Below are 71,938 nucleotides of genomic sequence, written 5' to 3'. Positions count from 1 at the left end.
TAAATGCCGAATATTTGTTGTGGCGTTTTTTGGAAGATGTGGTAATTCGTAAAACAGGCGAATGAAAGGAAGGCTTTGCGAAAACTTGGCACTGCGGTTGGGAAATGCAGCGACGTCCGATTGCAAAAAGCTGTTTCCTGTGGAGCCAATTAAGGCATTTTAAATTGTGGTTGAGGCACGGTATGTCGGCCATTGGCATCGAGGCTTTCGCCGGGTTTTCTGAGAGGAAAGACGCCTGCTCAATGAGTGGAATGTTCTGAAAGATTACTCGGATCTGTGGCAGGAAGGAGGTGGGATTGGTGGAATTGATTGATTGATTGATTGATTGATTGATTGATTGATTGATTGATTGATTGATTGATTGATTGATTGATTGATTGATATGTTTAATGGGCGAAAGCTACACTATAAGGCACGAGGTCGCGGGTTCGATTCCCGGCCGCGGCGGCCGCTTTTTTGATGGAGGCGAAAAGCAAAAACACCCGTGTGTACGAGATTTCGGCGCACGTTAAAGATCCCCAGGTGGTCAAAATTAATCCGGAGCCCTCCACTACGGCGCGCCTCATCGCCTGCGCTGCGTCGGCGCGTTAAACCCTACAATCAATCAACACTATAAGGCGCGCCGTACTAGAGGGCTTCGGATTAGTTTCGTCGGCCTGGGGATCTTTAATGTGCGCAGCAATATCGACACGCGGGGGTTTTCGCTTTTCTCCTCCACCTGCAAAGCAGCACCGAGGCCTGCAAACTCACCCACATCCTTCGCCTCAGCATAACGACGCCTTAGCCACTGAGCCAACGGGCCTGGTAGAATTGGGGTAATTGTGCCACTGCTATTTACTAACACCACGAGGCTTTGAAGCTTTGGATGTGGGAGTCTTTTGATACCGTATTTATTTTGCTAGACTAAACGCATTCTACACTTTGGCGGCCATCCATGCAGGCAGGACGTGAACTCCGGCTGGTGGTGGTGGTTCGACGGGAACGCGTGCCTGGCCTGCATGCCACTTCCCCGAGGGTGGCGGTCCGGACAATGGGAGCGCGGTATTCGCCATGGCCGAGCAGTGCATGAGCTGCTGCACCAATCCGCGCTACCCGCCCTGCACGGCCCCGAGGGCTGTCCCGTGTCCCAGTGGACAGCTCAAGTTTCCCTACTTTGCCGTGGGCTCCCCACTGGTCGGACAACAGGGGTTTGGGCGCCACTGCGTTCGGCTGTCGGCCAGCGTTGTCACTAGCCGACGCTGCCTCACAGGCGCCAATCGGATTCCGTCTAGAACGGCCTGTGAGGAAGCCTGCAAGAAACCATCCAAAGCCCGCTAGCTCCGACTGTGCAGCTGCTCCACCATAGACACCATAGACTGTAGACGTTTAGAAATCAGCAATGTTTATAAGGGGTATCGCTGGCGGGAAAGAATGATAAATGGATCGGATAGAGAGCCTGTTTAGAACGTATTTAGATGTAGAACAACAGCAAGTAATTTTTTGCGCCACTAGTGCGCTCTTTACATGGACAGGCATGAATGGAACTCATGATACCGCAGCAGCTGCGTAGCAGCTCATATTATCATTGGTGATTTCCCAGCATGTGTGGTAGCTAAATAGCGTTTTGTATCGATAACACGAGGCTGTAAAACTATCTTCAGAACTAATACAGCGTAAAACTGCGGGGGCCTTCTGACGTGGTAAGCCAAGCATGCTCAGCAATGTTATTACGACTATTTAAGCTGCTGCAAGTATTGCCGTTCGGCGATTAAGCCGAGCTTTACCGTCTGACACATTCTCACAGTCTTCATTTTCTTGCTCGAGCTCCCTCACTATCATCGCTGTCATAATGATGGCAGTGAAACACCCAGACTGTCATCATTATACGGGTTGATCCAACTTCATAGAAAGGTCGCAGCGCGTTGCAACCAGTCGAGCTTTCGAGTAGCGAGCTGCAACCTATAGGTTCCAGCTCGCCACTGCACGGCTTGTTAGATGCGGAAACATTTTCCCATTAATCGTGGGGGGCTTTTTCCGTGATACGGTTAGGCCCTTTATTGCACAGTTATTACTAATATCAAATCCTGTAGCAGTTCCGCTCAACGGTATCTCCTCCTGCATATCACTTCCTTATAATGTCCATGATGTTCATTACAATTATTTGATTTTGAAAAGTGCTTGACAGTGATGTTGCACGGCTGCGCAAATGACAGGCCATAAAGTCTTGTACTGGCAGCGTTTGAAACAAAACTAGGCATGTGTACGGAAAATGTTCTAGCAACAATTTACGTTCTAAAACACGACTGTATAAGGGTGTTGTAGCCTGTCTGTAAACACAAACAGAGCTTTTCCCGCCAACTGTTAACTTGTGTCACCTTAAACTTTGCTTTCTGATCGCTGTGTATGGCCCCGGAGAATGGCGTTAACACTTACCAGATTATTTTGAAATGCAATATGCCACCTCGCCCCTCCCCCCGACCTTTTCTTAAATTGAGCATCTTCCTCTGTATAGGCTTCATCGCAAGTTTAGGCAGAGTTACAAGAGAGAGATAACCATCTTCAATTTCGAGCTTAGTAATTCAGGATGGTGAAAGCACCGGCCCTGTGGGGGGGCGTCCGCTAGTACGGGATGCCTTGGTCCTTGCTGGCTGCTCGTGCCTTCTCTATGAGAATACGCTTAGCCGAGAGGTCCGAGCTGGACAGCCGGTCAACCCATTGCTGGTACGTGGGACGGGGATTGGGTGCGACGGATGGGGATTCCTGGCACTCCCAGACCAGATGGTACTGGGTGCCCGTCTGGAGATTAAAAGTGTGTGGCAATAGAAGGGAGTTAAAAGAAATGTGGCCAAATATGTCCTGGTGAAAAACAGAATTATATTCCATTGGGGAATAGCCAGCCATGTGCTTTAGTGACTTTTGGAGCAGAACCGAAGGGTTCAAAAATGCGATCTTATTGCAGTGCGAAATGCAAAGGAAAACTCCAGAGCGTCTCGTAGACATTTTATTAGGAATAATATCAATAAACGCTCTACATAAAAAAACAAGGCATTTGTAGGGGTTCGTTGGTTCTGCATAACTTGAATGGAGAGCGCTTAAACTTTGGAAGTAAACAAGGACGAGAAAGTCTACAAGACTTCGTCCTGTGTTGTAGTCTTTCTCGTCCTTGTTTATTGTCAAAGTTTAAGCGCTCTCCATTCAAGTTATAAAAAAACAGAGTATGAGAAGAAAACCGGTCAAAATGTGTCCTTAAAATGCACGGAGGCCGTCCTTGGGTGCCCACTCAGGACGTGCTGAGGAAATCCTGAGGCCGGAAAATAGGATCACTTTAGTCTGTGTTCAGGACCATAGGTTTGGGCCTTTAGGACATCATATTGTACTCAGCCGGAGGTGATTCAAGTTTCCTAGCGATGTCTTTGCATTTTCTGAGGCTCGGCAACAGATCTGTGTGGTATTCATTTGTACTGTCTTCGAATTGTCCGAAAAAGTTAAGTGGTGGATTTATGGCTTTCTTATAATAAACGCTTCCTTGCGGATTCTTAACAACCATGGTTCACGTGGTATCAGGGCTAAGCGGTGCAGTGTGTTATTGCCCAAGCGAAGATTGTAGTTTTTAATTTAATCACATGCTGGGGTGGGGGTTCACAAAATCGCAAATTCGGTTGCGCTGATTGGTCATTCAGGAGCGTCGTGGTGGCGTGTAACAGGTGTTTTAACATAGAGGCAACATCACCCGTGGCTGCGGGTGATGAAATTTTTGAAGGGTGGATACATATAACTATCTGAAACAAGTTTCAGTGCTGGTCTGAATCGCGAGAAAGAGTACAGCGTAGAATTAATGAAGGTTGGCGCGGATTCGGTAAACACACCACTAATAAACAAAAAGAAAATTCAACTATAAAAAAGAATAATGTAGAACGACCGAATGCCTAAGACTTATAGGTACAAACTTAGCGCCTTAATAAATACCTTGAAAGTTGAATCCACCATGACAAGCAAAAGAACGATAGGTAATGGGGCAGGACATGGGGAAAAGAAGTGAAAGTATTGGATAAATGAATAAATTCGGCTGGAATAGATTCTTGTTCAAACCAGGAGAAGTGGGCCGGGTGTGAATTTTTGAGAACCATCGGCAGTTGGGCTATCTGGGTAGCAACGACGGGACTGGGCGTATCCAAGATAATAATTAAATCGAGGATGGAATGAAAAAACTTCATTGCAAAATGAGGTCGCACGATGCAGGGGAGGAAAGGTTGAGATGTACTGCAAATGGTACACGAACCAGGCTGACTTCGAATCGGACAACGTGCCGTCTGTGACGAGGGTGGGGGGGTGAGAGACTGGCAACTTTCCGAGAGATTACTCGGCACTACAGGCTGAGCCGACTAAAATTTACTGCTGCCCACGCTGCGCTAAACAAATGGAAAACAATTGCTTGGCGCAGGTTGCAGTCAAATACGTTCCCTCACCCCGCCCTGTGTCAGCGCAGCTATGCCGATGGATACACAGACATGCAGCGGCCACACTGTAACACATGGTGTGGGAATGCCCCAATAAACCACACGCCTTTGAACAAGTAATACATATAAGAAATAGCCGTGGGAGGCCGCGTTGCTCAGCTATCTTGCCGAGATACCAGCAGCAGACACACAACTGGCAGAGGACGCCGCCAGGGGCCCCGAGTTCCTGACCGCCATATGATGGGACGAAGACACCGGACATTCCCGCGCGGTGCATTCCTCTTTAAAAGGAATGACAATAAAGTCTGCCTTGTCTCTCTCGTGAGGAGGAGAGTTATCTAGTATCTTCGCGGATGAAAGTGAAGTTTGTAACATAACATTTTCTATCTTCTATAGAAGGGTTCTGAAATGGGGGTCGGCCGACCTGCAGAGGTCCGTCAAAACACTTCAGGGCATCCACGAGTCTCTCCACGACATTGTGGGCTTCCTCCATTTATTTTTCAAAAAAATTTCAGATGCGACACTGAGATCATCTCTTGTCGGCGGTCCTGTCCTTCCTGCGTGCGTCCGTCGTCGTCGTCGGCGTCCGCACTCTCCTCCGCTCTCCCCCTCTCCTCTCCGATAGCGAACACTCTCTCGCGAGGGGCATTGGATTAGATTGGATTGGATTGAATTGGCTTGGATTGGATTTGGATTGGATTGGATTAAAGTGGATTGTGTTGGATTGTGTTGCGTCATAGCCGCGGCGGACGCACTGGCGCCGGCGCGTGCCCAGGTGAGAGCGAACACTCTCTCAACATCTGCGGGTGTGCGGCCCAGCGCGCTCTCACTCCGCCGGTGGGTGGCGCTGCGTGCGGTGCTGGGCATGTGCAGTACTCTCTCTCTCCGCGGTCTCCTCTGCTTCGGGCGCGCTGCGCATATAACCGGTGTGCCGCTCTCCGGCGGCCTTTCGGCCGACGGTTGCTCTCCGCTTGCGCTTGAACCCGCCTCAACGTCGCATCACACCAGGGTTCCCGCGAGGGGAGGTGGGAGTAATTTTTTGCCAAAGATATTGGTTCTGCTGATTTGCATGTGCGTTTGACCTTTACGTGTAGCTGGTGCTTCGAAGTTCACTTATTGCACAACGTTGTTATTACCCGCTAGAGGCGAAATCAAAAGATGGGTATAAAAATGGACTTATGGAAGATCATACCTGCAAAAGTAAATCACATTTCGTCGTCGGCACTCCTTGAATTTTTGCAAGACCAAAAGGCATCCCCGGCATGCTCACGGTTCATAACCATTGATCATTCGAAATAGATTAATTTTTTGTCTGGATAATGCAAACTTCTTTACGTCTTTCGGACAGTGTTTTGAAATGCCTACTTTTATATGCACTACTGAATGTAGGTAGGAAAGAAATCGGTCGGCGGTCAATTTAAACTTATTTTTAGGAGTGTTCAGCCCAGACATAAGACCCAAAGGGGTGACTGCCAAAGATGCTTAACCATAGCAACACAGGGAAGTACAAGACAATGATCATGACGATTTCCCGCCCTCTGAAACTCCACAGCAGTGCGTCTTCATTTCATTTTCATTTATGTACTTGCGTTTCCCCTTAACTTTTCCCGAGGTTATCACTTGCGCGCTGTACTGGGGCAACAAGAACGACAGTGTCCTCGGTGTCCAACAGCCAGACACAGGTCTTCCGACAGGGCCCGACAGGGCGTGTCGGACGATGCTGAGCACTAGGGGACGAAGAAGAAGACAGGCTGTTTTCTTCTCCACTGCCGGCTGTTACTCCACCCGGCGCAAAGGTTTCTTTCTGCTAGTCTTTTCAGTTCCCGTGATTTCTCGCAATTAATTATTTCATAAATTCCTGCAGCGAAGACAAAAAGACTAGGAGTGAAAAAGAAGACTATGTTACGCCTAAGCGGAATCTCGTTCCAAAACGCTCGTGCGAGTTAACATTCGCGTCCGTCGCTTCGGCGGAGTGATACACTTCATGAGCTATTATGGTCATTAAGAGAGAGTGCAATTTTATTGAAATGAAAAAAAACACAGAAAGGTCGGCCTGATGGTAGTATATCTGGCCAGCTATTCTGTGTGTGAGAAGGGAAAGGGTAGTAAAGAGTGTGTATAGAGGACGAGAGAGATGAAGATGGCGGAGAAATAAATAAATGGCTATGTATAGAAGATGCCTATACCGATACTGTCTCAACTACAATATCTCTGAGAGGCCGCTGCTGCGCAGAAATGTCAGCACTGCTTTAAATGCCTTGTGGGAACGCTTCGCGTCGGGCCAAGGTCCCAGCAGCACTTCCTCCGACACCACACGACAGTCCAAACGGGCCAATGTTCTCGCTAATTGTTCTCGAGGATGCGCATAGCGTGGACAGTGGCAGAGAACATGCGAAATAGTCTCTGGTACATGGCATGTCTCACACTCGGGGTCACTCGTAAAGCCAATGAGGTGCTTCTAGCGACGGGCAAAGGCTACGCCAAGCCGTTGTCGGTGAAACAGCGTGGCGTAGTTTCGCTTAATACCAGGAGGTAACCGAAACTTTCAGTCGGGGTCCAGGCGGTGTAGTCTTCTATGACGATTGTCAGGGTGGGACCAGTGACTCGCCGTGGTGTGGCGGAGAATGGTAGACATAAAGGCGGTCGTGTCCGTCCTTGCAAAGGGCAGACGTACAACATCTGCATTTGCAGAAACTTTCTTTGCGTCCTGGTCAGCCAAGTCGTTACCAGCTAGCCCGCAATGGCCTGGTACCCACTGTATGGTGAGGACATGTCCTTGTTGCACTGCGAATGAGTTTAATTCGAGTACTTCCGCAGCAAGGGCATAATAAGGTCCTTGCCTCATAACTCCGTTGAGTACCTGGAGTGCTGGCTTGGAATTACAAAACAGGGAACAAGCTTGAGGTGATTCACGGGAGACTAAACGAATTGCCTTCCGTATGGCGACCAACTTAGTGGCAGTAGAAGTTGTCTTGTGGTCTAGTTACCATTACCACATTACTAATTACCACAGCTGCGGCAGACCGGGATGCAGTCACAGAGCCATCAGTATAAACATGTACAGTTCTGGCGTACTTGTCTGTCAAGAACGTTAGAGTCAACTGTTTGAGGGCTATTGATGGCAAAGAGGACTTCTTCCCGATTCCCGGGATGGAAAGGTGGATTGATGGTTTTGATAGTACCCACAGAGGATTCTGGGAAACCACCATTGGGGCGAAACCTGATGGGATCCTATGTGGGTGTTGCAAAATGGCTGCAGGTAAACTACTTCTCGAACACGTATTAGGAAGAGCCGATAATGGATGGTGTTTATGCCTTGTGAAACATCTAAGGTAGACTCGAAGGGGTTGGCCCAAAAGAAGTGCATCCATTAGAAAAACACGTGCCTCGGAAATTGTGCCCACAGTAGAGGTACATCGTGGTAGTCCCAAGCATATTTTGAGGGCTTGTGCTTGCAAACCCTCCAATGTGCGCCGGGAAGAAGTTCGCAGGTTTGAAATGGCTGGCAGGCTGTAACGAAGATGCCCCAAAAACAGACTCCGGTACAACTGGAGAAGAGCGCTCTCAGATGGACCCCATCTCCTCCCCGCCATGAAGCGAAGAAAATGTGCAAGGTTTGTAAGTTTAGTCTTCAACGAGGCGATGTGTTTCGTCCACGACAGACCGTGGTCTACAGTCACTCCCAAAAATCTGCGGTGCGTGACGTAAGGTATCAGTGTCCCCTCAATAATGATAGGATACCGGAGCATCGACTTTCTGGTGAATGCAAGAACGGCGCATTCGCCAATGTCGGCACATACGGACCGTTGAAAAGGATTTCGCCTGTAAACGCTTCGTCTTCAACTTGTTTCAACAAACGCACAAGCATGGAGCTAGTTTCTTTTTTAATTTTGCAAGAGGAAAAACCCCTGCACCATGAGAACTCAAGGAGTAGTTGGGTCCGAACGCCCCAAAACCCAACATTACTTGACAAGAGTATTAGAATTAGCACAGTTTTGGAATGACCATGTTTCGTTGGTATTCGACTGATACCAATGAATGCCCGTTTGTGCTATCGCGTTTGAAGAGCGATCGATCATGCGGATGGGCGCAACTGCAAAACACCGTAAATCTGCTTCGTTTGACGAAATCACCGTTTTTTTGTTTTTTTTTTTCAAAATTTTGTAACGTTCTTATATTCGCGCATCCTAAATCCCTATATTCCTGTGCCACCCCTATGAGACCCCAAATTTTCGGTCAGAACCCTGTACTATAAGTGTGTGTAGTTTGGCTAAAACTACACAGAATTAATGCAGTTTAGGAATAGTGAGTAACTGCGACCGTTTCCTCGTTACATTTGACTTCCGCGAATAAATTACCGTTTCTACAATCCGTGTGGAGAGTTTCGTAGGTGACTTGGGAGTAACTGCGGTGTACTGTATACATTTTGGGTATCTAACTAAATCCTCCGTTGCTTTTTAAAATTCCTAGAACGTTCTTATATTCATATATTATTCATTCCCAGATGCCTATGCCGCCCCTACGAATCCGCTAATTGTCCTGTGCAGAAACATGCGCGAAATGAGGAAGTAAAGAAAGCGACCATCACGCGCTGTTCCGTCGGCACGCTCGTGTGCTCCACGCGCAAAAAAAAAAAAGAGGCAGAAGAAGAAGAAAGCACCGTTTTCTTGTTCGGACATCTATCTGTTCGCTGCCGCAATGGACGACACGACCCCGGTGAACAGTAAGCCAGCTTCCCCGCCATCTCCGCCACCTCGCACGCTGCCTTCCGGCAAGGAAAGCAAACCGTCGGTGAGTGCCAGCGCTGGCTGACTGCCGTAGACGTGTCGCGCGAGGGCTAGAGACCTTTTTGGTAGCCTGTAGTGACTCCTTTTGACTCCTACACGACCCCCTCTGCAAGCACACTTGGCCGTCAATTTAGATACAACACCTCGCCTTAGAACTTTTCGATAAATTGTAGTGGGATGCATGTAAACGCCATGAAGCGACGCCGGAAATAGCTGTACGCACCGTCTGGCGCCTTTCTGAGAATTTAAGCGAATGTATCTCTCTTCACGATGTAAAGGTACCGCATCCCACTTGCACATAGAAGCCCGCAATTCAGACCCTATTTAATGACAACTGAAGATTAGTGGGGGTAACTTATCAGGTCCGGACCTAGCCAAATCCCGTGACTTTCGGCTTATCACAGCAAAAGTCAATTTTAGGATTTAAAAGAGGCTCTCGAGGCCATTATCCCTGAATTTTTCGGCGTAGAGGAGCAAGGCTCCAATCATGCTTCAACACTACGCGCGCATGCGCTGCTCTTCGTCTGCTTACCACGCACTAGGCTCAAGTAACACGCACGCATCGTGCGATTAAAACAACTGCTCAATGCGTCGATTTGTTGGAAAATTTTCGCTTAGCTATCCGTCATTTGCAAAACGAGGATCTCCGTGCTGTTTTTTCTCAGGCCCGTTATTTCTCGTTGCTGCTACATTTGTTTCGATTTGAGTCCCTTTTAACTGCTTCTAGAAACATTTCTTTTGACAAAGTTCCACGCCTGTTCATTGGTATTCCGAGCTCACTGTAATTATATCCCGCAGCATTTCTGTACGATAGACAGTCCTATCAGTTTTCGGTATTCTCGCCTAAGATGGTAACACACCGAGCAGAGCTTTTCTATTGAATTTTTGAAAGAAAAAGCATAATTACTTCATCTGTTCTGCGCAATGAATTCTGACGCTGCCGTGAATATTGAAGGGGTCCCAGTAAATGCACTTACGCGGCACGTTTCTAAAGCAGCCGCGGGTCTTCACGGCCGCCTTATTATTGGCGCTCCTAGAAGCATTTTTTTAACCTAAATTAGCGCAGATGACTGCGTGCAGTGTCGTGCACACCAATTCAGAGTGCTACTGAATTCTAGGAAAAACAACAGCATTGCTGCAGCAGCGCAGTCAGTAAGAGAAAAACAGAAACTGTACTGTTATAGAGCCCGTTCACTGCTGTGATTTTCTGTTTGTACATATTGGAGACTAATGGTTATGTAGTACAAGGACATTCCTTACCGCAACCTTGAGATTTACCAAGTGCCCATATTTCTTCATGCGACCGTAACGACTCTATTGAAGTACAATCATCCTGCATACCAGCCAGGTTTCTCAGAGACAGGGGTTGGGAAAACGGCGTATGGCCTTGAGGTGTTTCAATTCGTCGGCACTGCAACTTTATTCCACTGGTCTTGCAGCGTATGGGCACAAGGCCATTGCTAGCGATAGGGTGCGATATAAGTCCTTCCGATGCGCTTACATATTCTAGCGCGGCACTCACGCCTCGCGGCACAGCGGTTGCATTTGCCAATGTCATACCTCCTTTAGTGTACACGTTGACATGTGACGACGATGTTCATACCACCCTTACCCTTATCTCTCATTAAAAAAACATGTGGAATTTGGCTCCGGTCGGCTTCGGGTTGGATTGTGACATCAGGTTATCTCTGACAGAAGACTTGTAACAGGCACTTAAAGAGGCGTTTCAAGCTTAATGAACACTCTTGGTAGCAAGCCGAGACGTACCGCAAGTTCAGTGCAACTTTAGTCAAGCGCATGGCACTTACAATGCGTTTTACTAATGTTGCGTTGTGAGCTAGGCCATTTTTTTGCGCACATAGTTGTAGTGCCGCCAATTAGACAACGCTGCTGCAGACAAGAATGCTACCAAAAACTGCCCTCTTTCCACTTCATGCTCCTTCCCGAGTAAACAGCTCCCTGCGCTTTTCTTTCGGGTGTTCTGGTGCAGCGCTTCGCTCTGAGTGCCTCGCTTTTAAAATGTTTTTGACACAAGGGCGCCTGTTGTGGCACCGACGATTTCATGACAGCTCCTCGTGGTCGGCACGTGACCGGTTTTGCAATAGATTCTTGAACCGCGAAACAAGACCACGCCTTACATGCGAGTCTGAGAACACCTGGGCCCCTCTGATGCGTTGTGAAGGCAAAAACACGAATGTCCAGTTAGCGCTTGAAACGCCCGGCTTCCGCCTCGCTTTGCCTGAAAGCTACGACTTCTGGCCGCTTGAGATTCATCGCTTAGCGCTCCGCTTCTGCCTTCGGCTTCGGCTTAGCGCTCCGCTTCAAAACCATCGGCTTCGGATGGTTTTAATGTGTCTCCTACGCGCTGTGGCCGCCACCTTGTAATGGAAAACTTGACAAAGATGGCAAATTTCAGTTCGATCGTTCGGTTGTGTTCTTCCACGCCTTTCTTCTGCAGTGTAATGGCGCGGATGGCCATCTCGCACTACGGCCGAGTACAGGCTCGCGGAATGGAGCGCCTCGTCCTTGGAACGCCTCCTGCTTTGTAACGCTTCTCAGGCACCCCTTGTACTCTTACTGACGCCAATGCCTTGCGCCGGACGCCTGCTTGCTCGCAGAATGGGCAATTTGTTTTCTGATTGTCGTCATGTCGGAGCTCCGACAGAAATGTCCCTGTGTTTTTGTCCACTGCGTTGGTGGATGTTTAGTTATTTATTGTACGAATTCCCTTTTCTTCCATGGTGTTGCATTGTGCATCGTACTTGTATTTAATGTAAATGTTTGTTCCGTGACTATGTCCACTGCGTTGGAAACGTAAAAAAACAGGGTGTTCATCCGTAAACGAAACTGCTTCTACCATTATTTGCAGAGGCTACTTGGCTCCCTCTAACTGGTTCGTTGATGGGAAATTCCGGCAAGGGAACAGGGTTTCTACAACAGGTCCATTTAGTGTGCTGTGGCTGCATGTTGTCTTTCACATACAACTTTCTAGAACAGCGTAGTACTTATACAAAAAATCTTCACTTCTAAGGGAAATCTTTCTAGTCCAAGTATGGCGTATTTATACGTCACTGAAAACTACAGCGTAAAGGGCAGCGTAAAGTCCTTATGCGGGACAAATAATGCTGGTTGTGGTGTCAGTTAAAGACCACGCGGCTTGTCATCGACGAAGCCAAAGATTGCATGCTTGTCACACCACCAGCTGTTTGGGCAAAAGAGTATATTAGTTGACGTGCATTATTCATCACTTCGCGGACAGCTATCGACGCAACAGGAGCCTCGCCCGATTCACGCACCTCCGACAAAGAGAACCACGAAGAGGTCTGTCACAGGCAAGCGCCGCAAAAGGCCAGCGGTAAGCGGAAGTGTTTTTTACAGCGTTACTCTTGAGTACCTGTATGTGAAATCGTCACTCATTCGCATACAAGCTCCACTTGCAGCTAAGTTATGCTATAGTATACAACGGTAGCTCTCAAGCATAAGTGTGCGGAGAATTGCGTTTGGGCTTGCAGTAGTGACGGGGACCCCAAGGTGAATTGTTGGCCCGTTTCACATCGCCAGAAAATTTGCTCTTGCATCGATTGCCGACCACAGAAACACTATTAGCCTCCCTTGAGCCTGGCTTTTTCGCACAGCTGAGGTTTTGCATAGATGGAACAGTTTTGGGGAGGGCTTCGCGGATCCCCTGAAAAGTCATCGCGGACCCCTTGGCGTTCGCGGGCCCCCCTGAGAACCCCTGCGCTACAGGTAAAGCTATAGCTTTAAAGCAGAGACAAATACGCCCTCGTTGCGTATTCAGACGCAGCCTACACGTACAGTCGTCAAAAGTGTTAACAACAAAGAACTAGGCGCCAGCATATATGTGCACAGCGGAAGGGTTCGGTAGCATAGATCGGAAAAAACAAAGAACTCACTCAAACCCAATAACAATTTTGTGGACTAAGCTACACTGGCCGAGGTTGAGCAGTTTCGCATGGACCTTCATGGGCCGTACTGCGCAAGCGCGAAGAGCACGAAATTGGATTGGATTGGATTACATTGGATTGTGTTGGAAATAAAATTCATTTGTAGTACGGGTGTGTAGAGAATTGGGTCCCCACATTCGCCAGTCTGCGCATTCTAGAGTGATGTCATAGCCGCGGCAGACGCACTGGCGCCGGCGCGTGCCCAGCTGTCGGCTCCGTTGCGCAGTAGCCAAGTCTGTAGCTGCGCCTGAGCCGCTTGATAGCCGTTTCGCATGTCTCCTGGAGCGCCGTGCTGCTCATGCGCGAGGAGCAATCACTGGACCGGACTGGAGTGAACTGGAATGGATTGGGTTGGAAATCGTTTTAGCAGCAGTAAGCATGATACTCAGCTAATCCTAGAAAGCAAGGAAGCCCAAGAATAACCAGCTGAACCTTAGCTCACGCTACGTATATCCTGGCATAGCCAAACTAGCCACTGATAATTTGTTCTTTCATGTGGAACTCACTAAAACTCAGACTCAAAAAGCTCGCCTGTACTCAAAATCACTCGTAGTCACTAATCGCAGACTCATTTGTAATCATATTCAATGTACTCAAGTCCTCACGAGCACCCGTACTCAATCTGTACTCACTAGCACTCGTACACAATCTGTACTCACACATACTCATCTGTACTCGTGAGTAAAGTAATCGCGAGTAATATATTCATGATTGCAGTATTCACGAATACATGCACTCTCGAGTAGAACACATGAGTATTCTACTCGCGAGTCCATGTACTCATGCTTGTACTCACTCGACATCTTTCTCAGATTTTGTATCTGAGTCTGTACTCACTCATTATCGTACTCACCTTTTTTCTCCAGGTCTACACTCACTCATCATCGTACTCACTACTAGGTTTGATTACAAACTAGCACAAATGAGTATACTCGCAATTGAGTACGCCGACCTATGTTCGGCAGTGCCTGAGCTAGTCAGGGAGATTGTGCGCAGGCGCTAAAGCAGAGTGCCGATCACCCTCGTGAGCGCTGATCAGCAGCCTCACGCCGGTGTACGCGCCGGTGGATAAACTGGATAAGCTCCCGTTCAGCACAGTCATAGACGAAATTCCAACACATAATTATGAACCAGAACGCACTTATAGAGCGATTTGTTTCCGTGGATGTTCAGTTGACCTGTGGCTTAATAACAGCAACAAAGTGAGGAAATATGGCTTTCCGAAAATACCAATAGCATGCCATTACTTCATATCAACCAGCCGTTTTTTCGATTTGGCGTATTCTGGTTCACATTTTCGTGGTCGCATTTCATTTGTACGTGACTGTATACATAGGCTGGCGCCCGCTCTATGATTAACACTTTTCACGTTGGTATCTTTCGATAGGCGACAGTTTGCTTGGCCTATTTGAACGCCGAAATTTTGTTGTACCTGTCCATCTGTCCGTCGTTCCCTGGATTCGGCCTCCAGGCCAAAAGTTCAAAGAATTTTTCAACGAGACATTTTGCATTGAATAGTTAAAATATTGTTTTAACACATTATTTTTGTTTGCTATCCGAATAGCCACGCCCGCATCGGTTTTAATGAAATAAACGTGCTATTATCAGTCATGAATCAATGCTTTGCCTCAAATAAGACTAATATTTTCTTGTTGCTGAACAATGCTCACAAGCATAAAATATGCTAACAGATTGACTAGCTAGGAAATGTTATGCTTTTATAACGACCCGTTCACCCGCCGTGGTGGCTCAGTGGCTAGCGTTGTGCTGCTGAGCACGAGGTCACGGGTTCGATTCCCGGCCGCGGCGGCGGCTTTTCTGATGGAGGCGAAAAGCAAAAACGCCCGTGTGTACGAGATTTCGGCGCACGTTAAAGATCCCCAGGTGGGCAAAATTAATCCGTAGCCCTCCACTACGGCGCGCCTCATCGCCTGCGTTGCGTGGGCGCGTTAAACCCTACAATCAATCAATCAATCTATAACGTCGACCCGTTCAGGAATTCTTCCAACTTTTGGGAGGGCGGCTGGATCGAGACCCAGACGAAAATTTTCGTGTTTTAGTAGCCCAAGAGGGACAATGGTCTTTAATGTCACCTGTTTGCTATTGTATGTTACTACGGGTTCGTTTCGGGTCATTTTCAAAGCGACACAACTTCTCCTGCATGATAATTAAACTTTGTCTTTAATATCACGCGTTTACTATAGTATGTTACCACTGGTTTGTTTCTGGTATATTTTCAACGCGACAAAACGTCTTTAGCATGATAATTTAACGTGGGATTCATGCTTAAAAATTACCGTCCCCTCCCAAAAACGTTGGAAGAATCGCGAAAACTTGATCACATCGAAACTGCATCAATAGTGCGTCAAAACCTTTGCTAAAAAGTGCGTACAGCCTCCACTGAAAGTGCGTCCAATCGATATTCAAAGTTTCGTAGACCTAAATCCCAAACGAAGGTTGAACCCGTGTGACGATTTTTCGCGCACTAAGTCAACGCATGTACGAATGCTCTAAATGCATATTCAAACGTGGTTTCTGAGATAAACTTATACTATTGCGTTCCTTCCTGGTGATCGATGCGTGCATTGCTTTATCTGGAACTGCTCCTTTTTTGCGATTTTCAAGCAACAATTTTGACATAATGGGAGACCGGTTTCGCGCACGCCCCGCGTGTCTTATCAGAGCTTTTAGAATGACCTACTGTTCTATGGGGAAGTGAATTAGTTTTTGATGGGACGCCATCGTTCCCACCAGGAAAGCTTCCGCTTCAATAATTATTGTGCTGCAATCTTTGCTCACTTAAACAAGTGCATCCGCATAATGGCGCCATCATTATTGTAGTGCACGAAATAGCGAATGAACTGGGTTAGTGACCCCAACCAGCGCCGATATATACGGGTGGAAATTGTGACATGTAATCCAAAACTTAATCCAGTAATCTGCTCGGTAGGCAAGCTATTTCACATAGACACCACTTCGCCGTGCAGGATGCCTGCGAAGCCAAACGCAGCTCGACAACGCTCACTCCGCCGTCGGATTCAAACGCTCCACCCGAGATCAGCAGTTCCCCAACGCCCAGAAAAATACGGGTAAGCCCGGTCTGCTTATATTCCCCCAGAACAAATGCCAGCGAAAAGAATTGGCTCCAATCCTCGCTGCGAAGGTGGTCGGAAAGCAAAGCTGTAAACGACATCACAACAATTGGCAATGCGGCGTCACTTGCATTCACGCACATGGCTCGGCAAACAGTGAAACCAGAGATTCTGCCAACCATCACCTGGGGTTCGCGCAAGACGGCGCCCTCCCCCTCCTTAGCCGCTGAATAAAAAAAACCACCGAATTGGTATTCACCAATTTATAAAACGGAGTCCCGTCCCTGGCAGGCAGTGCGCAAAAGGTAGCGTTTCTCTAGCGGTCAAAAGTCTGCATGTGGTCTCTACATTTTGTTTTCCCGCCCTGCAAACCAATCGTTAACGTATCCTTGCCGTGCGACCTCTTAGTACCGTCGGGTCTAGGTTACCCAGGAGGTTCAAGGAGGAGGAGTTAAGCCGCGCGGAGGAAGAGTGCAGTGGACTTTAAGCTGCGCCAAAACAGGCGGACGCGCCCGCCAGCGCACCTACGTGCGTGGAACGCTGGGTAAATTCGCCGCGCCCTTTACAGTGTTCTTCGTAATTGAAACCCTCCACCCGCCACCCCTCCCGCCACCGCCTCCGCCGCGTTGGGAGTTTATTGTCCCGCACGCCGGGAAAGAACTGTTGGCTGGTACAGGTAGAAAGCTTTGCTTTTAAATGGCCGCATGAGAAGTCAGCTAAAGGATATATTAAGAGGCAAATACACCAACCAAGGGCGTTTATTCAAAGCGGTCCCAACGTTTCGGAGCCAACTCGGCTCCTTCATCAGGGGTGACTATGTACGACAAGAAGCAGCGGTTATATAGGTGTCTTCTTCTTTTTCTTTTTTCTTACTGTATTCTTTCCCTTGCGCGTCGGAGGCCGTGGGCGTAGATGGTGGGAAGGGCTCCGAGGGATCTGTTCAGGCCTTGCCGGTTCCCTTGTATGTGCCAAGACTCAAGCAATAATCTTTGTGAGTAATTCGTTTCGGTGCCAATCACCTGCGCGCCGTCAAAGTTAATCCGGTGGTCAGCTTTTTCGCAGTGCTCGGCCAATGCACTGCGCTGAGTGTCGGACTTGCGAACGTCGTTTTTGTGTTGGCGGAGGCGTTCCGGGAAGTTCATGGTCTCCCCAACATAACTAGCGGGGCATTGTGCGCAAGCAATTTTGTAGACGACCCCTTGTGATTTTTCTTTTGGCGGCCGCTCTTTAGGTCGAGGTATGAGCCGTCCAAGAGTTGACACTGGCTTGTGGGAGATGACAATGCCTTCCTTGCGAAGAATGCGGGATAACGTTTCACTCGTTCCTTTAACATTTCAGGCAAGTAAGTGGAACTGCGATGGGGGCAGCTATTTCCGTGACCACAGCCAACCTCGTAATGGAAAAAATTGAAAGGACCGCTCTGGAAAATTTCCCCGAAAAGCCCAAGGTGTTTCTCCGGTACGTGGACGACTGCTTTTGTGTCATCAAAGAAACAACAGCAGACAACTTCCTGTCGCAGCTAAATTCGATTGAACCAGCCATCCAATTCACCATGGAAAAAGAAACGAACAGCACCTTACCATTCCTCGACGTTTTGATAACAAGACAGCCAGACGGACTAAATTTCACAGTATACAGGAAACCCACCCACACCGGCCGCTACCTGCAATTCGATTCCTGCCACCCAAATTCCCACAAATCTTCTGTGGTCTCAGCTCTCTTACTTAGAGCCAGAACTATATGCTCAACAGAAGAGGACCGGAAGAAAGAAGAAAAAGCCGTAATCGCCGACCTGAAGAAAAATGGATACACGAGCAACTTCATACGACGCGTCAAACGCGGTCTCCCCCAGCCGGGCTGCAACCAAGGAAATTCCTCTGCACTGACGCCGCCGGTCAACAACCCCTCTCCTGTCTCCGCCGTCTGCCCCCCCACTTCCTCCGCACGCCGACCCACCCGTATTTCCGTCCCCTATGTTAAAGGAACGAGTGAAACGTTATCCCGCATTCTTCGCAAGGAAGGCATTGTCATCTCCCACAAGCCAGTGTCAACTCTTGGACGGCTCATACCTCGACCTAAAGAGCGGCCGCCAAAAGAAAAATCACAAGGGGTCGTCTACAAAATTGCTTGCGCACAATGCCCCGCTAGTTATGTTGGGGAGACCATGAACTTCCCGGAACGCCTCCGCCAACACAAAAACGACGTTCGCAAGTCCGACACTCAGCGCAGTGCATTGGCCGAGCACTGCGAAAAAGCTGACCACCGGATTAACTTTGACGGCGCGCAGGTGATTGGCACCGAAACGAATTACTCACAAAGATTATTGCTTGAGTCTTGGCACATACAAGGGAACCGGCAAGGCCTGAACAGATCCCTCGGAGCCCTTCCCACCATCTACGCCCACGGCCTCCGACGCGCAAGGGAAAGAATACAGTAAGAAAAAAGAAAAAGAAGAAGACACCTATATAACCGCTGCTTCTTGTCGTACATAGTCACCCCTGATGAAGGAGCCGAGTTGGCTCCGAAACGTTGGGACCGCTTTGAATAAACGCCCTTGGTTGGTGTATTTGCCTCTTAAGTTTAACCCAACCAGACAGAGTTCTGTCGAAGATGTTCACATTCAAGTCTTTACGCCTCGACTTCGGCAAAGAGGCAGCAGCGCTGGCAAAACGTTACGTAAACGTCACCAGAAGCATCTCATCCTTCAAGAACCACCTCGCTTTTACGAAGACCTGCCGGGACTTGGACGTCGTGCCTCGCAGCCTCCAGCTCAAGCGCCTGGTCCACACTCCTGAAGGAAACAACATCATAGCGCAAGCTGAACGGCGTTTAGTGCGCGCTCGAGTCCACGAGTGCGAAGCGACCCTAAGGAGAAAGGAATTGGACCTTTTCTTCCTCCGCCGGCAACTGGAGCATCGCATACCAGGCAAGTTTGATTCACTGGATTCTTTTGCAAAAAGTATCGCTTCGTCTGCATCAGAAAAACATCAGGCATCCCAAGAAAGCAAGCTTTCGGCACTGAAGAAAAAAGAGGCCACACCCGCTGACCGTGCCAGCTTTGTTGTTAATTTGTCATCCAGACAACTCTCTCCTTCCGAGACGGAAGTTTTGGCCAAAGGTCATGGCTTTAACGTTACGACTACCCGGCCCCCTCTGGAAAAAATGGTGACTGCCATCGAAAGTGGGGTTATGCGTCTTGAGGCAGGCGTCCGAGAGGAAGTCAGATTGAAGGTGATTGGCGTTCTCGGGAGCATTCCCCGACAGCACCAGCATAACTTAAACGCAGATGAAGCCGCAGCCATCCGTAACCTACGAGATGATGATAATGTAGTCATCCTCCCTGCCGACAAGGGAAATTGTACCGTCGTGCTTGACCGCCAAGCCTACGAAAGCAAAGTTCAAGAGCTCTTCGATTGCTCAACGTACGAAAAACTGAAAAAGGACCCAACCCCCCAAGTTCAAAGGGAGCTTAACAAACTCCTGGCCAACATTTTCAAGAAGTACCCCGATTTCCGAAGCCTATATCTGCGACTGATCTGCCGGAATGGCTCAGCGCCTGGTTTTTATGGGCTACCAAAAATTCATAAACCCGATGTGCCCCTCCGGCCTATTGTGGACTTCACAACTTCACCACTTCGAGCCCTGTCCAAATTCCTTCATCAGGTTCTTTCCCCTCTCGTCGGCAAAACGCCCACCCACGTCAAGAACGCCGGCCACTTCGTCGAACTTGTCTCCGAAGTGCCGATCGACCCTGGGGACAGACTCGTCTCTTTTGACGTCGTGTCGCTTTTCACCAGCGTCCCTGTTTCCCTGGCCGTCGCGACCGCCACAAGTGCTCTCGAGAACGACGACAGCCTGAGCTCCAGGACCTGCCTCAGCGTCGGCGAGATAACGCAGCTTCTACAGTTCTGCCTGCAAAGCACATATTTCTGCTACAAGCAGGAATATTTCAGGCAAGTAAGTGGAACTGCGATGGGGGCAGCTATTTCCGTGACCACAGCCAACCTTGTAATGGAAAAAATTGAAAGGACCGCTCTGGAAAATTTCCCCGAAAAGCCCAAGGTGTTTCTCCGGTACGTGGACGACTGCTTTTGTGTCATCAAAGAAACAACAGCAGACAACTTCCTGTCGCAGCTAAATTCGATTGAACCAGCCATCCAATTCACCATGGAAAAAGAAACGAACAGCACCTTACCATTCCTCGACGTTTTGATAAAAAGACAGCCAGACGGACTAAATTTCACAGTATACAGGAAACCCACCCACACCGGCCGCTACCTGCAATTCGATTCCTGCCACCCAAATTCCCACAAATCTTCTGTGGTCTCAGCTCTCTTACTTAGAGCCAGAACTATATGCTCAACAGAAGAGGACTAGAAGAAAGAAGAAAAAGCCGTAATCGCCGACCTGAAGAAAAATGGATACACGAGCAACTTCATACGACGCGTCAAACGCCGTCTCCCCCAGCCGGGCTGCAACCAAGGAAATTCCTCTGCACTGACGCCGCCGGTCAACAACCCCTCTCCTGTCTCCGCCGTCTGCCCCCCCACCCCCTCCGCACGCCGACCCACCCGTATTTCCGTCCCCTATGTTAAAGGAACGAGTGAAACGTTATCCCGCATTCTTCGCAAGGAAGGCATTGTCATCTCCCACAAGCCAGTGTCAACTCTTGGACGGCTCATACCTCGACCTAAAGAGCGGCCGCCAAAAGAAAAATCACAAGGGGTCGTCTACAAAATTGCTTGCGCACAATGCCCCGCTAGTTATGTTGGGGAGACCATGAACTTCCCGGAACGCCTCCGCCAACACAAAAACGACGTTCGCAAGTCCGACACTCAGCGCAGTGCATTGGCCGAGCACTGCGAAAAAGCTGACCACCGGATTAACTTTGACGGCGCGCAGGTGATTGGCACCGAAACGAATTACTCACAAAGATTATTGCTTGAGTCTTGGCACATACAAGGGAACCGGCAAGGCCTGAACAGATCCCTCGGAGCCCTTCCCACCATCTACGCCCACGGCCTCCGACGCGCAAGGGAAAGAATACAGTAAGAAAAAAGAAAAAGAAGAAGACACCTATATAACCGCTGCTTCTTGTCGTACATAGTCACCCCTGATGAAGGAGCCGAGTTGGCTCCGAAACGTTGGGACCGCTTTGAATAAACGCCCTTGGTTGGTGTATTTGCCTCTTAAAGGGGCCCTGAAAGGCATTTTGAGCACACTAAATGAACTAGCGCAATCGCTAGATTGGGTCGCCAACGTCACCTGTGCCAAGTATTACTCTTTTACGCGCAGCGGAAAGCTCACACTTTTGTTGCAAAGTTTGTCGCTTTTTTCTCACCCTTTCCTTCGTGTTTTTGGACGCCGCCATCTTCACATGTCTACATCATCGATTCCCAGATGTTCGTCATGAGCTAGACATCCTGCTATTGGGCGGCTTTTTCACGCACTTCCGGCAAAGAGATGAGTCGTCTGCTCAGCGTCGGCTCGCCGGCTGATCTGCCAGCGGAGTGCTTTGACATTTTACGACAAACGAAACAAGTGTAAACAAACGCTTAACCGTTTGTATTGAATGCAACACGGCCATAACACGACGTGGATTTTATCTTACGTGAGTACGTACCATAAAGAAAGTCCCGTGGCACTTCTTTGGTGCAATCGCAGAGAACGCCCTGAGCCGAATGCCCGGGTTTGACGCGTACATTTTATTCAACTTCAAAACAATCCAGAGATGCGTTTCGAACGAACGCAACGTCACAACATGCGTTGCAAGTCTGAACCGCGATTGATAGACGATGAGTTGCCTCCTCCTGCCCGTCGTAAATACGGCACTCACCTCACACCCGGTTTGCGGGGACGAGCAGCAAGTCACAACTCTGGCGCGCAAGCGAGAAGGCTTTTAGCCAGGCACACTGCACATACCAAATGCGAGGTTGAGTGGTACGTCGTTCGAGAAAGATAATCCAGACCATGGGAAGCACTATCCACCCGCAGAAGTACAATGTCGCATTTCATCGCGAAACGAACGCGTCCACAACACACAGGAGGCGATGCACACACACACACACAGCTTCGGTCGCTGCATTGGCTTAGCTGCAAGCTTCGTTCGGACAATCAGCGATGCTACGACGATACAGAGCTGCGTGAGGACGACGTGCTAACCACTTCACGTATTTAAAAACACAGGGGCAAAGAACTAGGTTCATCGGAAGCAAAAAATCTTTCCTCCATTATAGTGCCTGAAATATACTGGCTAGTGTGCCGAGGGCGGGCTCCAGGCGGGCGCCGGGAGCGATGTACGCGGCCGTCTGCCGCTTGGGGCGCTGCCGTGCGGGAGTGTGCGCGTTCATCCGGCCCGAGCAGATCGCGCGGTTACCTCCGAGCTGCGTAGCAGACGGCAGCGGCAGAACTTTCCATTCCCGCTTGCGACGAAAGCGAGCGAAAGCGACGGGAATTCTGTCGCGCAACCAAAATTTGTCCCGACCATTCGACAAAAACGATCGTCGCGCGACAAAGCGACGGAATTCCTGCCGCTCTCACTCGCTTTCGTCGCAAGTGCGAACGGGCCTTCATGCGCAATCTCCGCCCCACATAAAACAAGCTCTTGCTTGTCGCCTGAGCATACGGTTGATATCTGACTACGTTACACTGTGCTTGCCAGTGTATTTAAACGATGTCACTAGGTTTGAAACGTACGCGCTCGGCGTGCAGCTTTGTAAACGCAAGCGGTTTCACATACGCACACTATGTTGCTGCTAATAGAGTTTTAGTACAGCGTTTGTGGCCTTTGCATACGCTAAACGCTAAATTTTTGCGTCCCGCTACGTGACACCGCGATGGGAGTTTTAGTAGAGCGTCTCATCAGTTTTGCGTAGCGACACACTAATGCATACGGCGCCATCTGTCAAATGTTTTCCGAAATGTCTCGCCGGCTGATCTGCTAGCGGAGTGCCGGAGTGTTTGGACATTTTACGACTATCCAAACAAGTGCAAACAAACACTTTCCCGTCAGTGTTGAATGCAACACATGGGTGCAGCTTGTCAGAACACGGGTTCTCGCTGATCGAGTGCAGCGTTGGTTTGCTCTTCGCCTTCACGTTCATCGCCGCTGATAAAGCGATCCGATCCGGCGCGTTTTGTGCACGGGTTCTGTGTCGGTTGAAAATGTCTTTTTTCACATGCCGCCGGAAGTAGGAATTACAACCACCGCAAAATAACACCCGGCACCAGCGGGGCCACATCTGAGACCGCGCTTTTTGGATAAACAGTGCGCGGTGCACCAAAGGGAACGAGCGCACGATTCTCCCCACGCGGCTGCGAGTTCGCCGCCGATACCAACTGCAGCTACGTTCACCGCGAAAGGGCAAGGCCAGGCCGCACACATGCGGCCAGGTCATTCGTTCGCTTTTCCAGCCTGTGTCCATGGTGTCTACAGAGATGAAAAAGCCGAAAGAGCTGGCCCGTAGCAGACGGCAGTCTGTGGGAGCGCAATAGCGGAAGTACGTCACCGCTGAGGAGCGGAGCATCATGGGAGGGGAGGCCAACAGCGAAGAAACAGTTGAAAGGAGGAGGAAATTCGGCGCGACGATAATTCGCGGTTTTTGATTTACGATTTCTCAGCTAATACTCATCGCTTTAACAAAATTCTTGCAGGAGGAGATTGCTTATACATTGCTTTATTTGGTTACATGTACATCCATGCATCGGCGGAAGGCATTTCAGGACCCCTTTAAGTTTAACCCAACCAGACAGAGTTCTGTCGAAGATGTTCACATTCAAAGGATATATTGCACAAAATTTGTGGCTCCGTTGATATAATAGAAGTTTCCAGGGTTCAAGACTGGAAGCCCGAGATGTTGGGTCCCTGTCGCCGGTTGCACATGAAATTGCTCGCACAGTGTCATCGATTCCTGTCTTAACCCACTACTTTCTTCGTTATAATACTAATACGTTCGCCTCTTTTGAATGGATGATAACGTCGCGATAGTTTAACCCTCAGTAAATTTACGCCTATGCTCGGGTTCACCAAAAAGTGAGCGTTACACTTTTCATCTCAAGTGTGGATCTATTTTACTCCGCAGCTTTGCTGTGTCGGACGCGGCATTTTGCGAGGTCTTAGCTGTTTGATTGCGAAGTTGTGCCAGCCAAACGCAATGCACCGGTAACAAATTGTACCAAGAAACACATCGATTCCTGTCTTAACCCACTACTTTCTTCGTTATAATACTAATACGTTCGCCTCTTTTGAATGGATGATAACGTCGCGATAGTTTAACCCTCAGTAAATTTACGCCTATGCTCGGGTTCACCAAAAAGTGAGCGTAACACTTTTCATCTCAAGTGTGCATCTATTTTACTCCGCAGCTTTGCTGTGTCGGACGCGGCATTTTGCGAGGTCTTAGCTGTTTGATTGCGAAGTTGTGCCAGCCAAACGCAATGCACCGGTAACAAATTTTACCAAGAAACACTATGTTGTAACTTCTTGTTGAGATCCCTCATGCGGATCTAGCTGCGCATTTCTGGCAAGCCTGACCTTTCTTTCCGGTACGCAGCCAAAGTCCCAACAGCGGACCGTTTCACGTGGGGCGCCGCACCTATCAATGAGTGTGAAATCTCTCTCACGTGGGCCCAGCAAGAAGTCCAAGGTGAGACCTGATTGCATTCGTTTTTTTCTTAAAAAAAATCGATGTTTCTTTGCCTTCGTTCTGGCGCGAATACTGTATTTATATGTGTCCCGGGCAATCACCAACTTCTGTGCGAAGTATTAGGAAGAGCATTTTGAAAAGTATATTAAATATTGGTAGGAATGTCGTCGCACTACAACCGCAAGTGTTAAGATTTCCTACACAATCACCCAACTACGCCAGGAAAACGAACGCCTCAGACGCTAAAACGCCCAACTGAAACACCGACTCCCTCAGCAATCCGCAGCCACCCACATTCAATGACTCGTCACAATCTCCCCCACTCAAAAGACGGGCTTCTCCTCCAAATAACACACCATCCGCCCCGGTTACGCATGACGCGAATACGTCTCTACGCTCAGAAATAAAGTCCGCTTTTACCGCCCAAAAAATCAGACCACGGAACAAATCAAAGCTATCCCAGTCACTGTGCACGACCTCTAGCAATAAATGTTAAACTGGATGCAGGCAGCCATTCTACACCCGTCCCACCTCCCTCCGCTCATACCCCACTAGGCGGTCCAATAGAACATGACAAATAATTCTCAGCCTTAAATGATATGGCAATAAAATTGCAGAGGGTACAGAACCAAACGCTATAACCTCCAAGCATTCCTCACCACACTCGACGAAACACCGTTCCTCATAGCGCTACAAGAAACACACACGCCAGCCAAACTTCTCAGCTACAGAGCACATCAGGAAAGTCGTTTCCCCCGACTAAGCACTTGTGCTTAGGAATACAGCCACCCAACAACACATGCTCAACTCTGACATACCGCATGTATTCATTACTTCTTTACCCCCCAAGCCAACTACTACCCACTTAAACGTCTTGAATGTCTACAGCCAACCTAAATCCACTGTTACTAATTTCAAAGCGTTACTCCAACAACCCATTCGCCAATCCAAAGCCCAGCCACTACTCATTCTGGGTGACTTCATCGCACCACACATAGCATGGGGGTACCCACGCACCACCCGAAAGGGTAGAATACTATGGGGAGTTATACAGGAACTCCCACTCGCAAAGCATAACGATCCTGAACAACCCACCAGGTTAGGCAATAGCGTCCAAAAGGACGAAGTTCCCGACCTAACTTTAACGAAAAACATATCCAACGCCACATGAAACCCACTTCCACAATCCCTAGGAAGTGACCACTTCACCACTCAAACACAAATTGCCTATAGCGCTAATACACGCCCCCACGAAATCAATACACCCTAACAAACTGTGACCAAGTCCGATCCAGCAGCTGAGACGTCCCGCTCCCTAACACAGAAAGTGAACTCGAAACATGGATCACATCTATCCTACACGCCAAAGAATAGAGTGCCTCTTTCATCGACCCCAAAATCTCCATACCATACGTTGACCCTTAGATTACTCACCTATGGGAAGCTTATTGCAGCATTGAAAAACGATGACGTAAGCACACAGAAGAGCATTCAAACTCAAACAAGCACGCCTCCGAACACAAATAGAACAGCACGCCCAAACTCTCGCGCGATCGAATTGGAACTCCCACTGCAACGACCTCAAAGGGCAGCTCTCAACCATAAAGACATGGTAGATACTTCACAGCCTCATACACCCTAATACCACCAAACAAAAATCACAACACCGCACAGCCGAATTATTCCATTCGCTCCAAACACCCCTGAAGAGACCATAAAAACACTTACAAATGTGTACATCTCCAAACCGCTAAACAGGAACGTTCGCAGGAAGTGTTCGGGATTGCTAGGCGCGGGTGTTTGCGGGTCTCACCACCTCTCTCTCTCTCCAAACCGCTACCCTCAAATCCCACTTCAACTTGCTACATGGGAGCAGCCCTCGATTCCACTATAAATATATATCTAGTGAAATCGGCCATATCAACCCTATACGCCAGCACACAGCCCCGGGTCACGACAAAGCCACAAATACGATACTTAGGCATCTAAATGACGACAACATCACAAACCTACCGATTTCCATAACCAACACTGGTCGTCAGACAACCTTTCAACACCCTGGAAACACTCGTCCATCACCCTAATACCTAAACCGCCAAACCATCCTTTATACACAACCTCTGCCCCATACCTTTTACCTCCTGCATTCAAAAATCACTTGAACACGTCATCTAACACCGTATTTCCCACTATATAGAATGCCACAACCTATATCCTCCCAATATGTTAGTCTTTCCCCCCGCTCTCTCCACACAGGATGCCCTTTTGCAATTCCACGACGACTATTTTAAACACCAACCTGCCAAAGACAACTCTGCAGTACTCTCACTTGACCTGCACAAGGCTTTTGACCACTTAACACCGCGAGGCAATCCTCGCAGCCATCAGCAATCTCGGACTGGGAACCCGATTGTATACCTACATTCACAACTTCCGTTACCAATGAACCGCCACTATCAAACTCGGCCCCATACAATCCACACCTTTCCAGTTGCCTAATCGCGTGTCTCCCCAAGAGGCAGTTCTCTCACCACTACTTCTTAACATTGCTCCTATTCCACTTGCTCACCCGCTCCTCAACATCCCCGCCAGTTCGAACCACCATTTAAGCAAATGACATCATCCAATGGGTGCCAGATTGCAGTAATAACCAGATAGAAGACACCTTACAAACTGGGCTACACCACATTCTCACACACATCACCCCCCTTGACCTAACGTGCTCGTCCACCAAATCTGCCCTACTTATCATAACACCTCTCAAAGCCCGCCCTTCCCTTAACCCACAATACGACTATTTGCGGAAACAACCCCATCCCCTCCACTCACGAGCTGAAAATCGTGGGTCCTACTATCACACACAACAGATCTACAGTCCCCACATTCAACTACATTACGAAATACAAAGCCCAAACTATCCACCTCATAAAACGCATTGCCAACCGCAATCACGGTTTAACGGAACTGGAACGACTACGCTTATTACACAGATTTGTGTTGAGCCGCATACTCTACTAACTCTCCTACATGCATATCACAGACAATCAAACAAAAGCCCTGGATGCCATGCTCCGCAAAGCCTATCGCGCGGCCTTGCTCCTTCCTCCCGGGGCTCCTACCAATCGCCTTATGTCGCTAGGCATCCATAACGCCATCCCTAAACTTCTTGAGGCCCAGCGGACAGCGCGACTCGCCAGATGTTCCACCACACCCACTGGCCATTACATACTCCAAACCGCAGGGCATACACCCCTGGCTGCATCCACTATCCCCCAACCTATTCTCCGCAACATCCGAGCTCTCATCCGCATCAAACCGCTTCCCCGTCACATGTACCCCTTATTCCATGCCAAGCACCGAGCAGCTCGTGCAAGTCATCATCCCAAACTCCACCCCTGCCAAACACACCCTGTATGTACATGCAGCCAAATGGCCACAGAAACCGGCCTATGCCCTTACGGTTGCCGGACCTGACATCAACGCACCGACACACACTACCACCATCTCCACCCCATGTGTAACTAAGGTGGAGGAATTGGCGATTGACCTTGCACTCTCCCAGAGTCCCACCACAATCACCATCCTATCAGACTCGTAGTAGGACATCCGACACTTCACCGAAGGTTTTATATCCCCCGTAGCATTCAAAATTATTTTCCAAAGCCCCCCGACCGACCCTGTGCAGCTGCTGTGGACCCCGGCCCGCACCGGCATAGGTGCTAACGAGGCAGCGAATGCACACGCTCGAGCTCTCACTTCCCGGGCCGCTGTTTCTCGTACACCTATACGCGAGACTCCGGAGGACGAAACCTCCGAGCCTCTCCTTAGTTTCAGGGAAATTACCCTTCATTACCGCATCCTCCACCCTACTCCCCCCCCAACCACCACACCCACACCTTGCCCACATGTGGCGGATACTACAAACACACACGTTCCCTCATAGTACTCAGCTAATACATTATGAATACACATCAATTACACACAAGTGCGGTCAGCTGCATACTGTATTTCACTCTCTTTGCGAATGTCCTGGTGACCCATACTCCCCACTCCATTCCTTATCCCTCTGGGAGCTGGCCCTGGGCAGCTCCGAGGAGTACAGCCAAGTGTTGGTCACCTCCCGAGCTGTGGGGGTCGGTGCGGACCTGTGGTCCTGTGCCCCCCCCTCGCCCCCCCCCCCCGCTAGCCCGGTTTTCTAAATAAAGTTTTCTTCTCTCTCTCTCCCTCACATTAGGATTGATGTTTTTTGTTGTCAGACATGTAGATACAACCAGAATACCCACCGTCGTAAACAAGATGGCGAGTTCCGCTTATTATTCTGAGTACAGTATACTAGAAGATAAGGTGTTATAAGACGGAGTTCCATTCGTGGCAAGCAGTGCGCAAAAAATAGCGCTTCTCCAGCGGCCAATTGTCTGTATTTGATCTCCCCACTTTGTTTGCTCACAGAGGTATCCGCATCAACCCAAACACTGCGCACAAAGTAATCCACATCAATATCCATCACATATTGATGTTGACCAAGCGAAAACAAGGGCAAAAGCATCACCGTGCAGCCTGGCTATAACCCTGTTCCTCCGAGGCTTAGCACAGAAGAATCTTGTCATGAACATAGAGCATGCTGAACACTATCTCTGTTGTTTCCATTCAGCGTTTCTGCCCGTTAAATGAAAAATGTTAATAGGCTGCTCGTCCTACACTTCGCGAGGAGGCGTGACCCTGAACGGCTGATTGGCTGGCAGAAAGGAGAGGAGGCTAAATGGTCGGGAGGTTGAGGACCTGCCGCCCATTGGTTAAAAGGGCACTGTCGCATTTTACGGCATTCGTTGAAACTGTCCTCGCGAGTTCTTGCCGCAAAAAAGCGAGATTGGTTAAACTCGGGGATGTCGTGTAGTGGCCGTTGAGCAATGACCTCAGGAACAGAGGGGCACGGAATGTCTGAAAATGTTTCTGTTCATTGCGGAGTCTTCCAAGTCCCGCATCGATCATGACATCATTGTCCGCCTGTGGTAAGTCCCATGCCACCGGTAGGCCTCTGGGACCGAACACGTGAGCAATGAGTGTGCTGCCGCGTACCAGTGCGTCTGCGAGGCGCTGCTATGAGTTGTCTGCAAGTTCCTGCCGTGACTACGTGTGCTCTTGGTCATCTTGCCATTGAGTAGATATATGCTTTCCATTCTCTGCACAACACCCGGAGGGATTTCCCAACGTTTTATGATGACTAAGATGTTAAAGAGTTCTTGATGTTGAGCGATTGAAGGGTGACTATGATGTTGACTATGATGGTGGCTATATTCTTGAACAATAAATGATTGCAATAAGATGTCCAGATTCCGCTTTTTTAACATACCCAGTGTCGCGTTGGTGGGGTGCAGGGCATGCAAGGTATACCGATTCGCGGTCAGGTGTTTGAGGTATAGAAATCCTAGCAGAGCTCTGGAAGAGTAAAAAAAAAGAAAACATGAAATCGAAGTTCCGCAAAACGACGAGTTCGCTGAAGTCGCTGGGAGTAATTAGAGAACTCTGTAATTACTGGCAGCAGCCAGCTGTCACCGTGAAAAGTTCCGGCAAGGGCAACACTTCATTACAACCATGGTCATGAACGTCTGCTTCGCCTTTTCAGCCAACCACTAGTGTGCTCAGAAGCACAGCTCTAAAACCGTTTTAATCCAGATATGGCCAACCCAGCACGGAATGCGTTAATGGCGCTACACCGTGGAAACCGGAAAAGCCCGACAACCGGTTGTTGATTGACTCAACAACGCCAACTGCATAACTGCATACAAAGAACCACGTCGCTGACGTGGTAACTCTTGATATATATCTTGGCTGGGATGTCCAACCTTTCTTCTGCGGCTGACCAATCAGAAGCGAGTGTTTCGCGTCAAGGTGTATGTATCAGGGTATATCAGTCAGCCAAGGCTGATTGATCGCCGCATAACTGCAGCCTTCTATCTATGGCGTGACGGCATGACTAATATGGTTTGACTGGCCATTGAGCATGAAAAATTGGACAGATGTTAGTTATGATCTCCCTGAAACCCTCCATTCCTTTTCTCTGTTTAGTCGTGAATTGCTAAGCTGTGGACTACTACGCAAATGGTTTGGCTGACGGTGAACGGTGAATACCTTAGTGTACATATTTGGTGAAGCAACGCTCCTTCACAAGTAAGTTCTCATCGGGGACTGCTTGTCATTTCGCAGGAAAGCCACTCCCCCGATCTCGATAAGACTGCACCTCCTCCCTCCGATGTCCACCCGGCGAGCGCACCTGACCAACCTGCTCCACGTCCAAGCGACGAGATGCCGGTATCAATACGTTCCTTTAAGAGTACGCTTTGGGCATAAATGTAAAATAAAGTTTCAGGCAAGAGCTGCTTTTTTCCGAAAAATTCTGAAGATGTGAGCAGCGATAGGGTTACTTCATCGTCGAGGAAGAGTTTTTGAACGAAGCTAGGGCCTTCACCATGCATACTATCAAGTGCTGAAAGTTCCAAAGCACAGTTTCCAATGGCGCTTTTTTAATTCGCAATGTGCTGCGCAAACGGACACCGTCTGAATTAGAGCGTCTGAAAACACCGGGTTCTACAAACGGCTAGCGTCCACGAAAAACCGTTCTATCAGTTGTATACCACCGCTCGGAAAGCATGAACGCGGAATGCCCCAGCTACGTTCCAACACGCTTCCTAGACAACGCAGTAACGCTGTCGCGTCTCACTTCTCACTTATTCTGACATAAACGTAGATTTCATCTGCGACTTTGCTTATATTTCACACCAGGCAGATCAGAAATGCATCTTCAGCAGCAGTCCCTTCTTGTTATCCACTTTCTTACGAACAATGAGACGTCACCGCGTGGTTATGATTTACAGTTTCAAAGCAATAGGACAAGATAATCTCCAAAACTAACAAACGGCTAAACACGTTTTAATTTTCGTGTTTATGCTAGAGGTGTCGACGTCGTACACACCAAAATATCCCCACGTCGCAGCTCAACCTCATTTGATCGCAGAGTCGCAAAAGTCAAATTGCAAATAGCAGTGGCCGTCGCTCCCCTAATCCCTAATGCCATTCCTCCTCTCCACTTGAAACGAGGAAAACCACGCCTCTCCTCTTAATGTCAATGTTGTCTCATCCATCACTCTCCTCGCTCAGGTGAGCGCGGGAGCGATATTTTAAGACAAGTGAATTACACGACGCGTGGGAAAGCTCACCTCGAATGACCCCGGCGTCGAGACGAATGATGCGAAAACCCACGTGAGCCAACGAAGTCCAGAAGTGTACCAAGCATGCCGACCGTGTATAAGAAATGATTAGTGATTAACAAGATTAATTGATGACTGATTAGTGATTGGTAGTAACGATGGGTAAGGCGTGATGAAGGCAAAATAACATGAATTAAAGTGGAATAAGATGAATTAGAATAGTTTAAGGAGTACTAAAATGATTTCGAATGCAATAATGATTGATTAGTGATTGATAATATAATTAGCATGGCAGTATTAAGGTTAGTTAAGATAAATCAGGCGGATTAAGGTCGATTAATACGGATTAAGTCTTGGCAGGTATAAGGATTGATTGAGGTAAATTAACTGAAAGATGTTAAGGTTGAATAAGGTAACTAAAGGTAGAATTAGGCAGGGATGAAGATGTATTAGGCTGGTTTAATATGAAATTAAGGGGAATATGGCGGGAATATGATGGATTGAAATGGATTATATACTATTACCCATGATGCACGAGCGTTTCCAAGGCCTTTGAGTCGAATGTTATTTGACTCAACTGACACCTTTGAGCTGCTACACGACGTTTTTCAAGGGCCTTTGGTTTAAATGCCATTTGAGTCAAAGGAGCACCACCAACGACCTTTGAAGTTCTGAAGGTCTTTTGAAACTCGAACGGTCGTTCCTCGGGAGCCGTTTCTGCATGCCGTAATTACAAAAACAGTTATTTACAAGTAAAACTTTGTGTTTAAACTGAATGATGTTCATAATTTCTCACTTTTTTCGTTCTGTATCACTCGCTCTACGATTACAAGGTACCTTGGTACTGTCAACACCAGCGGTGCGAAACACGCAAAAAAAGCTGGCTGTTTTGAGCAAGTTTTGTGCCCACTTGTAGATTGTGATAAATTTTATCACAAATAATTGTTGTTAAGAACAAAACAGGGCAGCAGTAGTGACACCTAAACATGGCAGGCGAATGCGGGAACTGTCATCTACCTTTGAGCATTGTTGTGTAGATCGCCGGAACTCCTTCCAGTTCGAATAGCATTTGAAATTCGAAGCCATTCGACTGAAATGTTTTTTAAAACGCTCGTGTATAACAGGTATGAGGTGAATAAGATGAATTAAGGTGGATTAAGATGAATTAAGGCAGATTAAAATCAAATAAACATGGTAAATATTGCATTTTCTCTGTCGACGCGTGCACATGTATGTAACAGGTGCCCGTCAATGTAGTACATTAGGCTTTTTGTTTAAAGAACGCAGGAAGGCATGGTGATACGAGAAATATAATTTTGTGCTTAGGATTTTTTTCTTTTTTACAACTACGAGGGTGGCACTAACTAAAGGTCCTGGTGATGGTGGCACTAAAATCTTGGCCGTGAAACTTGATATGGGTACATACTGGCAAATATCTGACATGCCTAATTTCTGCAATTTTGAAATTCTAGGATTTGTGCACACAACGCGCAAAGGGCGTGCCTGAAACCAGACTAGAGTACTTGTCTTTTAAAGAGGAGAGCAAAAAGCAACATCGAAACCCAGCAAAATGGAAATTTTGACCTGCTGTTTCGGATTCGTATTTACAGAATTTTGACCTGCTGCTTCGGATTCGTATTTACAGAGCCCAGATGACGAGATTGAGAGCGCAGAAAGCACAGTACAGCCGTCGTTCTGTGTTCCGTCTTCTTCCTATCTTTTTCTGCGCTGTTCAAGCATGAAAACCTACCTCCCGGTAATAACAAAAATAACCTCCCTAAAAAGAGCTGCTGATGGCTGCACTGAAATAATTAAGACGATGATATTTACTGTCGATGCAATTGTGCAATGGCAAAGTGGCACACGCTTCCTATTACCTAGACGCAACTAGGAATAGGAAGCCAGCAACTATCATGTTTATCATTCTGAGTGAGCTGTGCTGTGGGTAATTTGGCAATGCAGCTGCCGAACGTTACTGGAGCACTTTGTTAAGCAGTTGCGTGCGGCTATGACTGATGTACCTATATCTGCCTCCAATGATTTTAGAAGCCAAAGTATTGTCCAAATTAGGCACTTTTTATGCAAGACTTGATAAATCGGAATGGCTTAGAGAAGCTTGACCTTGTTGCTGGTGGATTTACTTGTCCACCTGCATAACTGAATGGAAAGAGGGGTCACTGACCAAATCAATAAAACAAAATGACGTTTCTCTCTGGAAATCTCAGTGCTCCCGCAAAGCCGCAAGTTTTATCGACTTGCTCAGCGCTCGGTGACACGTGTTTCAATTTCTAAATTTCGGAGCGAAATTAAGATTGGCGCTCTATGAAACAATTGGAGCCTTGCATAAAGACGTACCGTCGGTATCGGAACAGAAGATTGCCCGCCTCGGCAGTTTTGTTTCGCTGTAGCAGAAACAGCGCAAATAAAGCTTCGTACGATGCGTTTCACTGTGCAGGAGGTCGCCGGATCTCCAAAGGCTCACATGGCAGCCCCGTCTCCGGCACCGTCCTGCACGATCCCGTCCGACATTCGCAAGAAGGTCATCAGGAAGAAAATGTCGGTAAGGGTTGCGAAGCTGCAGGCGAACGAAAAATCTGCAAACCCTCTGAACACGTACGAACAGTGCACTCCGTGGGTCTCTGTTAGTGATCAAGGCGAATTTGTGGGCACGTTGATATTGCATCGAAGACGTGTAAAGCGCATAAAACTAAACCAAGGATGAAGGAGGACGACAGCGCTAACCAAAGACGGAGGAGGATGACAGCGCTTGTCCCTGTCGTCCTCCTGCGTCCTTGGTCTATGTTTCCGCGCTTTTTTACCGTCTACGATCCCTAGTAGTAATCTACCCCAGCCTTCCGTCAGATTGTTATAAATGGCCTGCAATTTTGTCATGAAGGCTAGTAGCCAATCAAATCAGAGAAGTTGAGCCACCTTTTAATGCGGCGGGCTTAGAGAAGACCGAGAAGAGGAGTTGGAGACATGGAGTGTGACATTTATCGTGGCAGTTGCGAACACGTGCGGGAATGCGCAGGTGGGTGTCTTGAATGCCTTTAATCAAAGGAACACGCCGCAGTGGAGTGTAACACGGCACGCATTGGTTAGTGCCGACGGCAAAACAGCGCCATATCCTTGGCGTTGCAGTTTATTGACGGTTCCCCTATTTTCCTGTCATACGCAGCTTCTGGCATGTCGCCTGTTTATATATAAAAAAAAAAACGCTCGCCGTCATTCCACTCAGTGAATGATGGCTACCAACGCCGTGGTGAGAAAACCTGTAAATACTTCATCCCATCCGTCTTTGTCATTTAGTAACGACGGTCACAACGACTTTCTTGTCGCAATGTTATACCCTGAGTACAACTGCAGACACATTCTCGGATGATGTTTAAACCGATTCATGTACGCCGCTGAGTGGTGGGAATAGGGCCCGATCGCTGTGATATTGCTAGCCACACATTTTCCCTGCACGAAACGCGTACACCGCCCCCTTTTTGCTCCGGACACATCCACATTGAAATCGCCGTCCACGACCACAGGGTTAGTTTCCCCTCAACTGACCCACCGCTGGAGGGAGGACACGAAAGCACTCGTTAATTAAGCGCTCCGAATGCGAAAGCAATGATGTTCAATTAAAGGTCTCAAACGCTTTGCTTATGCCAAGCGTTCTCGAAGGACTTCGTCTTCCTGCCGATTTGCTTCGCGATTCGCGCTTCAAAAACTCGCGCCCCGCTGCTCCGCTAAAGCTGGGGGGTAGGTGTACTGGAACTCCCCTAGGGGACAAAAACTGAACTTCGGTATACATTTGCTTAATCACACAATTCTTGTAAAATAAGTTTGCTTTTTTAGTTAGAAGACAATAATTAGGTACTATTTACTTATCTTTTCATGGTTTTTCTTTTTATGACTTACAGCAGCAGCCACAAGCATTTGAGTACTACTTCCACTTCCTGCCTAGAGATGACAGGCTAGTCAACTTGTCGTGCCTGCCCGAGAGCAGTGGGGGGGCGCAACCGATGCCGGGTTTTTGACACATGGGGCCTATGGGGAGTTTCGCAACTGGTATAAATCCACTAACTCTGCAAAAAAACTGTATGGAGCGCAGGCGTTCTCCAGAGAACTCCTGTTGCTTCAAGCGACACCTGATTGACCCGATTTGTTTTTATGCTGTTTCATGTTTATTGTTTAAAAGTGTAGGGAAATTTTTCTACAAGCTTTTTTTTTCAAGGCAAGAACAGACTATCGCACCTTTTTTGTTTCGTGTTTCTGGAAGCAAAGCTTCCAATTTCACAGCGTGAATTTTAAGTGGAGTAATTCGTGCTGCGCGTTTCAGATCTTCTCAAATTTTCTGAGAGTGGTTAAATCCTCCCCACCTCCAAAGGTCCACGTCATGCCCGAAGCTGAGAAAGCAACGAAGACGCCCAACCAAGGCAAGGTAAGATACACCTTTTGAGACCGCCTACTTCGTGCAGCGACGCGAGGAACCGAGTGCTGTTAGAATACCAATATTGCACGAAACTTTCATGGATGAAACCATGGTGGTTGAAGCGTTTTCGAGCAAATACAAGTTTTAACTATCAAAGTTATCTGCGTGTGTTTAGCCCGGAAAATAGACAGAAAACAGGGGCATATATGTATACCTTGCGATCGCTTCGAGTCAGTATCTTTGAGAGGTGAATATTTTTATTTTTAGTGTACAAAATTGGCACAGAAAGGACAAGAAGTAAAAAGAAGGGGAAAAACTTGAGTCATTTGTGTCCTGGCCCATGTACACAGTTTTGAGACAAGTTCAGTAGGAAGATGAAACGGTAATGAGAGCTTCGGTACTTCTATTTATTCGATGGAGGGCTTAGATACAGGAAAGATGCCTCAGTATGTTTGAGGACGGTATAAAAAATAAACTGCACCTCATATTTTCAGTCAAATTTGAATTCCAACCGCGTAATAAAGTGGGTCTTTCAGGTGCGACTTTTATTATCCGCCCACCCCCCGCGTGACCCTAAAAGACATTTCCGCAAATCGCATAGATCATACTTGTTATGGTCTCCAAAACCGCGAGTATTTAATTTCGCGCAGTGGGCAGCCGAACGCTTTGCAAAAGCACAGCTAGGCGCACGGCTGCTGATACCGTCTCTTTCCACGCGCACTTTCGGCTGCGAGCCAATCATGAAATTCATAAATTATGCCAGTTCTGTACAGCCATAAAGGCTATTTATGTCGCAAGGCTATGTCTGTGCTATACGGCAACTCTCAATTGGAAATCGAAGGCTCACTTACATGCCCATCCTATGTACTTACAAATGAGCATTCGATTGACAATTGCTTCGAAGGCCTTGTAGGACACCTATAACGCATCCGAAAGGCGGAACACTTAGGTGCTCGTTGGCCTCCGATTATCGCTTTGCAGTGACATCAGTTAGAAAGGAACTACCATGTAGCTAATAAAATCAAACCCAAGAATGACACAGACGTGTCCCAATGCGTCAAGTTTGAAAGTGACAACAACAAGTTTTTCGGATACTTGACCCCACTAAGGGAAAAAGTGCAGACGATTTTCGTCCTCTGTTGGCCCAGCCTGCTGCAAGTAAAACTTCCTCTCGAACGCGGGTTCGATTCCCGACCGTGGCGACCAGTTTTGGATGCAGGCGAAAAGCGAAAACGCGTGTGTGTTCGAGGCTTTGGCGCAGGTTAAAGATCCCCAGGTGGTCAAAACTAATCCGAAGCCCTCCACTACACAGCTCTCCCTTTCGCCAGTGTACCGTCAGCGCGTCAAACCTCATAATCAATCAATCGATCAATAAATCAAAACTTCCTCTCCTTTTTTCGATTCAAATGAAGGCGGTGGGGTCGTGGTAAGAAAATCGGCCAGTTGCATTCCAAATGCATTCAAAGCGTAGTCAAACCATGAGGGGAGAAAAGGTTGCAGAGGTTGGGAATCGGAGGGGAGGGGCAGATTCCGTTAGGGGGAAGTTGGAGTTACAGGGGCTCAGGAAGAATGAACGGGTGAGGCAGAAAGAGGAGTGCAGCCAAAGGGAGGGGTGTATTAGGGGGGAGTGTGCGAGAGAAGATCTGGGGAGTGGGAAAGGGGGAGAGTGAGTAGGAGGGGCGATATAGGTGGTGCGAAGAGGAGGGCAGTGTACGAGGGGAAGATAGAAGGGACGGAAGAGTAGCACTAAAGTTAGGGGTAGAGAAAACGGGAGGAGAGAGGTCATTTGAAGCGGAGGAAGCTTCTCTGGCAGGGATGGCGGAATTGCTATTTTCTTTCGCCGCCATTTGGCACGGGACAAGCAGATACAGGGCTGATTTATCGGCCAGTAGCCATTTTAATTCCCACCACACTTTAAAGCGGGGAGATCTGTTAAATTTCGCCTCTCCATCTTCTTGGTGAACTGATGGAGACGAAATAGTGATGTTCTTTTGATGCGCGAGCCGAGAGGACGATCTCGACTCGCTCCGATGACCGACGACCGATGCTCGAAGCGGGTGAGGGATGAGAACTGCCTTCGTTGCTGGATATTAGGTTTATTTACACTATTTACATTACTCCAAGTTTACATCAGGTCAGAGTGATGGTTACATTGTCACTCTGACAGCAGCAGCCTGTTCGGCCGAGATCTCTACCGAACTAGATCCCCTCTCGACCGACCCCCGAGAAAACCCAACACTCCGGTTTTGATAACAAAAACCCCGCCTCCAAAAAGGGGGCGTACAAGAAAGATAGAAAAAAACCTTTCAAACAATTAATAGAAACCATTGATTGGGCACAGGAACCAGCCAATCGCACACATGTCCCCACCTGCGGTCACCTGACCCAACCCTCTCTCTTATACACTCATAGTGCGTTTCCCACGCACGCTATTACACCCGACGAGCAAATACGGGACGTCAGCGTCCTAAAGTGGACCCACCATTACGTTCAGCGGGCGGCCTCTGCTCAAAGGCCAAGGCGGAGGCTTACAGCGCTCTTCGCGAGGCTACCATCCCCCCGCGTCTGCTTTGCCCCCTCGTCTGCGCGCGCGTCGGGACAATGCGGGAGTCGGCGCTAATCCCCTCCCAGACTAAGGACGCCGCCGCCTGCCGTCTGTCCCCCGGGAAGGGGCGCTTCAGGCCCAAGCGATCGTCTTCGCGGTGAACGACCCGTCAACGACCAGCGCCTCCGCCGACGTCGCAGATTCTCCAAACTTACACCGCGCGCCCTTTCGACATTAAGAGACACGACCATTTGGCTTCCCGTGAGCCTGTCATGCCGAATAACCCAGCCACCTCCGACGCGACAGAGATACTCAGGCTAATCGCCCCCATCTTTCGACACACAAAAGGACGGGCACAAAACACGCTCTCCGTGTCTCCGAACTTGGCGTCCGTGCGGCTACATGAAAGGGACACGGGATAGCAGCTCCCAGCGGAGGCAACGCGGATACATGAGCCCGCGGCGGCTTTCATTAATTAAATAGGAGCCCGAACTTAACAAGATCTATGACCACCTGTAATCTATAACCTGAATCAGCATTACAGAAATATACGTGATTAGGCGTTAAGAGAAAATTCCTTCTTCGAGAGAACCCAGTGCGTGCGTGCTACTGTTTTTCTTTCCTAGCAGCGTCCATTGCAGCATCTGGACGCCAAGGGTCTCCAAGAGCTCCTGTTGGACGCCCAGTCTCCCCAGCCGGGTTCCTCCGGGCAGCAGTCCACGGAGGGCATCGCTGCCCCGGGAATGGCTCGTGCGTGGGGGCGTTGGAGGAACTGCTTGTGCGTCGTCCTCGTCGCTGTGATCGCCCTGTCTGCCGCGGCCACCGCGGTCTTGCTGCTGCGTCGCCACGAAGTCCCGCCTTGCGAGACCTACGTGTGCCGATACTACGCCGGGTTGCTGGAATCCACGCTTAGCGAAGTGGTGCAGCCCTGTGACGACTTCCACAAATACGTCTGCGAGGGCTGGGAGCGCGAGCACTCGTTGTCTGTGAGGGAAACCATGCTCGATCGGTAGGTTGGCTTTCCTTTGTTGCAGACATGCATGCCAGAAAAAAAATCATACCGAGGGACCATTCAGACACCTTACGTGTGCTTTATGCGACAGACGTATCAGTTGTATCAGTATACATAGCGCGTCTTTAGGAATAGGCTATGAGCTTTCGATGGCCCCCTTCACCGTCCCTTGCCCATTTCCTCGAGTGGGTATGGGCGAATTGTTGGTGGGTATGTGGGCGCTTCTGGAAACTTCCAAGTAATGAACTTTACGCTGCCTCTGTCGCAAATAAAAGTATACATGGAATGCAGGCTGTGGGTGCCGACTTGGGGCAGAGACGTAAGAAGGCTTAAACTTAGGGACTTATTAAGCATCTCGAAAAAAGGGAAAAAAACTGAGGCTGGCCTGGTTCGCAGCCATAGAAAAATAGTGACAGGAGCAACGTATAGAAATAGGAAATGAGGGCCTTGAATTATGGAGCATACCGGGGTGGAAGATATCCAAGTAAATAAGCTGAAAGTTAGAGAAGTGGATTTGGGCTAGACGTGAAATAAGGCCAACTCGCAACCGGCGGAATACCAGGGTAGCAAGGGGGGGGGGGGAGGGGGCTACCGAGAGGCAACACTAGAAGTAGAATACCAGTAACTCAATGGAGGGATGAAACGGGAGACTTGATGGCAAAGAATCGACTGGGGCAACGCGGGATAGGTGTTGGTCTTCATCCTGCAGTGGTCATAGATTAGCTTATGATGATGACAATAATGAGGGCGCCATGACTGAAAGGCAATTTTTGCATCGACCGTGAGCTTCTCATTGCAGTTGTAATCGTCACTGGTCGACCCCTATAGGGACCGGGCAGCTGGACGGGTGGCGCCACCACTCGGCGCTCCCCTCGTCAGTGGAATAAGCCGGTGCATTGGACGTCCAGAGCCTCCTGTTGTTTTCGCCATGTTTGCTTCTGTGCTTTGAATATTTTGGTGGTGTTGTGGGCGGACATGTGAGATGAAACGAAGTCTAGACAGATGTGTTGGGTTCTTAGAGAGAGAGAGAGAGAGAGAGAGAGAGAGAGAGAGAGAAAGACTTTATTCAATGCCAGCAGAGGGGAGGTCCGGGCTACACAGAGCCGCTCCCTCCCCCCGACGCGTTTACGTCGCCCTCGGGACTAGGCCCCGCCGGCGTCGGCGAGAGCGGCGCGCGAAAGGTACTCGGGAACTCGTCCCTTTCCCCCCCGTCGGTGCCTCTCTCCGCCTCTGCCTGGCGAGAGCAGCCTCGAGCTGCTGGACGGCGAAGGTTTGTGATGTCAGGTCCGGTGAGTTCGCGGCACTGACGATGGTGTCCGGCAACCGGCCGTAGAGGTCGGCTGCTTCTACAGGATGCACTGCACAGTCCCACAGGATGTGGGCCAAAGTTGCGCGTTCACGCTCACATACACTGCACACATCACTGACATAGACGTCCGGGCACACGTGGCGTGCGAGTGCCGGCGTGATTACCGATAGTGTCTGTAACTGGCATAACAGCACTGCCTGCGAACGCGTGAGTCCCTGGTGGGGCGGTGGCGCGGTGCGGCGGCCGAGGCGGTACCACTCCAGCAGTAACGGCTACATAAACTTGTCGGACGCTTCTAAAGTTGAGTATCGGCTACAATGGCATGAGCGCTTTTTGCAGCGATCTAGGCTCAGCTCCCCCCATTCTGAGTACGAATAAAACTAGTATTATTAGTATTTATGTCTTCGTAAATGCACTAACCGCTACGTAAATTTATTTGACGCTTCTAAGTTTGGAAACGGGCTACACTGACATGAGTGCTTTTTGCAGCGCTCGGCGCATGGCTACGCGCGATCTTAGTAGGAATAAAACTATTATGAATACTAGTATTCATTTCTACCACTTTAAATTATCTTCACTGGCTTCAATGACTACGGTTTCCACTACAGCCTTAGCACTGGGATACCTCGATACGTGTGCTTTGAAGAGAAAGGCACTTGCGTACGAGATGGATTACCGTGTAGTCGTACAAATGTTGCGGTAGTTTACACTTTTTTTCTGTAACCGTGAGCTTTGTGGTTTCGGTTTTGGTGAGTGACACTGTGACAGCATGGGAGCCTGAATACAGAAGTGTAACTGCCACGTTTGTGGTGGTCATTTTATCAGCCAAAGTTATTGACCCACTCAACTGCCAAAGCTACAAACCATCCCTTCTCCGCTTCCCGTTTTACCACCGGCGTGGAATAAATGCTGGCACCGATAGTTAACAAATGTGGAAGTGTTAACGTCAGCCGGTGTTTTAATGCTGAAGTATTCTTTACAGAGTACCTAAAAAATCGTGTAATGCCTTGTGAAGACGCCAAAAAACGCGCGATTAGTTGCCTGAAATATCGGTGCATGAGCCCGAGTGCTCCAGCACAGACATATTTCCGCCACGCTGGAAAACGTTGATTTGGAGAGGGGTGCATGGAAGCTCAAAATAAACAGCAAAATCATCTAGCCCTCCTTCCAATGATTACGATGGTTGAAAGCAAAGCTTTCTTCGCGCGAAATCGAATGGGAATTGGTCAAAGACGCTCTCCGATCAAAAGATCAAACTGCGTGCTGGTCCATTTAGAAGCTCAAGTAGTCAAAGTTTAAATCCAGAAGCCAAACAGTGAAACCCAGACGAGAAAGTTTTGCGAGAAATCATCATCCTCGTTAGACGGAGCAGTGCGTGATTTTTCAAGGGTACGTGGCAGCTTGTAAAACGACCGCAGCATTCAGTTGTGAAACTCAGTACAGGTTTTCGGCACCCTCCTGTCTATCGTCCTTCAGCCATGCAGGAATTTGTTTTTGAAAAACCATTCACCAATACTATCCAGCAACCATTGCAATTCTTGTAAAGCAATGCTTCTCCACGACAAGCAACAACGTTCTATCATGCGGTACTTATTCTGTAAACAATTCCCGATTACTGTAGTAAGAGCGTTTCTGTGAAATTAAACACGTTTCAGCCGTAGTTAATGAAGTTACGGAAGCGTCGTCCATCACAATATCTGTATTAAGGTAAATCTTGGAAGGCACACCCCAACTTTTTATTTCGCTTGCGCATGACGCCGTTTCGTCATCAACTGCCAAAGGCCAGCGCCGCAGCATTACTGGATCGGTTGCACACACCGGCTTTGTGGGAACATTTAGCTGCAATATACTCCTAGATACACGAAACTGCATGCAGGCATGAAAAAAAATGCATGAAGTAAAGGACTTTCACTTCCAGCTTGATTTCCAGCTTGGCGCATTGAGCGTCGTGTGCTATTTGTAAATACTGAGCATGGGCGTAAATCACACACATGGCATGCCTCGTAAAGTTCACATCCACGCTCAAGATTTACCAATCTGAAAAAGGTCCCTGTGGTTATCTACGCTTTCCAAGCCACACCGCAGAAAAACGACAGAAAGCCATGCACAATAACGCTGCGCCGAACGCCACCGGCATTCCACTGACGAGCGGTTCGCCACAGGCGGCGCTGTTCGCTGAAGCGAAGGTGGGGCCCTACAACGGCCGCCCGGTCGCTATAAGGGAGATTCACACGACGGACGAGGAGGCCCGCGGAGGCGTGCGGGTATGTGACGTCAACACAGCGCTACCAGATGATCCGGGTTGGCGACGCATCCCCATATACGGAGCGACTATCAGACAACAGCACGGATGAAGCGAGGCGGCTCTCGAGAGGCACACATCGAGACACCCTAGCTCTTGATCGCCACAGCGCCCCCAAACACAAAGGCACCCTTCTCCGGCGCAAGCAGTTGTCACTTCCACACGTGTCGATCACGCCTCGTCGAGAAAGCCGCCCTCGCACCTGGTACAACCAGAAACCTCGCTACCGCAGTGCCAAAAATAGGTTCCGTTCCCCGCGACGGGCCGCCGCCGTCGAGCGAAAACATGCGGAGGCATTTTCTTTCACGCAGCATCCGTCGGCCTTCCCAGCCGAGGGGCGGAGCCTAGAACTAATCACTTGATCGGGCTCCGCGGGCCAGAAAGACGGGACTTCTCCGTCGTGTGAATTCCGCTTTAAGGGTCAGGTTGTTACGCCGATATTCAGTCTCTGCGGTAGGTTGGCTTGATGTTCAGCCTAACGGCATGTCATGCAATGTCAAATGCATTGTAGGCGAAGCGCGGGTACTGGTTGAAGACGTTATACCTGAAACCCGACTGTTAGGCCTAATGGGGAGATCAGGCCATACCCGCGTTCGCAAACAATGACGCTGCGTAGCCATGGGGACGTCAGCCAGGCGCGTACCCGCGTTCGTAACCGTGCCTCCCGTGTTCGCATCCAATGGGATGATAATTCCGGGCGCCTACGTTTACATCTCGGCCGACTGGATTCTCGGTAATGCCGCAGACTAGTCTACACCACGAACAACGCTGCCGCCTAGTTTTCGCGGAAAAGGCCATGTAGGGCTCTCGCCCTAAAGAACAGCCGACGCGTAGCATCCACAAAACCAACACTGCTTTTCCTAAAGGGACGGGAGCGGTCGTCCTCTGTCGAGTAGTGCCAGATTTCTGCTATTGCTGCCTCAGGGGGAAAGTTCAATGCCCTTCCACTCTGTGAAGGATGACCAGCGAATTTGGGTATTTTCGAAGGAGTGCACGAAACAAACCGCGTTTGTCTGTTACTACCGATTGAACGTACTTCGGAGTTAATTAGCCTAATGAAACTTTAGCTGCAGCATAGTTGCAGCATAGTTTTATTCTAGCGGACAATCATGGGGCACTCGGATTTTCCTACGGATATTTTGAGAACCCATGCATTTAGAACGGACTGGAATTCCCCAATATCTACCATTCCACTGAACTACGTTACTATGAAAAGTAGCTCCGACTCGGCATAATATTGGAATCGTTTCATCGGCCAATTCTCATATAACCTATTCAGGTTAAGTTTTGATATAACAAGGCTTAAACCCGTTTCCCGTAACTGCGCTTCCCCCGTAGACGACTATGTATTGACAGCAGACAAGAATTCTATAATGTTTACAACTTCACTATACGGACTCCGGAACTGTCGTCACTACTGTCACTTGACCAGCCAGCAGCTTGAGTCAAGTGACAGGACGACTGCAGTAGCGTCAGCATGGTTAATATGGTTAATATAGTTGCAGCATTGCTACGGTTGAGAAATGTATTAGACGCAGAACAGTTTTGTGTGTCTTTTGAGAACAAGTCATTCGTGTAGTAGTTAAATCTTAAAGTTAAATTAGTTAAATGCCGGCAAAGTTTTTTTTTTTTTCTGATATGGAACTTTCGTGGGCAGCGACAGTCGCACCTGGAGCGGTACAGACGAAACGACGGGTTTTCTATCTGAATCCACATTGAAATTCTTGGTATTCAAAATCAACCAGTGAACGAAAAGCCAGCGATGGTGTCACATAGGCCGTGACACGGCTCCTTACCCACGGGTTTGGAAAGCATTCCATAGTGCGATACGTTCCATAGCACGGGTTATGTATCTCGGCAGTTGCGATAGGTGCAATAATGACAGACCAGCGCGATAATGACAGTGTATCTCGGCAGTTGCGATAGGTGCAGTAATGACAGGCCAGTGTGATAATGACAGTGGGCTCTCGGCTACCGGAACCCGAATGGCGTAGAATCCTCCCTTGGGCATTAAAGAACCGCAGAACATAAAAAATAGTTTGCGGTTCTGTAAAAGAAAACCTGGATTGTGTCTTAATGTTTGTGCATTCCCGCGCACTCGCGATGAACGCATGGCTAGTACGGCCACTTACATTTTAAATGTTTGGTCTTCCCAGATTCCTCGAAAAGGTTCTGACGAAGGCAAGACAAAGCGTACCACCGGAAACAAATCAGTCTGCGGTGCAGAAAGCAGCAGCCTTTTTCATCTCTTGTGAGAGCGCCTACAGCGGACAAGCGAACGTATTCGATACGGTCAAGGAAGACCTCGTGAAATACGGCGTGTTTTGGCCAGAAATCCGGAATTCGTCCAACCTGATTCAGATTCTCTTCTCGCTCTCAGCTGTCTGGAACTGGGGGACCATTGTTGAGGTGCAGATGATACGCAGCGGGCATTTCACCATCGCCCCGACCCCTTTCTACCGTGACACTTTGCAGAGGCGAGAAGACATGCTGAGGAACTCGCAGAACTCCGGGAGGGACTTCTACCGCGAGTACTTTGTCGAAATGGTGACAGAGTTCCGACGTAACAGCAGCGGTGAAGAGCTTTCTTACGAGCAACTTCGCGCGCTCGAGAACCAAGTGATACCGAGAATTCTTGGTCCATTTAGGGCGAGTAACTTCACCACCATTAGGAACAAGAGCCTAGGTGACATGTTGAATATCACTAGAATAGTCACCATCAAGGCTATCTGGGAGAAGAGCATACAAAAGTACTTTAACTATACGCCGGGCTCCCCGTACGTGTTCACGGTCATAAACGTCGAGTTCTTCACAACATTGTTTAACCTGATCGAAGAAGTGGGAGAGCCCGAAATGTCATACTACATTGGCTGGGCGATAGCGCAGCCCGCGTCACTACTGTCCAAGGCCAAATTGATACAGTACTACTATATGAACGACGCTAAGGCTCGGGAAGGACAGCTGCGTTTTTGCTCTGGCACCACCCACCGTTACATCGGCCTGCCTTTCTACGCCGTCTACATGCGGGACCAGATCTCACCCGACGAGATCCACGAGACATCGTTTCTTGTACACCGCCTGCGGAAGTCGCTCGTGCAGGCCATGGAAAACTCCCCTACGCCATGGAACCAGCTGGCTACGGCTCTTTATACGCCGAAAGAAATGGCAGAAGCAGAAAGCTCAGCATTTCGGCTCTTCTCCGACGCCGCTGAAGAGCCTCTGAATGCACGGTTCGCCGAATTTCCCGATATGGGCGCCTCGGTGTTCTCCAACATGGAACGGGCAACCAAAGGGCGACGCCTGACGACCGAGAACACGCTGATGGAGGGATTTCGGATCAGACAGGACGCTCGCGTGTACTACCTCAGCGACCAGGGCTTAGTGTTCCTCCCGATCGCGTTCGAGCTGCCGCTCTACCAAGAGGGGTCGCCGTACGCCATGAAATTCGGTGCCCTGGGTGGAGAGATTGCGGACGCCCTCGCTGGTGAGCTCCTTCGGGGGACTGAAGCCTTAGCCAAAAGTAGTGGCGCTAAAATGAACCTAAGCGCCTCGTGCCTACCAGAACAAGTCCGTGCAAGAGAGACCGGGGAGGGCGCACTTCAACTCGCCCTAAAAGCACTGTCACTGCAGACTTTGTATAGGAACTTCATTGATGTCAACGACGCCCCCTTGCGATTGAGGCTTGGGCCTCGGAAGTTGCTTTCAGAAGAGCAAGTGTTCTTTGTGGTAGGGTGTTACATGCAGTGTGGATCGCCTAGCGCCGAGACCAGGTGCAACGACCTGCTTAAATCGTTTCGGGGCTTTGGGAGAGCATTTGGTTGCGCTCGCAAAGACGCCATGTTCTCCGACAGAGGCTGTGAGCTTACATAATCATCGTAGCTCGTCGAACAGCGATTGCCTACATCGATCACAAGTCTACAATATTGAACATCGACCGTGAGTTGTATTATACAACCACACAAACACGCCTTAATATTTAATATTAATGAGCGTGTATAAATTTTTATTTCCCAACGTTTAAGGAAGATTTATTTATTATTATAACTTAGTGGAACGGGACAGGAATCTTTCTGTGTGAGCTCTAGAAGGTCTCAATGGGCGGTGTGTTTAAAAATAAAGCAAGTTTTTGCTCGATGGCCGCACATAACCATGTGTTTGTAAATGCTGTACGAAAATCGGTATTAAGCTGGTGCTTGCCATTTCTTTCCCAGATATTTTTACTGTTCATCATTTTTAGCATTCTTAATCAGTCAACCCTCAGTCAACCCCGGGCAAAGAAAAATAATTGTGCTACAAACCTTTCCAAGATGCTTTGCCAAATAGGGTGAGAGGCAAGAAGCTTTACTTCCGCTCGTTACCGTTAGGGGAGAGAAACATACGTAACCGGCAAATTTTGCCGTGACGAGAAGAGCTGTCGTCGAGATTAAGATCTAGCTGCCACAATCACGGCTAACATGGCCACCATTAACACGAACTTCCCCATAAACACGACGCAGCCAGATATATAAAATTCAGACGTGGATTCTTGCCGCACCTCACACGATTCCTAATTCAGGAATATAATTGGTAGCTCAGCTTGTCGCACTGGGCAACTACAAAAGGTACCGCATAATTTGGCCTTTCTCGTCTCCGAGCGTCATGAACGCTCGGAGGTTCTGCAGCAAGCCGGGAAATTGCATAGGAATGCACTGAGAGAGCGAGCGAGATAGAGTAAAACTTCTATATTGAGCAGAGCCTTGTGGGCGTTGAGCCTTGTTACAGCTAGCCATGCGCCGTCCTGGATGCTACCCCTCAACTAACAGGAGCTGATCGCAAAGGCAGAAGCTGGAGAGCAGCGTCCTGTCTACTCGGTTGTCCGGGGTTCGAATAAAATGAAATTATGTTTATCCAACATCGTTCTCCGCGATGTTGGAAGCATGGACAAAAACCCTCCACAGTTAGGTCGGCTTGACTGGCCTCCACACCCCCTCAGGAAACTAAAAACAATCTAAAGTCAACCAATGTTGACTATGCAGCAGCGTGGTCAGCGGCACATCATTATATAGTGGCAATAGAAAAATAACGCTCTCAAAAGAAAGAAAGAAAAAAATGAAAAAATTAGCCGTGGCTTAGCTCGGCTATTCCATGATATACGTAGCATGAGCTGTGGTTCGGCTGGTTATTCTTAGGTTTCCTGGTTGTCTAGAATTAGCTCATTATCATGCTTGCTGCTGCTAAAACGATTTCTAATCCAATCCAGTCCAGTCCAAACCGATACAGTCCAGTCCAGTCCGGTCCAGTCGAGTCACTGCTCCTCGCGCATGCGCAGCACTGCTCTCCAGGAGCCACGCGAAACGGCTATCAAGCGGCTCCGGTGCACCATCAGACTCAGCTACGGAGCAACGGAGGCGCACAGCTGAGTACGCGCCGGCCCCAGTGCGTCTGCCGCGACTTTGACGTCACTCCTCTGGAATGCGCAGACCGGCGAATGTGCAAACCAAATTCTCTACACGTGCGAACTCCAATAGTATTGAATTTCCAATTCTATACAATCTAATTTAATCCAATCCAAGCCAATCCAATCAATTGATTCTCGCGCTTGCACAGCACGGCCCTTCAAGGTTAACGCGAAACTGCTCAACCTCGGCCAGTGTAGCTTACGCTACAAAACAGCAGCAACAAAGAGCAGCCAAAATTTATACAACTAAATATCCTGTACAACTATTCATCCTTTTTACAGACTTACATATTGTCACAATTGTTACAATATTGCTACGTGGCGGCAGCACAGATATGACACGAACCATGGCAGTTGAGGAGCCAGCTATATACACTCTCTACATGGCGAAGATCAGAGAGTCCACGCAGCGTCTATCCAAACGCTTCGCTACACAGAGCAACCACGTGACACGTCTGTTCGCACGATGCAGAACCGTAATTAAATGTCGGCATTGGCTGCGCCCCAAACCTAAAGCGGCCTAAAACATACCAAATCACTATTACCAACAATAAACAACACGTATATTTGGGTTAAAGAACATTAAATAAGAGATAGACCAGCTGAGGCTCCAACCCAAGCCGTCGGCGCCAATACTCAGTACTGTACATGAAGGTCACCAAGCTCGAACGGTAGGCAAAAAAGAATTGCGGAGTTACATCAGACATGTCACGTGGGTGCTCTGTGCAGCGAAGCGTTGGAATCACGCGTCCGCGCTGGCTGCGCGCCTCACAGAGCTTCGTCGCCGTCGGAGGCTGTGACCACAGAGCTGCTTACCACTGCCCCCTTCGTTGCATTCGGCATCACCAGACATGATGGCCAATCGCCTTAATTCGCCATATGCTATGCAGCTACTGCCTGGTGCGTAGCCAAGCTGGACATTCAAGTCACCTTGCGAGAATATTGTTACAATACTGTTAGGCCGTGTCTAGAGTGCTATCCGACGATATTATAAGCACTCCTCTATATCGACGTCCACCGGCGTTTTGTGCGTCTGGCAGTACAACGCTCTAGATAACGGAAAGCTAGGCAACCTAACCTAAACATAACATAACATAACCTAACGCACACAAAGAAATCATTTAAAACACCAAAACTAACCTAAGGCATAAAATTACACCTGAACTAAATAATGAAAAAAAAAACGAGGCAAGAGGCGGTCTCGAACCACTGACCTTTGGATCAAGAAGCTAAGACACATCCTCTACACTACAATGACCGGCTGTTTGCCTGGTGCTAGCCTAGTGTTAAATATTGGAATGTCGTCGGACGGCACTCTAGCTATGCTTGCAACGATCAGCTAGAGTGCCGTCGGACGGCACTCTAGACACTGCGATACTGTTACAGCACGTGGGAACTACAGTCAAACCCGTTTATAGCGAACCGCAATATGCACCGCAATTAGTTCGATATATCCAATAGTTCGATATAGCCGAACCCGCCTATAACGAGCTTATTGTTACGAGTTTGCAATCCGCGAGAGCCCCCCCGTCCCCTCCCCAACTCCGCCATCCGCGTATGCAGAAACGAACACAGTACAGTAGCCATTACCATACCAAAATAATCCATTTATTGGAAGTAATAAAGCTACTTTCCGCCTTAACTGCCCACGTTGCAAAAAAAAAAAAAACGGTGATTTTTGTTTTCACTTTCGTTTCGGCGACTTCAACAACCATAGCATTCTCTACACGAAACATTGTTTGCACCAGTTCGAGTCCGCGTCCTCAAAAATCTAAGAAGCATTGGCTCAGCACATCGACTGCCGAAAGCGCTTTATTATAAGCGTTGGACGGATTTCACTCGCGACATCACCGGGAACGTTGGCGAGCTCTTCCCACCGTTCACCGATGCTGCTGTCTTGGTCCGGACTCGCTGACAGGGCGGGTTCCTTCGCGAGTTCCGCGCGTCAGAAACCCTTACGGAAAGTATTTGGCGTCACGTCGCTCCGTGCGAGCGCAATGTCTCAGTAGCGGCTCTTGCTCCGTGGTCGCGGCCAATCCACATCTCAATCACCGATCGAGATCATGCATTTCGGCGGCCATTCTAGGCGCCCAGAGTTCGATATATCGGATGGGAACTTCGTTATAAGGAATATATTTCCCATGTATTTCCGTAACTGAATTATTTTTGTTCGATATATAGCATAATTCGCTCTATCCGGGCTCGTTATAGCCGGATTTGACTGTACTCACCGGCTATCCCAGCAGGAAGTTCTTTTGAGCAGCATCTCGCACTGCACGGGGGATAGGGGTGAGCGGCAAATCAAGATTGTGGGTGCATGCAAGGATAAAACGGGCCTGAGTATTCCTGATTGCATACAGAATTTGCATTCGGCGTCGTGTTGGTTTGGGAACGTTAGGTGCATCGATACACTGTAGCTGCCGCTGAATAAGTCAATATTCGGGGAGGCGGAAATGTGCACGCAAAAAACCGCAGCGATCGCATACGTACAAGGAGCCCGGCGCACGCAAAGGCTCATTCAGAGACATTTGAAGAAGCTCGCCGGGCGTAAACGAACGTTGTTTTTGTCGAAGTTAGATACCACGAAGCCCCCACGACGATATGGAGTGTTCATGGTCTTCTTGCACGAGAGGCTGAATTGCTATTCAACTCATTTTCCTCGAGGATGAAGATAAGTGACTTGGCCTTCTGCGCCAAAATCATCGCCGCAACAGCATCCCTTACTGCAAGCGCGTTAGAAGCGGTAAACCCTCCATCAACGAACACACCTTGCCTGGACAAACCATTCTCCACGAGGGAGCTCGAGGGTGCTCTAGCCTTAGTTCAGAAAGCCTCCGGCCTCAGGTTCCGATGGCATCAGCTATTTCGGTTCTGAGTAATGTAGTCGCTAATGTGGAGCGTGCACTCTTCTTTTTGGTTAACCCCTCTTTTGGTTAACCCCTCGCCTGCAGGATCTGTTGGTCGGCTGCAACTGCAAAAAAAGGATAATTTCTTTAGTGGTAGGTTCACATAAGCACTCCTATGATGGGCTCATACATGAAGCGGGTATCCTACACTAAGAGAGCTTATTTTGGTCTGGTGCAACGATTTGATCTGTGTTTATTACATCACACCAAGGGCCATGCAAGCTGATGAACACATGATCTAAACATTTATATTTCTAGCCTGACAGTTGTTTTCATGGCATTGACGCTGTAACATCGAGATTGTTTGAGTCATTACGGGAAGAAATAACCTAACTGTGGATTCAGTTAAAGTATCATTCCTATTTTCCAGCAAATGCATGTTTCTCGGCTTGTTTAAATTCATTGCAGACACCGTAAACCAACCACCAAAACAGTACGTAGGGATGACCACGAAACATATTTTCACAGAGGCACTATTTTCGCTGCATTTCGCTTCGCCTCCCGTCTTACGCTCTTTTTTTCTTTCCGAATTTCTTTCTCACAATGTATGAAAACCAACTCATCCAACTTTCTATAAGGCTAAGGATTATTGTGGAGTAACCGGGTTTGCTAGGGACTTGAGGAGGAGAATGTTAGCGTGGCTATTTCCGCAAAGAAGGAAAAAAATAGAAAAAAAGTTAGTTCAGGCCGCCATTCCTTCGCGCTCCGTCTACAAAGCCCTGGACTAGCTGGCCGATTAGACTGTGTGATGAAGGTTTAGATACGACGAAGGGGAGCCATGACAACTGCACTAACTGAGCCGTATAAGCACTGTGCATTAAAGATCATGTTGAGAACGAAGCATTTTACAATACAAAGCATCCCGTCCCCGCTGCAGTACGCACCTGGGCATCATTCTTCTCCTCCTAGTCTCCCTTGAGCTCCAAGATACCGGCTGCGAAGCCCTCAGCGGCTGCAAACCAGCGTCGCCCGTGTCTGTTGACGGGATCATTCCTGGAGCCGACCGCGGGCCACGCAACGCTATGCGCCCCAGGGAGGCACTCTGTCTCGGCTCGCTTCCTCCGCAGGAGACCGTGTGGGCGTCCGAGTCGGAAGAGCTCAAGCTCGAGCCGCTGAGCGAGGGGCCCAGCACGACGGCGCTGGTCATCGTGGTGTCCCTGGTGTCGAGCTTGTCGTCGCCATCACCAAGCATTTCGGCAGCTTATATGAGCTCTCGCTGGCCTGCTATAATAGTCTGAAAAAACTATGAGTCACTGAAACCAGTCGCGGCTTCTGCTCTGTCATCAGGCCTTGGGCACCGATTCCGAAGCTGATGGCGGTTCTGGAACTGCGTGTGGACACAGCGCCACGTGCCATGCTTGAAATCCGTCCCGCTGCTCGCGTGGCTGGTCGATTCGTGACCTCGAGAAATGACACATTCACCCGGCGGATTGGCCGCGAAGCTGGTGTCGTAGGCCCCAAAGTAATCTTGCTTAGAAATGATAAAGAATAGCATACAATCGAGGATGTAGTCAAGAGGGAAGGCAGTTTGAAACACATACCTAAACGGGGTAGGTACTCAGTGTATCATCAGATGTGCCGTCAAGGAGCCAGCCACATGCACGACGTCTGGGGCTGCAACCGATAGGTTCAGTTGGGTGACAATGCCGTTCATAAGAACTCGGACCACGCTTCCACGAAGTAATTATGTCGGGAGCAATATAGATGGGACATGTAGGCATAATTTCTCTGTCGCTGCGTCAACACGGCCGCGTCAATATGTCATCAGGAAGGAGGTGACACAAGAGCACAGGACGAAAAAAGAGTGCAAAGAGAGCTACGCGGAGATAGGTGCCCTCGAGAGTGGATAGAGCCACTTCGACTAGGGGGACGCCTCTCATGCTGCTTCTGCATGGCCTTGCCACTCGCTAGCCTTCCCTTGCGTGACTGGCTTAATTTCCGTCGGCGCAACCCACACCGCGTGTAAGTGGCCGAACTATCGTCTCTACTGTCGCCGTTTGCCACCGTTAATGCATGCTGTGACAAGGAGTGTACGGCTGCTGCAGGGCTGAGTAGATGCAAAAAGAATACAGACGGTATTCGACGCTGACGGTACTCCGAAACTGCTGGACAACAGAAGGAGTGAGGTGCTCATGCATTACTGATGGTCCGGTAATGGATCTTTAATTTTTCGTACCTTTGCCGTATCTGAGCACCACATGTACCGTGAAGCAGACGTAAATGCAATAAGTCGATTAGATAAACCGAGATTCGGTATCCGGGGATTTCGCTACCTCCCGACAGCTCCTAGTGCCCATGCATATTGATTGACTGTAGGGGTTAACGCGCCGACACAACGCAGGCGATGACGCGCGCCGTAGTGGAGGGCTCCGGATTAATTTTGACCACCTAAGGATCTTTAACGCATGCCGAAATTTCGTACACACGGGAGTTCTTGCTTTTAGACTCCATCAAAAAAGCGGCCACCGCGGCCGGGAATCGAATCCGCGACCTCATGCTCAACAGCGCAACGCCTCAGCCACTGAGCCAACGCGGCGGGTGCCCGTGCATATTGCGAAATTCGTCATGTATCATTTTACGTTGTACAGTGCATGACCTTCTACCCTACATGTGGGTCTGATGCTTCAGCGAAATGTGCACGCCTTTTTTTCGTGACTATATTGATTCAGTTTTTTTCCGTAATCCCAAAATGAGCTCTTTTAAGGTATCGTGAAAGCCCGTTAATTCGCACCTCATTAATTCGAACTTTCGGGTTAATTAGAACTGACGGTCACGGTGCGGCGTTTATGGGCATAGGCATTTATGGGTAAATCAACTCGTTAATTCCCGCGCTCATCGGCCCCTCTACGGATAATTCGAACTGCGCGCTGCCGTGTAGATGTATTTCTTACCTCCGATGTAAGCTTTCTTGGCGTAATAATAGATGGCGCGGGCGCTCAGTCCGCGCATTGCCCGGATGTCTGGCCCCACCCTCGACCCAGAGAGAGGAAGCCGCAGCTACTTCTGAACTAAAATAGCCGCCGCAAATTCCCGGCCGAGCCTTGTTCTTCAGGCGAGCGAGCAAACAAGCGCACAGCCAGCACCGATGCTGGACGACGCGGACAAGGTCGACATCACCTACATCGCGATAAGTAGGGGTGTCGTGCAGAGCCCTTCGCTCAGCGGTTCGAAGATCATCGGATTCCCACGTCAACGCGGGGTCCTGCGGAGGAATTGAGCCCATACCCAGCGTCTTCCCGGAGATCATTCAGATGCAGCCACGGATAATGACGTCGGCGGACGTGGGCGACATTGGCTTCCGGCCACCGAGGGCACCGCCTCCTCTCCTGCAACAGGCGGTCTTGGAGCGAAATGAGAGGCAGGAGGGAATTGATGTGGAGGTGGGTACAGCTCCGGATCGGGCGCGGCGGGTGCGAGTCAGGTGAGGCATGAGCTAATAGCCATCGCAATGTTTGTACTTAGTCGGAAAAAATGGCCGCTTATCTGCTCCTTTCATTACAAATGTCGACAAAAGACGATAGTCCACTGGCGCCAGTGCCAAGTAAATGCCTCCCTTTTGTTTCCCACTTACCAGTCATGCTGTTCCCCTCCCGTCCCGTTCTTTCAAAGATAACAAGTAAATTTAAATTTACCGCGTTCCACTGCTCCTAGTCGGGTGACGCGATGCCAGCGCTGCCGTACGGAGGAGAAGGGCGTGAATCGAGGCACCCTACGGCAGCGTTTATTGAACCACGTCACCCTACTCCGCAAGCGTTCCGAACGGAACGTGGAGGCTATATAGTGGAACCCCTTCGTTATTGTTGACGTCTGATTTACTATACGCCTCCAGGAGCGCGGACAACAGCAGGGGACGGATGTTTGCAGTTGATGTAGTATTTCATTCGCTATCACAGAAACCAAGCATCCATAAATTAAAAAAAGGAACACTGCAAATATCACTTATCGATTAATTTTCTGCCTTATATTTGCGTAATGTCTTGTTCAACAATGTTGACAAGTATGAACGTTGCCACCGGCCTTTGACGTTTAAATTTGGCTGTGATTTAAAATTTAAATTTGATCCTGATTTAAAATTTAGGTTTAATTTGTAACAAAGAATTGGTGGAACACGTCGACGTACAAGTTTCATATGGAACCCATGAATACCGGCCCGGTAGTCTTTGATCATGCAATGGTAGCTTCGATTTCACCAGAACAAGTAGGATAAAGAAAAAAAAGATGGGGGACAGCGTAAAAGGTCAGAAGAATAAGGGCACGAGGGAAGTTGTGAGCAAATAGCCGAAAAATGATTGCTTAAAGCATTAGCAACATCTGCAGGTTCAGTAAATGATGAGTCGCCTTGAACAATGAATTTAATGGGCGAATGCTGGGTAGCATTATTCAGGAATTCCTTAACTATTTCCAGTTTTTCTTTATGTTGTTACCACACTTATTGAGTTCGTTGTCGTAGTAGCGGCGCTTGGCGGCTTTAAGAAGCGAACACAGTACTTGAGAGTAGCGTTTATAACGTGCTCGGAGATTAGAATTTAAAGTTTTACGCTTCATCTTTTTATATATGTTATCTTTTTTACGCAAGGCATGAAGAAGGAAATTTGTAAGCCAAGGGCACCGAGGGACGTTGTAGCGCCTATTGGAAGTTATTAATATTGTACAGTCATCGACAGAATTAATCATTGCATCAGAAAATGGCTGCAAAGCGATACCAGGATTCGAGACTTTGAATATGCTGGACCAGACTTTTTCTGATTCGAGGTTCAATCATTTTTCATGATCAAAGATATAATGCTTGTAGGTTTCAGTTTTGTTTTTTTCCTGCTGGTGTAAGTAAAAAAAACACAGGGAAGTGATCGGTAATATCACAATCAATAGTGCCTGCTTGAACTGGAGAATCGTGATAAGAAAAAATATGGTCAAGGAGGTAATGGGAAGAATGATCTACCACACGTGTAGGAGTATTTATGAGTAACCCATACCCGTAGCTACAAACGGCACTGTTACAGTTCGAAGTGAACATTTATTGTACCCGTGATGGCTTTGAAAAGGAAAATGGTGGAGAAGACGCTGCTGTCTTCTTCTTGACTCCCTCCGCTCTTCCTAATCGTCGTCCGGAATTCCTCGAAATCTGGCGGCAGCCTCAGCCGACCGGACCACCAGAAGTTGTTCTTCCGGGTCGGGATCGGGTCTTAGTAGAGCGCCCTCCCATTGCTCCGAATTCATTACGTTAAAAGACTTACTCATAGGACTTGCTGCGTCGTTTTGATTCTGCCCGGAAATCCGCGACTATAACATGTGGTCAGGTGACAGGTCCGCCTGGCCCGAGAATAGCCGGAGCAGTATTTCTTTTTCGGTTCGACGCCCTTTCCCAACCTATACTAACCGAAAGGGATGATGCTTGTTTAACATCTGGTACGCAATAGAGGCTGGTTAAGACATTTATTCCGGATGAGTGATATAGTGACGTCAGCAAGCAGGTGCAAGCAGCTAAACTAGTACCTATATCGACATTTACACGTGCATCGTAAAAACACGCGCGGCACTTAACTCTAGGCGCGGGTAGTGCAGTTGTTTTGGCTTCACTTTTAACAATACCGGATAAAACAATCATAGTGAAAATTATAAAATAGGTAAGTATATTCTAAATAAAACACACACTTAAGGTTAGTATATACCTTCAGTTGACGCTATCCACATAACATGTGGCGACGTGGTGATCGAATTGTAATGACAACGCATATGGCCCTTTGCAAGGACCAAAATTGAGACGTATTTTGGTGGAGGGTAGAAGGAGTTCTTGGTTAGTTTAATGAACCACCTTAGACAGCAGTGTTTGTTATTTTACAGGTGCAGCCCACCAAAGGAATCAACGTAGTGGTCCTGCAGGCGAACTTACGCATAAACCAAACCTTCAAGGCCGGGCTGCTCTTGCTTGCCATTCTCTTCCTCCTCGCCCTGCTCCTCTACATGGGATCATCTCTCTGGCTCCGCGTCCATCACTACAGTTAAACCTGGATCCAATGAACCTCTATGTAGCGAATCCTTGACTTAACGAAGTTTTTTAATTCCCCACTGCCGACACCGTTGAAACCCATGAGTTTGCGACCTCTATATAACGAAGGCGTTGCGACGGTTAACCATGATGTAACTAATTTTCTACGCTGATGAGCCTTTGTTTTTTGCCCATTTTCTGAAAAATCGTGTGGAAAAATGCACTAATTAAGCGAATTTCTGCCGCATCGCAAACTACTGCGCATTTCCACGTGTGAGTGTGGTGTCGGTTAGTAGCTAGGCCTGCTTGTTTGCGTGTGGTCGCGCGTCTCCACTGCCATCTGTAGTGTCTATTCGTCGGTGGTGAGTTCTGCTGCCACAAAACTAAAAGTTTTGTCTTTCCAAGACAAGCTCGCAATTTTAAACACTGTCTCCGCCGGCGAAAAAGAAGAACGTAGCCGCCGGTTACAGTATGCCAGAAAGCACCCTCTCACCAATTTTGTGTGCGGAAAATAGTATCAAGTTTACGCGCACTTTCGGCATACGTTTGGTACACTGTAAAAACATTCTCCGGTTCACGGAACAACCTGGGAGTAATGTATTGCCGAAATGTTTCCGTAATTTTCAAAACGGACAGATTCAGGATTACGGGAAATCCGTAATGCGGACTACTTGACCTCTATAACGGAACTTCCGTGCAAGCTAAAACGTAAGGTGTCCGTTTTCTGCTAACGGAAATTCTGTAACTCAGAATTTTACGGAACGCACCCGTTCTGTGCAACCAACAATTTCGTTACTCAAATGTAAGGCGTCCGTACTCGGGTAACAATTCCGTAACCGGTACGTACAAATCGTGGTAGCGCAGTGGCTTGAATGACCTGGTGTCGAAAACATACAGGCGTTCCATGCGAACCCACTATATTTGATCATGCACGTTCACCCTACGTATGCATACAGGCAAAGCCTGTAGCTCTGTCTTCAAAAGTTTCTGACATGTATTGGGTTGAGCACAAATACATACAATTTGTTTTTACAAACTGAACCCTCTGCCTTGCTCCGTGCATGCATGACCTAAAAAGAGAAAGAAAGAAAACACAACAGCAGTTAGCCACTCAACACAAATTTAAATTTAAAGTAAATATCGAGCATCGAGCACAAAGTCGCCGGCCTTGCCAGATCATGCCAAGAATAGTCTGGGAGACCTGAAGACGGTCGTAGCCGAGCGTCATCTGCCGTGGCCCAAGGCACCGCGCGGGGACCTGCTAGAAATCCCCCTACCTGGAAACTATAACTTGCACTTGTGGTCTCAGCTGGCGTTTTAAATGACTCCCTTTCGTGGTGGTATCGGAGAACCACTACTCAGGATCACATAGAGCACCACCTTTGCAACTGGATTGCTTTTATGCGTTCCTTTGTTGGCCAGCCGGTGGCATCCACGTCTTCTGGCAAGCATATGCTGAGTTTTTTCGACGTGCCCGAGTCGAGTGCTTATGTACTGGTTTCCAAGATCGAGGAGACTAACCGGCTCACACTTGAAGCGCTTGGTCCGGCGATAGCAGAGCCGGAAATGAGGACTCTACGGATACCGATTCGCAATTGCGCAGACAGCGTGACCACCGGCATTGTTGCGGGTAGTCTGCTGCTATTCTTCAACGAGTACTTCATATGGGCCCGCCGCTTTTCAACCGGGGACGTCGTGGAAGTGGTGAACCCGGACGTGTTGCGATCGGTCGTCTACTTGCTGGGCCTCAAGTCCGGGACGAGGGAGGAGCTCACCCTGAGCCTGGGTCTCTGCGTCGCCCTTGAGGTTGGCTAGATGGCCTACCGAGGAATCGCGGGTGTCAGCGCTGGACATAACTGGTCTACCTGCGTCGGCACCCTACCGCCGCTGCTTCTCCGTAATCGAGAGCGCAGTAGGGGTCGGTTGGCTAGGCCTTTTCCCAGAGCAGCCAGGCTCAGAGTCTGTTGTTCAGGAGGTCCAAGACATCTTCGATGACTCCATGCAGCGTTGCGGAAAGCCTCCGCTGAGGCTGCAGCCGCGTGGGACAACGAGAGTTTGCTCGCGAATGCACTGCTGCAGCGACGACCGGAGCTCAGTTCTTCATCGACTGGATGAACCTTATGAACGCGCGCTGGAGGCTACAAGACCAGGACCTATCGAATGTCCCCAAGCCTGGATCCATGCTGAGCAACCGCCTGAACTTCTACAGCGGCCTGACGATCGCAAAAGACTACTTCGTCTTCCCCTTTCAGCACCCTGGCTTGCCACCAGCCATCAACTATGGAGGTGCCGGTCGGCCTTATCGCCGACGAAGCCCTTGCGAGGCCATTTTTCAAGCCCACATGCAGGCACCTAGCAGACCACCTCCGCAACCACGCATGTGCCGACGATTACAGTTTTCTCCTCAACGGCAGCTCGCCGATGGACTTCCATCCACACAGCGTACACACGAATGCTCTTGTGGCCGGTCTGGCTTCTTACCGAATGAGCTTGCTGCGCATTTCAAGAAACTCTACTCTGCCTAGCCCAGCCCAGGAAGAGCTTTTTTTTTTTCGTGGTCTCGTGATATTGCGCTCGAACAAGCGCTTCGTGGAGCCGCTGTACGGAGACGCAAGCAACCCCTGCAGCAGTTTGCCCGTATTTGCCGCGGCGTTTAAACTATGGAACTCGGCATGCTCACTTCTTAACGTCGTGGGTCTGCTCGAATCCTCTATATGTCTGTTCTATTGACGGTGTGATTTGAGTTCGTGACCTTCTATATTTGTCTTATTTAGAGCGCTTTTATGTGAAAACAGTTAAACCTAGATATAATCAAGTTGACACAATCTCGTAATTTTCCGTTACAAGCAGGTTTTGAGTTAAGGCTCACGTGAATGTAGGAGAAACGAAACTCCAATGTTAGATATCAGTGAAGGTGAACTCACCCTTCAATGACTTATTTCACAGTAGAAAACTGCATGATTTGCGCCTTCTGTCTGCGCACGAGTTAGGCAACAGACGGTGCTCCAAAGAAACAAGGTCACTCACCCCTGTAGTCACAAGCGTAACTTAATTATCACCTTTGCCTTTCGAAACTTTTTGGTTCCAAACGCGTTTCAGGAACCAAACCTATGCTGAAAACGGCGCCTTTTCGCGAACTTGATTGTCACTTCCGCACTCAAAATTATTGAGATGGTGCTAGCGGGGATAATGTACCGGGTCGCGATGGCGTTTACTTGGTTGTCTTGAAAAGAGAAGGTTTCGTTTTCTGGCAGCAGAAGTCAAGTCTTCACAGACGAACCAGCACCCCAGATAGCAGTGCGGACGTGCGACTACAAAGCGACAGGCAGGCCTAGCACCTCAAAACTCAGGCGTGGGAACGCAGGGTCGTCTGTCGTGCGGGCGAAAGAAGTGAAGTGTAGCTGCCCTTGCGACGTAGTGTCACGCTACACAAGCGAAACCTCAAGTGGGTGCTGCGTTAGCCGTGGGATGGCGCTAGCCGCTTCGTTCATCATCATCGTCACAACGTATTTTCTTTCCAACGATTCTGGACGCTTTTGTAGCTGCTGGCTCCTTAAAGCAGTGCTAGTATTGGGTAAGTTAGTGCGTTTCGCCAGCCGATTTTTCAATAAAAGTTAAAAAAAAACAATGACTGATCGTGCAAAAATAACGGGACTGGACAAGCGCTGATCGGTGTTTTCCTCCCCTTTGTCCCGTTATTTTTGGCTGTGAAGGTAAATCTGTACCAACTAGCCCTGTTTTCTACGCTACTTCAGCTTAGCGAGTTAGTTCCATCAAGGTTAAGCGTCGCAACGCCTTCGTTGCATAGAACTCGGAAGCACATGGGCTTCAATAAAGGTGTAAATAGAAAATTGAAAACTTCGTTAAATCCAGGAATTGGTTACATAGAGGATCGCTACATCCAGGTTTAACTGTAATACGGGAGTCTGATTCGTTAATTAAGCTGCCATCTGGAGACGCACACTGTATCGGACGATTGCATGCGAGAACTGACTTATGCATCACTTGTTTCTTTGAGTGCCCCGTGGAATGAAGGCTGCGGTGACCCTACGCAAACTTCACCTCTATGGGGAGCTAGTGTTATGCGTATTTTTGGATTTGCCGGCATGTTTGGGAAGTCTACACGTGGCTGTAAATACTTGGCCTAATCACCCTCGACATTGTGCTGCTCTTGTGGATTTTGTTTGTGACGCCGCCTCCTTTTCTTTACGCTACTGAGAAGCCTTCCCACGGCAACGTCTTCGTGAAGAGCCTACGCACGCCTAGATTACCGGAGCAGCAATAACTGTCGGCTTCCCAGAGGAGCTCACATGTCTGGCGGTGAACTTAGCCGTGGTGATGATTAAATACAGGGCTTACACACGTCGGCCCCAGCCTTTCTGGTGCACTACTCTCACCTTCCTCAGTGCTGCTGGAATTAAGAGCGGCAGATATGTTCACAGCCTTCCAACCCGCATCCGTGCACCAACGTGGGAGTTGGTGCACGGAGGGCGGGACGCCGGAGGGACGCCAGAGGGAGCTACGAACGTGACACGCCTGCTCCTTTCATTGCAAATCTCGACGAAAGACGATAGTCGATTGGCGCCCCTGTCAAGTAAATGTCTCCCTTTTCTTTCCCGCTCACCCGTCATGCTGTTCCTCTCCTGTCTCGTTCCCTCCCAAGATAGTACGCTAGAGCTTTGCTCAAACTAATTTACATTTACCGCATTCCACTGATCCAAGTCGGGTGTCTTGATGCCAGCCCTGCCATACGGCGTAGACAGGCGTGAATCGATGCACCCTACTGCAGCGTTTCTGGAACCACGTTGCCCTACTCCGCGGGCGTCCTAAGCAGAACGTGGAATCTATCTAGTGGAACCTTTTGCTGCTGTCGCCGTTTGATTTTCTTAAATGCCGACAGGTAGCGTCTACAACAGCAGGCGACGGTTTTTGCAGTTGATGTAGTGTTTTATTTGCTATCGCAAAAACCAAGCATCCGTGAATTTTAATAAAGAAGCGCTGCAAATATCACTCATGTATTCATTTTCTACCTTATATTTGCGTAATGTCTTTTTCTTGTTCAACAATGTTGACGAATATAAACATTAACACCGGACTTAGACGTTTAGATTTGGCCGTGGGTTTATAAGATTATTCCGCAGTTTCTGTTTCCCTGTGGCCGGGTGGCTGAATCGAGTCACAGACAGACAGGCAGACGTACACACAGACCAAAATTTTTGTGTTTAAGTAGCCCCAAAAATACTGTCGTCTTTAAAAATGCGCGCTAATCCACCCTGTGAAGGTGGTTGGAAAGCGAAGCTGTAAGCGACATCCACAACGATTACCCATGCGACGTAACTTGAATATACACACGTGGCTCTACAAAGGGTGAAACCAGAGACAAGTGAAATGCACCTAACACCCTGTATTACTTTAAAGAGATATTGTTTGCTGAGGTTAAATCACGCGAGTGGAAACTTTTTTTTATAAGATTAAAGGAAGCCCAAACTCGGTGTTAGACGATCTCACTTCTCCGTCTCTGCCGCCACCGACGAAGGCTACAAGATCGGTGGCAGAGACGGAGACGTGAGATGCCATGGGTTGGTGTGAGCTTTTTTTTAATTTTTACTAACTACTAGTGCATGCGCGAAGCGCGCACACGGCGGCTACACGTGCGTGGGTGGAGCTCACAGCGACGCGAGAGTTCACGTCACGCTATCACGTGGCATTCAGGGAGAACGCAGGGGATAAACCCACAGATGTGCTCGGTGAGTGCCCCGTCTGTCTCCCCAGCTTCCGCATGGGCTCGTAGCCCCATCGGTAAGACAATGGGTTCACGCTCCGTTTCCCTATTCGTTCCAGGGTCGCTTCCTGACAGTGCCAGTAACTTCTTTTATTTGTTCGCGGGAGTTTTCTATTGACACCAACGGTCGCTACAGAACCGTGCGTGGGTAGGGGTAAAAAGCTTCGCTTTCAAACGGGGTGGCTGTGACATCCACACAGTGCTCTGCTAAAGCAGTGTACTTAATTATCAAGCTTTATTCTCCACCATTTCTCCGGCATGTGCTACCTTGCTACTTTTTGGGAGTATATATGCTTCAAAGTATGTAATCGTGTTCCTTGTAGTCGAACCTAGTAGGTCTCGACTGGTCGAGTTGTTTAGCCGTTACATGACACGTTTTCCGATACACTCAGACGGGTACACGTCCTGTGAGCGATCTGGAGAGAACTTTTATTGTAGCGTAAGCTACACTGGCGGAACCTCAGCAGTTTCGCGTGGGCCGCGAAGGGCCGTTCTGCGCAAGCGCGAGGAGCATTGGATTTGGATCAGATCGGATCGAATTGGATTCGCTTGGATTGGCTTGGCTTGGCTTGGATTGGATTGGATTGGATTGGATTGGAATAAATTGGATTGTGTTGGATTGAAATCTAATCCAATTGGAGTACGGGTGTGTAGAGAATTGTCTGCACATTCGCCGGTCTGCGCATTCCAGAGGAGTGACGTCATAGCCGCGGTAGACGTACTGTCGCGGGCACGTGCCCAGCTGTGCTCCTCCGTTGCGCAGTAGCCAAGTCTGACGCTGCGCCGGAGCCACTTGATAGCCGTTTCGCGTGGTTCCTGGAGAGAGAGAGAGAAAACATTTATTGCCCAGTTACCGAGCTAAGTCCAGGTCAGCTAAACGACGGATCCTGAGGCGTCACTGTCTTCATAGTAGTCCAGAATGTCCTTGGAGATCTTCTGGATATGAAGGCAGAGAGCCTCCTGGGCGGCCCGAACGTCTGTTCCGGGCGGGGGAGCCAGCCAAGTGTCCCACGAGGTGATGCGGGAGAGGGAGGGGGGAAGCTTCGTGGGGTGGCAGTCCCAGTAGGAGTGGGGAATAGAGGGGTATGCGCCGCGTCGGGGGGCTGCTTCTGGTGATGTTGCTACAGCTTTCTGGCCGGAGGTCCACTGGGTTTTAGCTTACAGCAGATTATGCTGTTATCCAAGTACTGCGCTTGCGGCGCCCGGAAAGTAACTCGGGGGTTGGGGAAAAAGTGGCACCCAGGGAACATAACGCTGGCCACCCCAGACTTCTCTTGCATCTTGCCTCCCTCCTAGGCCTTGAAAGCTTATCCTGCAAAGCTTCTCCCTCGAGGACCAGCTCCTGTCGGTCGGGAGAGCCGAGGCCGCGTCCATGGCACTCGGATTCCCCTTCGCACTTCCCCCTTCTATAGGTGACCGGTAAAAAGGGCAAAACCTCATGGGTACATTGTCTGCTCCCGCGGAGCCGCACCACTTCCGGTTCGAATTTCTCCTTCCCTCCAGTACGTCGGCGGCTTTGACGCGTGTGTGTGCCTGATGTTAATCTGTTTCCACCGAAAAATAAACGCTCATGCATTGCAGATTCAAGGAATAACAAGGATTAATCCTACTAGGGGCTTTTCTGAAAGGTACGCACTCAGTGGCAAATAAACAACACGCACACACGCGCGTGAAAGCCGCCCGCGTACAGGAGGACAGCAGAAATTTCGAACCGGAAGTGGCGGTAGCAGATGACGTACCCTTCAACCTATGCGCTTTTTACCGGTCAGGTCAATTGCGTTTAACCACCACCCCACACCACACCAAAGGGTCGATGAGAAAGCTAATCCCCCCTTCCTCCCTCCATACCCCCCCTCATTCTGCCCTCCCCCAGTTCATGCGTAAATGACGTTCTCTGCTCTTGGTACCAGTGGCTTCGTCAGGCAGTTGAAAAGTAGAACATTGCTCGTTACGTCTCGTATTTCTCGACGCACTCGCCACTATTCACCGTTCTGAAAAATCAGCACGTCGTCAAGCACAATAACTTTCCAAAACATGCCCCACGCAATTTCATTTATTTTTTCTCTCGGACGTGCCCGTGTACACCAGGGTGAGTTAGTACGAAAACAGGCCTTTGGTAATACGCAAGGGATCAAATCCTAGACGTGTTATTTTTGAACTGCAGCCCAATGTGCAACCTAGAGTACGCATTCCTTGCTTTGAAAAGGCATATACTAATAAGGTGTAGAATAAGGGCGGACATCGGATCGGCTTCATCATCATCATCAGCTTATTTACGCCCACTGCAGGGCACACAACTCTCCCACAGATCTCCAATTCTCCAGGTCCTGTGCTAACTGCGACCAATTTACCCCGCAAACTTCTAGATCCCATCTGCCCACCTAACTTCTTGCCACCCCCTGTCAAGCTTGCCTTCTCTAGGTATCGGCTACTCATGATACAATGCAATTAAACTTTCCCTCTTCCGCATTCCTCGCACCCCGTCTTTCATGATGGCGTGCCACTTTTTATTTGTACTTTGTTCCTTGTTCGGCCTGCAAAATCATTATCGGCAGCTCTGTTTTTTTCAGTGCTTGTTTTTATCTCACATGCGGGAGCCTTTCTTCGCCATTCTCAACGCATTGTTTTTTTCGCTATCTCAAAAACCACCCAGCGTGTATTTTTCAGTAAAGGGCCGATGAAACAAGTACTTGAGGGTTGGTATTTTGCCTGAAATGACAGACAGACAGACAGACAGTCAGACAGACAGACAGACAGACAGACAGACAGACAGACAGACCAAACTTTTCGCATAAAGTAGATCGAGAACGACTATCGCCTTTCAAGGGACAGACAACCGAGCTACCACCAACTTTCAGCTCTCCAGAGTTTTTTCTTCAAGTTATTACAATATCCTCAAGGCAAAAACGCTTTTCAGGTATTGTTATAATTTTTATTATCAAGGACTAATGTTCACAAAATGTGCATTATCTTGACAGTACAGCAAATGTATTTCTGAACACATAGGTTTTATTTTTGCGTTGTTGTATGTGCTGCCAGTGACATTTTATGACTAGTAGTCACCTTCGCCGTCATCACACAGGTCTCGGCGGTTGGGAGCAACGATAACACCGCAAGCATCAACAAAATGTTCGATGCAATCCTCCGGGGCGTTGTCTTTATATCTGACTGGCATCCAAAGAACGCACTCTGAAAACGAAGAACACAGTGTCATTCTTTAACAGCCGGTTCTAGTAGAAAAGGCCATATTCCTTAAATCGCAGCCTTCGAATTTTCATTTTTAAAAAGAAGGCTGCGACAGAATGCGGTTGATGTATATATGATTTATATATATATATATATATATATATATATATATATATATATATATATATATATATATATATATATATATATATATATATATATATACGGCTAAAGAGTCAGACAAACGGGCAAAACAATAGTAATTGGAGTGACTCTGTTGTCCTTTAAAGCTGTACTTCACCACCATATCCGAATTTTTTTTTAAATTACTGCTGAGTTTACCTTTTGTTTCAAACAAACGCCTATTGAGTGTAGTGCAGCAGAAATTAAGAAACAAAGCTCAAGTATTGAGAAACGAATGTGGGGGGGGGGGGGGGGGGGGACGTCCATTTGAAGATAACATGTCTGAGACACCAGAATATTTTTTAGAAAAAAGCATTTATCGCAACGGAAGATTGCACCTGGTTTCCCAGAACAATATCGTTCAGAGTGGAACAAATAAGGCGCACAACTGCCGATAGAGGAATTCTAAAAAAAATGAAATATTTTCGTGAAAGGGCACTCGAAACATTTGGAAGAATAGCAACTTACTAAAGCATCTCCTGCGATTGCATTTTTATACTAGCACTACCTCCTGTTTCTGTAACGATAAAACACGCCTTACGGTGCCCATGGTACTCCATGTCCAGAACGACACACTTCTCGTAGTCCTTGTCGGTGTAGTAGTAGATTCCCTCTCGCTCGGTTGGATCTGAAATGTTCGTCATGCCATTTTTTTAAAACTTCGTTGGGAATTTGGCTTCGATGTGATATCCAGCATCCATCCCAGCATCCAGCATCTGAATTCGGCTGCGATCTGGTCATAGAGTGCCATACTAATATAAGCTAGAGGGAAATCTGGCGCTGCAGTCGCAGGCCGCAATGGGCGCCGCCATTGCAGCTAGCGGTGTTCCTTGCCTACATGGCTTGGCTACCCATATGGTTTCCTTTTTGTCTCGGAGTCCAAATGGTAACATTTATTTTCTTGTTCATCATACATGACGCTTCTTAATAATCACTGACAAATATATCTTTTGGGAGCTTCAATTTCATAATAACAAAACAAATTTGAATAATCTCTAATAGTAGTATTGTTGCTTTTTTGCAGCCAGAGCCAACTTCCCAGCCTGTTCATGAGCCATGCCAAGGACAAGTGGAACGTGCCTGCCCGGTACACGACGGAACGCTCGCTGAAGCGCGGCTCCCCTAGATAGTGGCGCCAGATTTCCTTATAGTATATATTAGTATGAAACTCAATGGATCTGATATCCAGCATCCGGGTTCGGGTACACCAGTTATCTCCTCTCGAGGGATACATCAGGCATCCAGGTATTTTTATTTTCTTTTTTATTTTTGTTATTTTATTTTATAAAGCCCCCCAAGGGGGTATTACGTAAGGGGTGGGTAACAAAAGTAACAAACGTAGAAGCCAATGGTTTAAGAGAGAAAAACTTATGGAAGTTTTCTATGAAGGATGGTGGGCAGGTAATGGTTCTGGGGCGGTATTCTGGTAACTGTCCCTTTTGAAAACGTCCCTTTTGCGTCCCTTTCATCGTGACGTACTTCCGGTTAAGCAGTAGGCCTTTGATTCAAATACCGTAACTGTTCTTGCAAACGCAATTTAAAGAACTGAAACCGTATCAGAGTACCTTTTATGTGTTTGTTGTTCCGCAAGCGAACCAACAATAAGGCGACAAAAAATCGTCTGCTCCAAATCGTCTGCTCCGTGTAGCCACGGCTCATAGCTCCACCGTGCTTGCATGGCGTCACATCCGGGTGTTCGCTTTTAGCCAATCAGGGCTCGCTCAAAAGGGACACTTTTGAAAGGGACACAAAAGGGACAAAACACGGGAATACCGCCCCTGATTACACAGTGAGTTCCTGCATGATGAAGGCGAACCGGTAGGCTGCGCATTCACGCAGCTACCGAGCTGGAGAGCCACCAGCTCCGATTATCTGAGTTGCGCTGTGTTCTAGGATGACTGATAAGGTTACAATCCCGGTGTTCTTAAACTTCTTGTTTAATGTTTGAATAGCTGAAGATACTCATAACGTCTTCAGCTTGATTTGCTGAGGAGAATACTGGAGATGAGATTAGGGCTATTTCATTTCTTTTAACGGAAGTGCAACACTAAAACACAGGGGCATATAACTTCACCAAAAGAAAGCCCCCTGCACAGGCTTAAGCACTCATCTTGCATAAACGCAAATTTTTGCTCTTGGTAGTGTTGGTTCCTAAAACAAGGTTGTTTTCGCCGAAAAATATACTCTTCACGAAGCTAAAAGATGCCCGTGAAACTAAAAGAAGAGCATTCCATTTTTGTGCAGTTAAAGCGAAAACATACTTCTGACAAACCCTTAAATAAAGTCAGCTGTTTTGTGTTCCAACCGGCGGACATTTTCTGTACCACACATGCTTGATTTGAAAATAACAAAGTCAATTATTACCTTCGCATTAAAATGTTGAAAACAAACAAGGTGCCCTGCCGTGTACAATTGAGTTGGTTATCAAGTCGTGTATTTCACGCTTTGACATTCACATGGCCTAAAATACGAGTTTGTCGTGGTACTCCGCCACGGGTACTGTTTTGACCAACGACAGCTTCGTGATTATGATTTATTTCTAACCTATGACTTGGTAACATATGATTTACCTAACAGATATTACTAAATTTCTATAATTTTCTTCCTATAATTTTATACCACTTACTTTTTCATTTCTATAGTTTAAGAATTCTGTATTTAAATTCTGTTAAGTGTTTTTAAAGTACACTTTACTTCCAGTCGAACAAACGATGCATTCTGCCTAATACCCACATTTTATTGTTCAACCGCCGCTGTTGCTTCTCTCAATTCTGAGGCATCCCTAAACCGGTATCCATCGGCGGTCAATTATTACTTAGCAGCCATATTGCGTTCACTTATCGAACCCAAAAAATTAACAACTGCAAGAGAGTTACACAGAAACAGCCAGAAGGGAACGAAAAGTGACAAAAAAGCGAGCTTCAGCAAATAATACATGTCCAGGTATATGCAGAAAGGGGTCGCACACTTGTTCCCGCGAAAAAATATTCGCCAAAGCGCTCACAAAACTCCTGGAGTGTTCGCTGTTATATCAGGGAATCATGTAGTGCGTTTCGTTCTCTTATGGCTCGAGGAAAAAAAGAACAGTAGAAGACATTGTTCGTGCAAAGATATCCCTCAGTAGTTACCCTGGGTTTGTGTCGGTGTTTCTCTTTCGCGATTAAATGTAAGGAATGATTTGGTATCTATTCTCAGCTTGCGACGTATCAGCTGATGCAAAAACTTCAGGTGGTGAAACTTAGAACGAGCTTCAAGCGTTTCCAGTTTAACGCAACAAGATATAACAAGATTCGGGTATTCACCGTATAAGTGCGGTACACTCACACTGCTCCAAGTTGTAACAAACTGGTAAACCAGTATGTTGTAATCTATGTTTCTTGCTTCAGTGTATCTTGTCTATCTACTTCGTATATTCGTATCTTGTCTTCTACTTCGCACAGACACATTATTTAACCACTGGCATTTCTAAGTCCATTTTCTATAGCAATAATGTGTCTGTGCAAGCCGCCTATTTTTACATTGGGAACTTGAAAGCACGTTTCATTCCTTACAAGCGATTATTAGAAAACATGCATTCTGCCCGCAAGTAAATGTAACGTAACGTCTTTCTAGCCTCTGTGAAGGTACTTTAACACTGTTGAGCCGAGAAGGCTTTCGGTCTTTCTCTTGAAAAAATAAACTACATTGAACTGAGCGGAATTTCTTACCTCGCAAGCGCTTTTTTGTTATATGTTAGTATTAGAATTTTTTTATAAATTGCACAGCGTTCGAGTAGAAAGAATATTAACTTCTACCGGAGGTGGTAAATGGTTTTATTTATTTATTTATTTATTTATTTATTTATTTATTTATTTATTTATTTATTTATTTATTTATTTATTTATTTATTTATTTATTTATTTATTTATTTATTTGTGTATTTATTTATTTATTTATTTATTTATTCCGACATACTGACAATCCCAGTCGGGATTTTCGCAGGTAGGGCAATACAGCCATTTCAAATACACAGAATGTGAGCATGGTTTTTACGCATGCAAAAAAATAACAACACCGATATAAACATGTGAGTAAGTTTTTCTACATTAAGCGCCTTGGTTAACATATAAAACGTCAAATTACAGGCTTCAAAGTTCCACAAAATTCATTGAAACAGAGGAACGAACGTAAGCAAATTGAATGGAGCATGAATCACGTTAACATAAATTTGCGACTTATTTAACAGCAGCGCACGAATAACAAACACTTGGGGATATTTGCGCCGACAATTTTTATCGCACAATCTGCTCGGTAATAATTAACTTGAGAAGAGAGCTAGAGAGAGAAAGAAATCACGTAGACGCACTTGGCGGGTACTTCTGTTCGCTCTGTTCATTCAGCGTTATGATGACATTGTTTAGAATGATTCGTGCGATGTTTTTGAAGCGGGTGCTTACCGTCGCCCACCGTAAATGACAGAGTTCCTGGGGTGTCTCCTACCTTCACATAAAAGGGGACTTCTTGTCTGGAAAAGCATCACAAACTTTCTCGTTAAAACAAACCGAATAGCAACAATAACAATGGTTTCACTCATACAGTTATTGAAACATATTCTGCTTTGAAATGCTCAGCGCTATGATCTTGATTATGTAAGAGGGTGAGAGCAAAGAAAACGGAAACATATCTAATCAATTCCAGATGGTATACTAAACCTGCTATCGCAATGTCAGAAAGCCCCAGTGTATATGAGAGTGATGT

The 71,938-nt window shown here is 48.1% G+C and overlaps 2 protein-coding genes and 1 long non-coding RNA gene across 3 annotated transcripts in view; 2 read left to right on the top strand and 1 right to left on the bottom strand.

The window, feature by feature from the left end:
* Positions 1–15,918: 15,918 nt before the first annotated feature.
* On the top strand, positions 15,919–47,642 carry LOC144152058 (neprilysin-1-like). The gene is made up of 7 exons (XM_077683255.1): positions 15,919–16,277; positions 24,833–24,925; positions 31,130–31,234; positions 34,586–34,690; positions 36,461–36,562; positions 39,728–40,107; positions 45,878–47,642. The coding sequence occupies exons 2-7, from the start codon at positions 24,881–24,883 to the stop codon at positions 47,589–47,591; spliced, it is 2,451 nt and encodes an 816-aa protein (XP_077539381.1). The 5' UTR covers positions 15,919–16,277; positions 24,833–24,880; the 3' UTR covers positions 47,592–47,642.
* Positions 47,643–55,031: 7,389 nt separating this feature from the next.
* LOC144151697 (uncharacterized) lies at positions 55,032–59,487 on the top strand. The gene is made up of 2 exons (XR_013318942.1): positions 55,032–55,444; positions 57,906–59,487. It is a non-coding gene; the product is annotated as an uncharacterized LOC144151697 (long non-coding RNA).
* Positions 59,488–66,821: 7,334 nt separating this feature from the next.
* The window catches only part of LOC144151609 (uncharacterized), a 10,863-nt gene continuing 5,746 nt past the window's right edge, over positions 66,822–71,938 (bottom strand). The window contains exons 3-5 of the mRNA XM_077682722.1: positions 71,638–71,705; positions 67,743–67,829; positions 66,822–67,021 (exon numbers count right to left, since the gene is read on the bottom strand). Coding sequence (XP_077538848.1) covers positions 66,885–67,021; positions 67,743–67,829; positions 71,638–71,705 — 292 coding nt within the window. The 3' untranslated portion in view covers positions 66,822–66,884. The remainder of the gene's footprint in view (positions 67,022–67,742; positions 67,830–71,637; positions 71,706–71,938) is intronic.

This window comes from Haemaphysalis longicornis, unplaced genomic scaffold (genome assembly GCF_048455015.1).
Source record: "Haemaphysalis longicornis isolate Haplotype H1 unplaced genomic scaffold, Haemaphysalis longicornis Haplotype H1 scaffold_9, whole genome shotgun sequence".
NCBI lineage: Eukaryota > Metazoa > Arthropoda > Arachnida > Ixodida > Ixodidae > Haemaphysalis > Haemaphysalis longicornis.
Note: the sequence above shows the minus strand (reverse complement) of the source record. Positions and strands in the feature narration are given on the sequence as shown.

Bases quoted from the DNA above. Each gene is read 5' to 3' on its own strand.
- LOC144152058 (XM_077683255.1), top strand. From the start codon at position 24,881: ATGAGTGTGAAATCTCTCTCACGTGGGCCCAGCAAGAAGTCCAAG. The intron at 31,235-34,585 runs GTATCAATACGT...TTCACTGTGCAG, and splicing joins GTCCAAGCGACGAGATGCCG to GAGGTCGCCGGATCTCCAAA. The intron at 34,691-36,460 runs GTAAGGGTTGCG...TGCGCGTTTCAG, and splicing joins TCATCAGGAAGAAAATGTCG to ATCTTCTCAAATTTTCTGAG.